The sequence below is a fragment of the Euprymna scolopes genome, chromosome 6 (assembly GCF_053919585.1).
Source record: "Euprymna scolopes isolate OS-2025 chromosome 6, ASM5391958v1, whole genome shotgun sequence".
Taxonomy (NCBI): domain Eukaryota; kingdom Metazoa; phylum Mollusca; class Cephalopoda; order Sepiida; family Sepiolidae; genus Euprymna; species Euprymna scolopes.
Window position 1 is genome coordinate 177,075,816 of NC_136487.1, and position 72,089 is coordinate 177,147,904.

At 39.0% G+C, this 72,089-nt stretch overlaps 2 protein-coding genes across 2 annotated transcripts; one reads left to right on the top strand and one right to left on the bottom strand.

The window, feature by feature from the left end:
* Positions 1-48,309: 48,309 nt before the first annotated feature.
* On the bottom strand, positions 48,310-49,938 carry LOC145278298 (uncharacterized). Its single transcript, XM_080130590.1, has one exon. It carries the CDS (start codon positions 49,936-49,938, stop codon positions 48,310-48,312), a length of 1,629 nt encoding a protein of 542 aa, XP_079986716.1.
* Positions 49,939-51,895: 1,957 nt separating this feature from the next.
* Positions 51,896-53,005, top strand: LOC145278299 (uncharacterized). The gene has a single exon (XM_080130593.1). It carries the CDS (start codon positions 51,896-51,898, stop codon positions 53,003-53,005), a length of 1,110 nt encoding a protein of 369 aa, XP_079986719.1.
* The last annotated feature ends 19,084 nt before the right edge of the window (positions 53,006-72,089 follow it).

The following is a 72,089-nucleotide window of genomic DNA, read 5'->3' on the forward strand; positions in this document are numbered from 1 at the left end:
ACGCAATCTATCAGTACCGTGTCCGAGAAAAAGGAATCCACCCCGATACAACTGTGGCCACTGAGATAGAACGGAATCGATATGCCAAAGGGGATGCTGTCTGGGTGAAGCCGCCAGGAAACCGATGTACTGACAAGTATAAGCGAGGCACAGTGACCGATGTGGTGAGTCAGCAGTGTGTCCAGGTTGATGGCGTACCCCGTCATGTTAGGGACCTACGGCCGGCGACACATGTACCACCTCCAGTGAACGATGAGAGTGATTCTGACTCTGAGACGAGTGGGCTATCGCTTTGGTTTGCACTATTCCTATCAAGCAGTGACTCTGATATCAGTAACCTCCACGGATATGGAGCCTTCCCCGACCATCAGGCGGTGGATGAGAGCGCACGTGAAGATGAGAGCAGCACTGTCCCCCTTCGTAGTTGCACCCAACAGCGGCGATCACCACCCCCCTGTCATCTCTGTGATCATGAGATCAGGGGGGAGTGTGGAGAAAGTTGCTACTAAGAATCAAGATAGCGCCCGCATGCGTTTATGTGGAAAAAAGTCTCGTGGAATCTCAGGGAATATCAGAGAATATCGTACCCTGATTCCATAAATAACGAGAAGAGGAAAGCGGGAAGAGAGACGAGTTTGAGTCACGAAAACGAACAGACGTGTGTAAAAGAAGAGGTAGAAGAAAAGAGTGTGGTGAACGAAACAAACAACGACTCGGTTGAAAGTAGAGTTGTAACGAACACATTTTTTCTGAATGATCCCCTGGAGCCAGTCGACCAAGTATAAAAAGGGCATTTTTTGCCCACATCGGAGGTTAACCTTTGAACACCATGGCGCAAACATCAACATCGACCCGTCCGCGTTTGGGCATTAAACACGCACGCGGCACAACATTTAATTCCTCCACGTGGACATGAACTTGCAACCCTAATGGACTTTGCATTTTTTCACCTTTTTCTATCTCTCCGCTAAGTAGGCGGTGGACTTTTAATTCTTTGTAAAAGGACTGGTTATTTCTAACCAAGAACTCTTACCTGTCTACTTCGGAACATTCAATTAATTCAGTCGAAGACTTTCCTTGATTATTTCAATACATTAAAAAAAACGTTCAATTACTTCAGTCGCAGGACTTTTCTACTTCATCATATATAGATCTTTTTATACCTCCGTTGAAGATCCGTTTTTTTATTACATGGAAAAACATTGAATTATCTCAGTCACACAAAGAGATTTTCGACCAAGAAGAAACTTATCTTTTTTTCTTTCATTTACGATCTTTTATAAAAATAAATTTTGTAAATAATTTATCCATTTGTCTCAGTCATCATTGCTTGCTTGTTTCAACTCCCATTACACCGGGGGTTTATTATTATCACCGGGGCGGGGACCCTCGGGGGAGGGGGGCGCAGCATATTCAAACGGTTCTTCAAGTTTTACTATATCTTTTTGTTAATCAAATTGTCAGGTGAAAGTACAGAATAGTTACAATACACCTGCCATCCCGGTAACCTAAGTGCATAAATACCAATAAAGTGATTTTTAATATCGTATTCAGCTAAATTCATAACAAGCGATACTTTGAATGAATGGTTTATTTTATTGACGCTACACCGTAATCACGTGATTAAAATTTTAGCAGACGAAAAATTGGGAGACAAAAGAGTAAAGAGTTCCACATTCTCATTATCATCTAAAACAAAACGTCGCCATTACAGTGACGAAAAGGGAGATAAGTGTGTTCCTGTATTCACAATCTTTAAGTTGTTTTGTGTTCACATCTAGGGAAATACTATTTCCCCCAATTTTCTGTGAAAATTACTTTTAACTATAAACAATTTTCTACTCGATGAATTTTCGTAATTTTTAAAAATATTATTATTTTCGACATGACAATTAAGTAAATACTGTTGTTTATGCTTAAAACAATATATTTTTTTAATGATCTGTTAACTCTATCTTTAAGCACTGATGTTTTAAAGTGAAACCCAGAAAACATTTTAACAAGCACTAAAACATCTACAAAAAAAAAATTTGCAATTTTATCCAATTTTTGGTAAAAAAATAGTTTTAACTATAAATAACTTTCTATTCGATGAATTTTCGTAATTTTTGGATGTCTTACTATTTTCGACATGACATTTTAGTGATTTTGTTTTCAATTAAAAGGACACATTCAAAGAAATCTATGTGTCGTCTCTCTGTCCCCTCTCTCTTAGCAAACACTTTTAACTAATTTCTCTATAACACGTAAGTACGTAAGCAATGGTTTCTATTTTTTTTTTTAACCAATCTAAACAAGCAACGAAAGGAGATTTTTCAGTGAAGAACGGTTAGTAAGGGGAGATAATGTAGCTGTTAATGTGACGAAGTATTTGTTTTCAAGACTTCCCAATTTTTTGTAACAATTTGCCAAAAGTTGTTATATATTTTAAATTTACAAATCATATGTAGTTGTTTTTAAAGCGGACAAATTATGTATCATAAGATTTAACGAAGAGTAAGTATTATTTCCTTCAATTTTGTTGTTGTTGTTGTTTTATTTTATTAAGTAAAAAGCTCCATACACGAATGAGATATATATTCTCGAAAATAACACATTGTAAATTAATTTTATACGACATAATTCATGTTTACTCACCGGTTCTCTTTAGATCACCGGTTAAGCAACGCTGAGACTGTTCAGTACTAAAATGGATGACCATTTGGGAATTCCAGGTGCTGTATCTCTCGGTAACTTAATATTTTATTGGGTGCTTATACAGAAAAAATACCGTCCTATTTTTTCTATAATATTGTCACGGTAAATTCAAATACAACACGATCTTTTGTTTATTGAAATGTGAGGTGAAAGTAGAGAATAGTTACAACACCCCTCTTTTCCCCATGTAAAGAATGACTTTATAAATAATAACGGTATTATTCCAGCACGGTAATTTCTGTGCACAAGTACGTTATTATTGTTTAATTAAATTATTACCTTGTTTTAATGGTGTTTATATTGAACTTATTCCAATCGACTCCCAAACGTATTCTCTTCATTTTATTAGCTTTAGCAAATTATTCAAATAATGGCTACTGACTTCTGTATTCGGTGCTTATGCACTTATGTTACCGTGCTATTTTTTAAATAGTAAGTAAAATTCAAATTTTACAATATCTTTTTTTTTTATATTAAATTGTAAGGTGAAAGTACAGAATAGTTACAAAACACCCATCCTTCCCCATGTTCAAAATGGCTTTCTAAATAATAATAATATTATTTCAGCACAATAACATAAGTGCATAATTACTAACAATTTTATTACATGTGGCAAAAAGGATTACTTTGTTTTCTCATTAATACTTACTATGATCTTTATTTTATTTATTTATTTTTAATGGACATCGGTATGAAGCCATTTGATGTAAAGGAGCTAAAAAATACAAAACTAAACAAAACAATAAACCTACTACTTCAAGATATGACTGTTTGATGGATGGATTCCAACTCGGTAAAATATGCTTAATTCAAAACATATATTATATATAAATAGAGAAGTTCTTTAAAAGGAAACTTATCAGAATAATGTAAATCTCAACAATTGAGGTAGATCTAGCACCTTCTCTTCTCTTCTTATGAGAAGAATTGGACTTCGAAATACCTAGGTATAAAGAACATATTTATCCTATACCCCTAAATGATGTAATCTCCCTGTTGAATCAACGATTCTATTTAATTGCATTAGTATATATTTTTATATTGTCATTTAAAAATATTTTGCACACACACACACACACACACACACACACACACATATATGTATGTATATATATATATATATATATATATATATATATATATATATATATATATATATATATATGCAATTTTCGATTCCAATTGTTTTTAAACTTCCTAACATTCAGTTTGAGATTTGATTATTTTTAAAATGTTAAAATGACTGTAAACCCAGTGTAATGCATATATTTTGCAAAATGTAAAAAGTCCACTTGAAAGGCGAGAGCATATATTATAAGAATAGATTTATTTGATGTGTTTCTACCTGTCTGTTTAATTTTCGATTTGAAGCGATTTTCAGGAGTCCTTGTGAAGGGGGTATGAGAAAACCATTTTTATTCTAACTTAACAGAGTATTTACGGTAATGTACTAATAAGAGAAATAAAGTAGACTCAGAGGATCACTGTTAAATCAGGGAACGAGATTTATAACAGATTCAGTGGCCCTTAGTTTTCTGTTGTAAATGAACAACTTCTAATAAATAAATAAATTTGTTTATTTCATTATTTTATTGTCAAGAAAAAAATGAAAAGAATCGTTATGGAATCGGAAATTTATAGTGAACTAGTGCAACTACTATAACAGTATTTTGCATGTAGCCTGAACACACAGACACAAAATAAGCCATGCACGTGCATGCAGCACACAAAAACAATGTTGACCTGTTATTTGACACAAACTGACGTCAATGTCACTTTCTTTAAGCACTTCTCTTCCATTTCTTTTTTCTCTCTCTTTTCTCCTTGACACAACAATGTTCTTCCATGGAAGATCAGATAATAAATAAACATGAATTTATAAGACCAAAAAATTCAACCTTGATCGCCCATGGCGCAGTTGATAGAGACATTGAATCTCTATGGCTCCAGGTGAGAACTGTCTGAAAATAGCAGTTTCATTCCTACCCAAAGCCGGCCAGAGTCTTACGTGGCCAAAACATGGTGAGATGACAATAACTATGGAAGGCAGTAATTGCAGTGAATGCAGTCAAGAGATTCAGAGTTCCTATCCGTCGCGGTTACCACCTGACGAAGGCCAGAGGACTAGTCGGGCGAAACATTGTGAAACAACATCTAAGAAAGATGAGAATAATAGTCCGCAATAAATAAATTAATATCCCTCTATCATATTTACATTTGTTTAATTATATATTTTATTTAATTATATATTATATTTACATTTATTTAATTATATATTTTATTTAATTTTAATTTTATATTTTATTTATTTCCATTGTTATTCTAAAAAGGAATCTTAAGTCTAATTCAATGTAAGATATATACTTATAACCGTTTTTATTTAATATTATAATTTTATTTGATTATTCATTAAAGTTTTTTATTTAATTATTTTAATTCAAACTCTCTAATGTATTATTTCAATCAAAATTTACAATGAGCTCCAAACAAGTGTAAATTAGTTAGTACAGTTTACTCCACTTGAATAAATCAAGTTCTTACTTGTATTTATGTTTAAAATACTTTATCATATAATATTTTTTTATTTTAATTAATTAAATGTATATATAAATAACATTTAAAGATTTCATGCCAATCATGCTATTATTATATTTGGATTATTTATATGGTCATTATCACTTAATATTTCAGATTCTCCCACCTTTCTTTTTTATTATAATTTATAATTTAAAATTTTATTTTTTTCTAATTAATAATTAACAGATCTAAATATTACAATCAGACCATTAGTTACCTTTAAACATGCATATGTTGATTAATCTAATTTCATAAACTAAATATATCATAATTCTCCTTATATGTATTTTAAAATAAATTGCTGATTCACTATACAATTCTAATTTATAAAATAGATTCATTCTATTAAAATTAAAGATTCAATGCCCATCCTTCTATTATTATATTTTTATAATGTTAATTTATATATACACGATTAGTGTGCACAGTTCTGTTGTTGAGGTCCACAAAATTATACTTAGAGTTAATAACAACATTGTAAGCCCACCAGCCATCAATAATTATTCTGGTCCCAGACCCCATAGATTGATGAATAATGGGTATTAACATTTCGTCATCTCTGCTATTGACTGGCACTATCACTGCCACATTTATTTCTCGCTTCACCATACTAAGAACCTATTTGCCAATTTTATATCTTCCACATTTATATTTATGATTTCCACGGGTTTAATGAAGCCACTTATCTGAATAGGGTTGACAATTGATACACAAAAATATTTTATTCTAAAAATAAATTTGAAAAAGTGAAACAATAGCATTTTATTTATTATTTTATGCACAAAGATTGTCAAGTAGTACTTATTGCTGTAAAATATATTTAACAAAATAAAAATGTGTACAAACGTTTTCCATGTTTTCTTTTATGCCAATTTGCTTATTCAGTTTTAACTAGAAAGAAAGTTCGGTTTTGTAAGCAAAATATTTTTATTATCAATGCAAAGTTTTTATCTGACACCAGTTCTGGAAGACTTGAAGTCACCTACTCTTCTGTTTTGCCAATGACTGCGAGAGACACAATTATTATGGTACTTGTACACTTTGGTTATTTGGACAATTTTTTTCTCCTTTTTGACGAACTCTTTTCAGAGTAGGGGGACAAATGAAGAAGACTATTAAAAAATGTCAAAGTTTCACGTAACTTTTTGTTAAAAACAAAACAGATACACTAAATATAATAACATAAAATAAAACATTAATTATGTGAACATTTGTTGAATTAAAATAAAATTCTGAAAGTGCCTTTATTTATTATGAAAGTTTAAGTTTTGTCAATAGAAAAGTCTGTCTTCTAATAAAAAATATTTCCAATAATGACTGCTCCAAATTATTTATAAATTTTAAAAGCCATACATTTTCATATTTCGGAATATTGTCCAAAATAACCAGAAATTTAATAGTGGCACTTGTAAGATTGAGAGACTACACCTTTTACACCTCAAATTAAAAAAGCACAACTTCAAATTAAAAAACACAACTTCAAATTAAAAAAACTAAACTTCAAATTAAAAAACATAACTTCAAATTAAAAAAAGACAACATCAAATTAAATAAACCCAAGTTCAATTTAAAAGCACGTGACATTATGTTAGAATTATTCATACTCAAACTTTGTAAGGTAATTTGCATAACATCACTTATGCAAATTACCCACTATTACTTGTAGTTGCTCGCAACAATAAAAAAAGAAAAGTTTCTAACAATTAACATTACAATAATTTAAAATATGGAAAATAACAATGGATCTCCGGTAGTTGTGCGATCAAGTAGAGGAGTCAAGAGAGGCACAGTACGTGGTCAGTACAAACGCAATCGAAATTCTCCTAAGCGTCGGATTCTGGAAGCCGCTCGAAATAGCAGGGACTGGACAACTGTCGCAGAGAACTGTGGGATAAATAGGAACACCGCGTACGCCTGGGTGAATAAACAGGCCAAGGGGCAAGACGTGGAGGATAAGCCGCGGGGTGGAAGGCGACATGGGAAAGTGAATCCGGACATGGTCAACAACATGCTTGATATAATCGGAGAAGATCCTACCATCACTCTCAAGGAGTTGGCCTTGAAGATTTCGGAGATGCATGGAATCAACCCCCCAATCAGCGTTACTACCATAAATAACCATCTCGATGGTAGACTCTTCACTGTAAAACGGGTTCACAAGCAAGCCGAGAATGTCAACACTCCGGAGAATAAGGTAAAACGTCGTATCTATGTAGAAAGGGTTATGGCCGCATTGGGAGCTGGTAAACATGTGGTGTATTTGGATGAGTCAAACGTGAACTTATTTTGTACTCGGACCGTTGGACGATCCGCGAGGGGCCAGAGAGTGGTGCTACATGTTCCAGGCTCGAAAGGTCCAAATATTCACATGGTTGCTGGTATTAGTCAACAGGGACTCATCAACTTCACCCGCAGGCGTGGCGCCTACAAGCACCCGGATGTCAACCAATGGGTTGCAGAACTACTCAATTCTGTCTTCGCAATGGGATATGATGCCGGACAGGTAGCCTTGGTAATTGACAACGCCCCGTGCCATTCCCGAGTGGAACAACTACACGACCAGGCAGCTTTTGCAGAAGTGGAGTTTATTCGCTTGCCTCCATACAGCCCGGCTCTCAACCCCATCGAAATGGCCTGGTCAGCCATCAAAGCCGTCATCAAGAGGGATCTACCGAGCGTTATACATGTGCCACAACCGGAAGATATCACAAAAGTGGAGCACCGTCTTCGTCTTGTGGAGACCGCCATCGACCGAGCCTACCAAGTGGTAACTCCTGCCATGTCTCAGGCATTCTGTAATCGGGTTCAACGCCATCACGCTAGATGTCTCAGGGAAGAGGACCTCCCTGTTGGAGAATAAATGGTTTATCTATCATGTAATAAAATTTTAATTTAATTTGAACTTGGATTTTTTTAATTTGAAGTTGTGTATTTTAATTTGAAGTTTAGTTTTTTTAATTTGAAGTTGTGTTTTTTAATTTGAAGTTGTGTTTTTTTAATTTGAACTTTAGTTTTTTTAATTTGAGGTGTAAAAGATGTAGTTTTAGATACACTAGCCCAGATGTGGCAACAATGCACAATGCATGGGTGGATGGTGGCTTTGTAAAAATGTAGGATACTCTGGTCTGAGTAATTTACTAGCATGATACGGGAAGCCCACCTTCTTTGCAGCAGCCTTGGAAATGTTCTTAATGTGTTTGTTTCAATTCCATGTTGCCTGTGAATGTTAGACCGAAGAGTATGAAAAATTAGCTCTCATGTAAGGTGTTATTTGTACATTACAAATTGCTTCTGCTTTATTCCATATTTTACCACCTGTGAATATTGGTGGCTCGAAGACTGCAGAAAATGCTCCAGTAAATAAGATTTAGCTCTAATGAAGAAGTGATGTCTGAAACTAAAGCATATTATGAGGTCATAGAAAAATTGTTCTAAAAAATAGGCAAAAATTGTTAGAAAAGTATTGGAATCATTATATCACCAAAAACGAAGACTGTTGATGAATAACATAAAATTTTGACTTATTCTTGTTACATCTGATTTTCACTTATATATGTATTACTAGCAAGGCTACCCGGTACTGCCTGTGAAAAAGTAAACATCTTTCTATTAAAACTTTTATCTGTATAATTATCTCTCCATCTTTCTCTGTTTCCTACTTCATATGCCAAACCCTTCCCTCTCCTCAATTCCCACTTTCTCCTCCATCCATTCCATTCACACACATATAAAACTTTTCTTTATGTAACAGATTTCTTGTAGGAAATAATAACATTGAAAAAACATAATAACATTGAAAAGCCCTGACGAAACCTCAGGTGAATTAATAGCGTTTTCTGAAGTAAAGATATTATTCATCTGAAGAAGCACCGATCAAGGTAATACCAACTTTGTTTTATCGTTTTAGACTTACAAACATGCACAGATAACAGCCTTTTTTTATTATAATATATATAGCTTGATTCATTTTCAAATTGTCACAGATTAAAACATGGGCGTTTTTTTTTAAAAGAATAAATAAAGAATATTTCTTGTGCTGTCCAGTAGGCAGCAGCTCTTAAGCCTTCAAGGTATTTAAAAATGGTTATCTTAATCTGGCTCAAACTGTTGTATAATGGGGTACCAACATGGCATACAGAAATATGTACTTGTGACGGACGGTTCATCTGAATTTGTGCATATGTGTTGTGTGACATGTCCTTAATGTCTATATTGGCTCTTCACTATTTGAACCCTAAATTATTTTGTTGCAGTCTATTTATGTTCCATGATTGTCTAGGTGTGTGTTCTTAACATTTTCTTAGTGCGTGTATCATGTATCTGACATACCTTATTTACACTGCGTCGTTGGTCTTGGTCCATCTGGAATTCATCTGTTCTTGGAGGGGAAGCTGGAACCTGTTAGAACGAATATGCACTCACTCCAAAAACAATGATTGTATTTTATATTATTTATTTGATTTTTCAGGATGTCGATGCAGATGAAAATGGAAAGTGAGTTCTTTGCTTGTGGGACACGTCATCTCCCTCCCAAGGTGGGGAGGAAAGACAATCATTAAATCCAACCGTTCTGTCCTAAGTCCAATTTCCAACTTCAATTATTCTTCTCAGTTAACTAGAATCATGTGACCCACACATACTTCTGCCAGCTAATCAGATGCTTCTGGTGACACTTGTCTATTTTATAGCTCAATAATGTTTTGACAATTTTCATCAAAATATCTTCATATCTCTTGTTTATCTTGCCAATTAGATAGATAGATCGAGATAGATAGAAAATTAGATCGAGAGATATATCAATAATACACATAGATATATAGATATATCGACAGACAGATAAATAACTAATAATTTCTTATGTTCTCAACTACATAACAAAACCATCATAAAGCAGGTTTCTCTCTTCAAATATTTCAGTGTTTTCCAAGCCAAAGTTACAAACATCAGCAAGCAAGCTTTTGCTCTCTGTATTTTGTTTACTGATTACCTTGAGAAAAAAATAATATTATAAGTAGATAGTTGCGTAGCATTGATATTGCATCTGAAAAAAAATATTGCTAAAGAAGAAAAGTTATCTTTCACAAAGACAATGTGTCATCTCACAAGTTGATCACAATGATAGCAAAACTATATGAATTACACTAGAAAATGCTACCAGTCAATACGGGTTCTTTACAGAATATTTCAGTAAAAAAGATTTGGCTCTAATGAAGAAGTGATAGCGCTGAGGCATATTATGAGGCCATAAAACATAGTTCTTCAAAAAATGATGGCTAGAAATTCATTTGAAAAAAGAGATTGTGGATGAATTTCGACTTATTTGATGATGTGTTAGTATATCCCTATTTCATCTTATCCAGGTGCTTTCCAATAGTTCATAATCAATAATAATCGTAAAAATTATTTGTTTGATAGCTATTAATATTCTCTGCATCATCACTGTTTTCTCATTGTCACTGTTCCATATGTGTGGTCCTGTTGTCTCGTCTAGTAGTTGTTGATGGCACCCATTAATGGAGTATTATTGCTGCATCCACCATTAGTTTTTTACTCTTAGATAGAATCCAAAACAGAGTTCCCTCTCTAATAGTGCCTGAACTGTCAATTGAGCTTCAATCCATGTCCCATAACTTCAATTTTGCATTCTTGTGCATGTTTTACAAGTATTTTAATTGAATGTGCTGTGATGAACTTATAGCACTAAAACCTCTTTGATGTACATAAACCTTGACAAACTCATTTAGCAACTAAATCCCACCTTTTTACTGAAGAAATCCCTAAATGCCAAAAAGCCTTCTGATCTAATAGTTTCTTTCCTTGGACTGCTAGACTTTGCAATTTCCTGTTTCCTACTTCTCTGACTGTACTGTCATGCGGAAGTTTAAATGTAATGTAAATCAACATGTCACACTCATCACCTTACATAGTCTCCTGTAAAGATGGCTCAAAATCCAAGTTTGTTTAGGGTGAACAAAAGTAAAAGATAATCTAAGAGGAGTAAGACTATTCAAGCAGGAAAACAGGGATTTTACAAAAGGAGATTTTACTGGCCTTTTTTCAAGATTTTATTGGAGAGAATTTACTTATGAAGAAAGAGCAATATATCTTTATTATTTCCATTTTAGTTTACTAACTTGCTCCTAGGACATGTCTAACACAATGGACGGTGAAAATTGGCAATATTTGCTGAGATTATTTGTATTATTAGGCATGTCATGTTTGGCTTCTCGAAGAGAAATGACTCGAAAATGTGATCTTATGAGGTGTCTTCAATATGTTTCCAGACTTTTTCCCTATGGGCACTTTTATTGATAGAACAAACATGAAACTCTAGTATTCTTTAAAGTAGCACCAGCTACAATGCACGTTTTTTACTGTTCCAACACATTCTGGAAGGTCACATGGTAGTTCTCATGTGTGAACGTGTCAATGACTCTTGTAACAGCCTCTTTAATCTCTTCAATTGTCCCATAATGACAGCCTGTAAAGTTTTCTTTGAGATTAGAGAATAAGCAAAAGTCACAGGGAGCAAGGTTTGGACTATAAGGAGAGTGAGGAAAATTTTCCAACTCCAAAACGATTTTAAGTTAACTTGCACATGATGACATACATAGGACACTTTCTTTCAACTCGTCCTATCTTCACTTTACGTCCGTTTTCATTCATCTGCCTGATTTGCATATAAATGGTGACAGTCTGTGTCGCTCATGTCAAGCAGAAAACCAAGTGGGTGTTGCTATTTTAGACTTTCTTTCCTTTTTTATACTATTAACCCTTGGAAGCATGCTAGCCAAGTAAGTATGATCTTGTCTACAACTTTATATCATAAAATTAATGTAGGTTTATTTTGTCTTGTTTCTCTTTTGCAGATACCACAGTTAGCAAATAACATTTTCTCAACATGGAAATCGAGGAGTATTTCTCACTGAAAGGAAAATGGAAAAACGTTGGCGGCTGAAAAAGGCTAAAACTTAAATTAAAAAATTGATTGAAAGATATTATTTATCTGTTTATCTTTCTTTCAAATTTTAAATCTTAAAACAAAACAAAAGTAATAATTCTAGTTTGATGTTGTTTTTGCAAAGTATCATAGATATATATTATTTAACTATGGAATATGTTGAACATGAGACAAGAGTTACTGGTTTAAATAAGTTAACATGAGGTGAAATGATATTATTGAGAATTGATAATGCTTATATAAACTAAAATATTAGTATTCAGTTTTAGGAAAAAGTCGGTTTCAGGTATATCTAGGTAGTCCTTTCTTATTAAAAAGATTATATACATACTAATATACACAATCACCTTTTTCTATTGAAGTTTGATTTTTCCAGTGGAAAGTAATTCAGATTCAGAAAATACTGGTTATTGAAGGAAAATCGTAACATAATTTGACTGAAAAGGATCACAATGAGAAACGTCAGAGTCAGTCTTAGCTGATATCTTGCATGCTAAAATGTCACATTTAATACATCAGACAATGGAAATAAACCGTTTTGAAAGCCTTCTTTAATGAAGTTTAATTGCATAGAAAGACAAATCTGCATTGAATATGCAAAATCAGACTTGGCTATAGTAATTGCCTTTCCAGAGACTTTTAGGGTTTAAGAAATTAAAAGAAAAACAAAACCGCAATCATAGACAAATGTCTACTGTACATTAAGCTGGCCTCATGAAAAAAACGATGCTCTCATTTCAGATGGTGAATCTAGATGTAGTTAGTCTGTTCACAAGAAAAGAACCAACATTGTGCTAAAGTGTCAGATATCAGGGATTAATTTAATATCTGACACTATGCTTCACCATTTGATCAAATTTATCTAGCCCTTCAAAATTTTCAAAATTGAGAAAAATATTGAGGCCAATTTTTTGTGATAGAATTATTTTCCAAAATAACCCTTATTAAAATCACTAGGAATCCATAAGATTCTATTACACAAAATAACATTTTCTCCAAGTTTAACAGAACGAATTCTGCCAAGATGTCAGAGTTGAGTTATGATATGGGAACACAAACTGAAGAAAAGACATTTTTTTGTGAGATATGTGGCAAAAGATTTTCTCAGAGAAGTAACTTAAACCAACATAGGAAAACACATACTGGAGAAAAACCTTATTTTTGTGAAGTATGTGGAGCTTGCTTTGCTCGAAATCCGCCATTAAAAAGACACAAGAAAATCCACACCACAGATAAGCAATATTCGTGTGAGATTTGTGGCAAATCATTTTCAGAGAAAAGTAATTTAAGCCAACATACACGCACTCATACTGGAGATAAGCCATTTACATGTCAAATCTGTTGTAAATCGTTTTCGACTAAAAGTAATGTGAATCAACATCTTCGAACTCACACTGGAGAGAAACCTTTTTCGTGTGAAATATGTGGATCTTCATTTTCCACAAAAAGTCAATTAATTCATCATGAAAGAACACATACTGGAGAAAAACCATATAGTTGTAATATATGTGCGAAACCATTTTCGGAAAAAATCCATTTAGACAAGCATATACTAACTCATACTGGAGAAAAGCCATATTCTTGTAACGTGTGTAAAACTTCATTCAGACAAGAATGGACGTTGAAAATTCATATGAGAATACACACAGGAGAGAAACCATATTCTTGTGAAATATGTCAATCTTCATTTACACAGAAGTCACTTTTGCAATATCATATGAGTGTACACACTGGGGAAAAGCCGCATGCTTGTAAAATCTGTGGTAAGTCGTTTTCATTGAAAAGTAATTTAAACCAACATATCATCACACATACTGGCATGAAGCCATTTTCTTGTAAATGGTGCGATAAAACATTTATGAGAAAATCTATGTTAGCTAAACATGAACAAACACACAACGAGATCCCATTTTTATAATATAGCACATCACTTTCATACTATACTATAACCTTTCATATTTAAGCACTGAGAGAAACAATAATCATTTGAAATGTTTGGTTTAAAAAATTGTAGTTGAAGTTGATAATTTGTATGTAGAACATAGGGAACTTATTAAATTAAGGCAATCTTGAAATATATATATATATATATATATATATATATATATATGTGTGTGTATTGTGGACAGAATGGAAAGTTTGTGAAAGTTAAGTTGTATGCTCCCATTTTTTAAAAAATTGTATCAGCACTATCTAACTTTTGTTCATATTCACCAAAGATCAGAGACTTTCAGTGGTATATAATTTTTTTTTTATAAATTTCATATTCAGACAAAAGAAATCGTATCTGTATCATTTGAAATCTTCAGACTACTGTTCTCCGCTTAAGTCATTTTCACAACGTTTCAGTCGAGGTAACCTCCGTCCTTTCATATTAAAATACCAAAAGAAATCATATTCTTTGAAAATTTGTGGTTTGAGAAAATCTTAGTTGAAGATTGTGATTTTCATGTAAAACAGGGAACTTCTTATGCAGTTAATACAATTTTGAAATATATATGTATTAATGATAGGATGATTCCAATATTATATGCACTTCCGATATGGTTACTGATTCTTACTCAATTCCTGATTCCAATACAATTATCGATTCCGATTCTTTATAAATCACTAAATATTCAATTATAGAATTGTTATTTTCCTGATTACAGTAAAACACGTTAAATGCGCACATATTTTCTCAAGTGTAAAATCAATTTAGAGGGTGACAATTACTAGCAACACTGAAATATTTAAATTTAAACAAAACCAACTAAATATATAGAATTAAAAGAATTGTTTTGGACGTCAGAAAAAAGGCACAATTTTTCCCAATTCAGATACCGATTCTGATACCCCCAACAGTTCTGACATTTCCGATTTTAATTAATCGTCCCAACACCAATATTTTTATATATGTATATTCTCAGAATGTGAGAGATTATATAATTATTTCCACAACCAAACAATGTAGCAGCAGCAGCTCGCAAGAGTCATGACAACCAACAAACCGGAAGTCCAAAACTCAAGTTTCGCCCTCATTTGACATATCTGAAGTTGGGATTTGAAACCCGAGTCTTACATGTAGGACGCTCAGGTTTTGAATCCCAAGTTCGGATATGTCTAACTGATGAGCCCAAATGATGGCAAAACTTGAGTTTTGAACTTCCAGCTTGTTGGCTATCATGGCTCTTGTGAGCTACGGCATTATTTGTCTTTGGATATATATATATATATATATATATATATATATATATATATATATATATATATATATATATATATATATATATAAAAACATCATTCATTACCCACACAGCATCAGCCGTATAGCATAATGGTGAAAAGTCTTGACTATTATTTGGATGGTTGGGTTTCGATCCTGGCTTGAGGCAGTTGCCTGTCCAGCTGCAGTGATGGGCTGTGAAACAGCGAAACAGTACTGTATGTGGATGACTATATATATATATATATATATATATATATATATATATAATTTTTGAGGACAGAATGAAAAGTGTGTAAAAGTTAAGTTGTATGCTCTCATTTTTTATAATTAGTGCCAGCACTATCTTTATTTCACATTTGTTCCTATTCAAAGATCAGAGGCATCATTTCAATGGCAGAATATTTTCTACAAATTTGATATTCAAACAAGAGAAATCCTATTTGTATTATTTGAATTTTTTGGACTACTGTTCTCATCATTTTCGCAACATTTTGGTCGATGTAACCCTAACATTGTTTGGGTGCATATATATATGCCAGTGGTTAATTGAACATGCTTCCATCAACGTTGGAAGTGTCAAGCGAATATTAAATTCAGAAGCTGTTCTAAGTTGCATGTATGCCCCAGCCAGAGGAGATGACGATGTTAGTTTTTCCAGTGCCCGCAAGGAGGTGTCAACACCCTTCTAGATATACAGGGCCTGGTATTCCTGAATATTTTGCACTGACCACACTCGATGTTGTTAACTTCAGTGAACACATGATTGTACCATGTGTGTACAGCTAGTTTAATGTAACTTTATTTAAAAGAGTTACATATACAGAATCACTGAGTATTAGGATCAAAATGAATCTGTTTCGTTTAATCTGACAAGGCTCAGTGTTATCTACTAAGAATCAGTGTGTCAATGTGATTATGCTGCATGGTAATTATAGTGACAGACATGATCACTAATGAATTAAACAATTTTATTTAAGGATTGAAAAAAAAACAGCACTACTATATAAAAATAATAACCAAAACATCCAAAATAATTTTAAGGAATTAGCTATTCATTATAGTTATTATTTGTTCTCTTATTTCAGAAAAATGTGCAAATAAACTTGATATTTTCAGAACAATGCTGACCAGTTTTACAAAAAAACCCAGACATTTTTCAATTCAACCAATTGTTCTCATCTACAGAGCACATGAACCTCTTGTATCCGACTCTGAATTGGGGAAAAGGTATTTTCAAGCAAATGAAGCTTATTCTTAGCCTCACCTTATTTATACTATCAGCCTTTACAGACAATGCTTTTCATCACAAAAAATACTCTAATCCAACCTTAAATTAATGGGCATTTTTGTGGACCACAAATACAGAAATGTTATTATCCACTTCAATTTTAACTTCAACCTCTATAAAAGGTATATTGAAAAATATGTCCGGCACTATCTCCAGATAAATCCGTCTATGACTTTTGATTGAATTTTTCATTTATCATTTTCCTTCCCTGGACAGTTTGTATGATAAAAGCCTTCGATTCTCATTGCAAAAACTTATGACTACCAAACATGTAATAGTAGCATTTACATAAGCAATATTCATAATTTTTCGTATGTGTACATACATTATACACTTTATTAAAAAGGATCATATTCTTATACAACTCTTGTTATTTTATGCCTTAAGAGGAAATGTCACCCAGTAGGAAAGCCTACTAATGGATACAAAATGGATTATAGGGATGAGGTCATATGTAAGATGACGGGTACATTCATATTGACTAGAGAGAGACGGCGGACATATATATATATAACAATGATGAGGGGGAGATACATTTATACACATTACAGTTCTGTGGATTCTTATAACATATATTAGCCACTGAGATAGGGTGATCAGTTCTTTTAACATAGGAGGGGAACAATCATTACTTATGATGGAGAGAGACATTACTTGGGATGGGGTTATACAACGTTCATATAAGATGATTTCACATTACCTTCAATTGTTGAATTACGACACAAAGACAACAGTTACAAAAATCGATGATGTTCTTTATTTCATTTGACCGGTCGAAATGGTGATTACGTCAAGGAATTCAAAGTCGCTTCTACATGTTAAATGTTCTACTCCTTCGCTTCTGAGGGGACCCTCCTCTGACCATGTCAGCTCTTCCCGACCGACTCTGCTGGCTGTCTGAACCTGTCTCCCCGACTGTCTCCATCTTCAACTGAAACTAGCTCCTATATTGAGAATTCATTTTTGCTATGACGTCAGATGTGTGGTTTCAAAACGTGACCAACCCACGTGGGTAGGACATGTTCTTCAAAACATACTTCTGAAACAAATAATTCTCAGTAACCTATTTTTCAACATATTTTTAAATTTCTGAAGTGATTCTAGAGAGAGGGAGAAAATCATGAGACGAACGGAAGGCATGGTAGAGCTTAAGGAAGCTTTATTCAACTAGCGCAGGAGAGTTTCATTATTTCACCACATTCTCCGCCACCCAGAAATGTCCAGGTCCTCTAGTTTCCAAAAGACTGAGTAGCTTCAGATGTATCAGCTCAAACTGAAAATAAAGAAGGAAAAGAGAAAAGGGTCAAAGTAGGTAATTCTCAGTTAAATACTGAGGTATTCGTCTGACTCTAGAAGAGCGTCGAGGCTAATCGTCTCCTGGTCTGATGAAAGGCTCCTCAGGTTATCATTCAGAAGCCTTAATAGGGGAGAAGCATGTGAAAAAGTTTCTAAGTTAGGATCTGTGAGGTCTTCCGTTGCCTGGTTTTTAGGGTCCTCTAGCAGAGAAGTAGCATTAGTTGATTCCTCCATCGGGGCTATAGGAGAGTCAGACTGGGTAGGGGCTTCCGTAGAATCCAGTTCTAGATATAGTAGCGTACTGTTTTCTTTCTCACCAAGGGGAGTAATATGGCGAAGAGACACTCGTTTCCCTCCCGTTATTCAACCGCACATGAGCATAGTAAGGGTTTACATCAAGAATATTAACAGTTTCTACTAGTGGCTCATATTTACTGCTACGTACATGTCGCTTCAGGAGAGCAGTTTTAGACTTAGTTAACCAAGTTGGTATGGATCCTCTTTGGAGGTTAAACATCCGTTCATGGGGTATACAATTGGATTCAGTGGAAAGCAAAGAACGTATACAGTGAAGAGCTACGTCAAGAAATTTCTCCCAGCTAACAATAGGGAGATTACTAGACCGTAGTGCCAGGTTGACTGTCTGCCAAATAATGCCATTGTATCTCTCTGCTTGTCCGTTGCATTGCAGATTAAACGCAGTAGTTCTACTAGTGGCAATGCATGGAGAGTGTAAGAATTCTTTAAGCTCCTCCAACATGAAAGCAGTTCCTTGATCAGAATGCACGAAAGAAGGGTTTCCGAAAATGGAAAACAGGCTGGATAGGTGTTTCTTTACTGTAGCAGCAGTGAGGTCCGCACAGGGGTAGGCAAAGGGAAAGCGAAAGCATTCGTCAACCACAGTTAGTATGTACTTGTTACGCGTGTTGGAGGGTAGGGGTCCCTTGAAGTCCATACTTAATCTCTCAAATGGTTGGCTTGCTTTTACGAGCGTTTGCGGAAACATTTTCACAAATCTTGGTTTTCTCTGCGATAAAACTTGACAAGATTTAATTATAACTTTTATGTCTTCTACCGAATAAGGCATGTTCTTACTCCTGACAAAATGCAGCATTCGAGTTACTCCTGGGTGGCATACATTTTTGTGTAGATCAAACAATTTGTCAGAAGTGGTAGTAGCAGAGCAGAATCGAGATAGCATCCGCTGCAGCATTATGCTTTCCAGGCTCATACACGATGTCGTGGCAGAAGCAGGCGAGTTCTAATTTCCACCTAGTAATCTTTTCGTTTTTTTAATTTTGTTTTACTTTTAGGGTTGATCATGAAAGAGACAGATTTTTGATTAGTGATTAACTTAAAATGTTTTCCTAGTAACAAGTTTCGCCATTTTCTAATAGCTTCTACGATTGCACAAACTTCCTTTTCCATGGCAGAATGTTTTTGTTCAGCTGCGGTTAGAGTTCTAGAAAAGAAAGCCACGGGCCGACTGTTTTGAGTTAGGGAGGCGGAAATTGCATGTTTGGAAGCATCCGTTTCAATTTCAAGCGGTGAATCAAATTCTATACTGGCCAGAGATGATTTAGCGATCTCCTTCTTTAGAAGGAAGGCGCCAGCCTGTTTTTCAGTGAGTGGGAAACTACTGACTCTAGTTAAGGGATATAACTTTTCAGAAAAATTTGATATCCAGTTAGAATAGTGTGAGAATATCCCCATTCCTTGTCGGAGTGCAGAGAGGTTTTTCGGTATCGGTAGGTCAGTCAACCCTTTGAGCTTGTCAAGATCAGGTTTTACCGACTCCTTGCTTATGGTATACCCAAGCAAGTCCACAGAGTTAAGAGAATAAGAGCATTCATTTTTATTCAAAGGTAAACCATATTTAGCCACATTTTCCATAAAGCCTTTCAGGTTTCTATCATGTTCTGCTTGATTATGTCCACAAATAGTGACGTTGTTTATATAAACATAAGTGCCTTGTAGTTCTTCTTGCTTTATGATATCGTCTATCACTCGCTGGAAGCACGCTACTTCATTGGTCACCCCAAAAGGAATTTGGCAGAAGTGGTAGAGAGACCCAGCCGCTTCAAAGGATGTGTATTTATGCTCGTCTGGTTTGATGTCGTAGTAACCTGATGATAGGCGCTGGTCAAATCGAGCATGCTAAATATTTGGTAGCCGGCTATTTCGTTCATCATATCTTCTATCCGCGGGAGGGGGTAAGCGTCCAGTAGCGTGAAACGGTTTATCGTCTGAGAGTAATCCATGATGAGCCTTTTCTTGTGGTTTGGGGGCGATATCACTAGTGTCTGGGCTCTCCATGGCGATTGAGAAGGTCCTATAATTTTTTATTTCAGCATACGCAGTATTTCTGACTGAATAAATTGCATGTCAGGAAGGCTATGTCTCCTGGATTTTACAGCTATTGGATGACAGTCGGAAGTTAAATTAGCAAACAGAGATGGATACGGAATTTTACGTATAGCGGTCAGTCCGCACACAGTAAGGGGAGGGAGTGAACCTCCAAAGGGTATTTTAACGGATGAATGTTGTAGAAAAGCGTGCCCTAGAATAACATCACAACACAAGTTCGACATAACAGATAGTTTCACATCTTTGTACTCTCTATTATGTACGTAGAGGGATACTAGACAATGTCCTAGGGTAGTGGACGAATGGGAACTGCTGGTCATGAAAATTCTTTCTGTACTAGGCGAGACAGTTAGACCAAGTTCTCCAACCTTATCAGAGTGAATAAAATTTTCAGAGCTACCAGTATGGACGAGTATATCTATAGGGTTACCCTTGGTAGTTCCACTCAATGTCGAGCGAGATAGGCTCTCAGAGAAATTATTAGCAAGGATGGACTTACCGGGATTGATGGCAGCAGCAGTCATAGTGGTAGTAGCCGTAGGCAACTTACAAATTTCCCCTTTTCTTGCAGTTCTTGCATGTAGTATTCTGTGCCGGACACTTACTTCGGTTATGTCTGTTATTACCGCAAAATAAGCATAGACGCGAGGTAGCGGCTATAACATTTTCTTCATCACCGTTCATAGGCTGGGGGTCGTCATTTACTTCGTCCGTCCAAATGGCAGCAATGGAGTTCCGGATGGAATATGACTAGTTGTTTTTGGGCCGTTTTTGAGAGCCTGGTTGTAGGCGGTTTTTAAGTCCAGTGTTCTATTCTTGAGTAGTCGCTGCCTAATATAGTTGGATGAAATACCGTTTATGAGAGCGTCACGAATATATTCGTCCCCCACTTGTTCTTCCGTCATGGCCCGGAACTCGCAGTCTTTAGCAAGTTTTTTAAAACATATTGATCGACAGTTTCGTCCGGTTGTTGTCACCTCGTCGCTAGAAGATGCCTACTGAATATGATATTCTTAGGCTGTATAAAAACATTCTCTAGGACGTTCATCGCCGAATTGTAGTCGTCAATGTCTGAGACTAATTTAAAAATCGCCGGAGAAATTAGGTTTATCAATAGATTTAGTTTTAGCCTGTCTGGGAGCGGTGTTTCTTGAGAGTCGCGGGCTGTCTCTAGAAATACATGGAAGGATTTCTTCCAATGGCGCCACGTGTCTGCCACGTCAGGTTGACTAGGATCTATGTTAAGTTGCTCGGGTTTTAGGTATTTCTCCATGTTTTGTTAGTTGAATAAATTGAAGTGATTCTAGAGAGAGGGAGAAAATCACGAGACAAACGGAAGGCTTGGTAGAGCTTAAGGAAGCTTTATTCAACTAACAAAACATTACATGGGCAGAGGTAATTTCGTTCGTCTATTGAAAAAGTCACTCTGTAGAATAGTAAGAAAAGGGGCGCAACTCCGTTATGACAAGCAGAAGGACAGCGCAGGAGAGTTCCATTATTTCACCACAATTGCATTGTTCATCATATTTTTAGCTGACCTTTTTTTAATTCAGTTTTCATAAAACGAGTGAACAATTAAATTCGTTTTACAATATCTATTTAAAAAACAATAGCCAAATTCAAACATTCCAACTCCGAATCTCTTCTGAACCTTGCTTACACGGTCTATCCTAATCTCATTTTCCACTTATCTAATGTTATTCTTACAGGAAAAGGGGACCCCTTTCTTGTAACATAGTTCTGAAGGTCCACACAAACATTATAGGTTCAAAACATCACTAAAGATCATATCATCGCTGGGACGCTGGGGTCTATAAATTCCCAGTATCAAACAATGTAAATAATAAGAAGTTAAGGATTTCTGCAAATAGTGAAAATTATTGAATCCAAAAAACGAAGCTGGTATTTAGAGAGTGAGGAAATGTGTTTTTTATGAGACAGTATACAAAAAAGAGGTTTAAACTCTATTAAAGATACATTAAATTCAATAGAAGTTGTGTCCAATAAAGAGAATAATAATATCTACAAATGTTTAACTTATTATGCGGGATCACTAATTGTAAATTAACAGGAAGATAGAATATTACATCTGGTAGCATATACATGAGAATCGTGTTGTAAACAGAAATACGATATGCCCACATGGAGTATGAAAATCTACCCATAACGTGGGAGATATGAAATATTCCCTGATGACTTTGGAAGACGAAATAGATAAGCAATGTGCATAGTATTCCATGTTGCGTGACTAATTATCGTCTGCAATGCAAACATGTAACCATATTTAACTGCATCTTTTTATTTTTTGTCTCTTTGGATTCAAGAATGGTCAGGACTTATTCAGGAATCGTTGTTACTCAGAACTGACAGCATAAATACTGAAATTCTCAGGGCGCATATTCATTACAGATAATACATTTTCAGTTAATGAGGAGTTTCTTGTTCAAGCAAGACAATGTTAAAGTATATAGTGATAGAGTGGAAACAATATTTTCTTGTAAAATTTGTGAAAGGCTTTTTTCATTAAAGTCAAATTGCATCGAAAATTGTTCTGAATATTTTTCTGACCTACTAATTGCACCGACCTTATGTATTCAACTCAAAAGTGCAAGAAAATTTCACACGAAAATCGAAGAAAGAGAGCAAACTTCATCCAAGTGTCATAAAAGTTTCTGCTCTACTGCGAAAAGGACTAATGATTTACAGTAAAACAATATATTTCTTAGTACCAACAACTCTTGTACCTTGCTTGAAAAATTGCTGTCAAAGAAAAAAATTACCCATCTTCTCGAGCGTTTCAAATAGAAAACACATCTTGTAAATACTTTTCCTGATGAGGACCGCCCTCATCCTAGATACTGATTCAAATTCAGAGTCGCATCAAATCTGCAAGTACAAAAGGGTTGAGTGTTTAACATTTCTGCATTTATTCTTTTCTGATGCAGTCAAATCCAGCTAAGCAAAACGCCTTTCCTTTATCTCTCTATGAGTAAGCATTTCGGTGGTAATTTTGATCATGTGACGTATCAGTGTAAAGGGGGAGCGGTCTGAAATTTAGACATTGGACCTAGATAATTCAGGAGGCATGGCATTTATATTAAAAAAAACAGTTATATAAAAAACATTTATATTAAAAGAATACAATTATATAAAAAAAGCAGTTATATACAAAAACAGTTATATTTAAAAAAATGATACTAGTGCATCTTACGAGCCAGATTTTCGTAAATGTCTATTAGACATCACCTCTTCAATACGGGACCGAAACTGGGAGCATGCCTTTTTTACAAGAAACGACAGGAGCTCAACAAATACTTTGCAAATGGCGGCGATCAGGCTGGCGTTGGTATTGTGTGTGCTCATATTGGTGATGTTCTCGACATATGACCTATTGAAGTAGTTCAGTAGGTTCAGCTCAGGGGAGAAGGGGCAGTGAGAGGGGGCACAAAGTCCTGGAACTCCTAGTCAAGCCTGGGTTCCTTTGGACTTGTGGGCACCGAGTCCTGTTACTACACCCAGGATCTGCCAGCTTCCACCTGATTGCACCAGGGGATCACTACACTCTTCAACACATCCAAATACACTTTGGTGCTGAGCCGAATTTGAAGATGTGAGGTTGCATAGTATGGCCCTCAATTGAAACCACACCAAAGACATTATTCATGGCCGGAAACTTTGTTTTCATCACTCTGAGCACGACTCTGTTATTCGTGGCAATGCAGCGATAGTTCTGGCTGTATTGCATCTTGTCCTGATGGATTTTCTTTTCCTCTGAAAAGAACCAGAGAATGTTTGGCTTCTTAGGATGCTTCAGTTTGTTGAGCAACCTGATGAACTTGGTAAGTTCTTTGTCTTCTCGATCAAGATCTGGCTTCCGGTCAAGATCTCTAGGATCTACACTTCAAGTCCTCCTTCAGACATGCATTCACAGTAGTGTGTGAGACACCTAAATCTCTGGCAATCTACCGAAAAGGCTGCTGGGGAGTTTCATCAATGATTGCCTGAACCTTTTTGATGAACTCCTTGATCTAAGTCGTCCTGGCAGTGTCGTTCACCTTGGGCTTCCACTCCATCCTCTGCGAAGGATCGTCTGATATAGCTATACCCGCAAGCATTGAACTGTTCAAATTGGCATTGTGAGGGTGCTGGCAATGGTCCTGTTGTCATCACTTCGATCGGTAGAGAGCATGAGTTGTACAGTGGCGCATCTCCGATGTCGCTTGCTGAGCATTGTATCACTTTCAGACATGATAGGTGGTTACTATTGCTCTTCGGATTTGTATGCAACTGACCAACAAGTAAATGGTCTTATGGCTCTGGGTTTATCAGGTCTGTATTTTTAATATGTAAATATTTGACTCTATAAAATAAATAAGGCAGACATTAAATTTTAAAAGTGAGAAAAGCAGCTTTATTTATTGATGGACTGTAAGTGGAAAGTGTTCATTTTAGTGGAGGGGGAGGATGTTCATGACGGCGTGAGAAAAAGGTCAGCACAGAGAGAAATCAACAAAAAGAATTTCGGTTTAGGTGAGAATCAGACAACGGTTAGTAAATGAAGGTTCTCGGCCCATAACGTGAGAGCAGAGTTGACTTCAGTCTACTTCAGTGTCTTCTTCTTTTCTTCACATTTCGTAAGGTTTGGTAACAGAATCCGTCCGTATGTTCACTGATGTAGCAAGACGAACTCTCTTCTCGAATTCTCCTGCTGAATTCTCCATCCCTGGTTCATAAAATATTGGGCTTTTATATTTTTCCGGGGGCTCCTAGTGGCAATGGAATTCAACGGGTTTTTAAAAGGTGCAAAACTTACCATTGGTTCGCAATCATTTATTATTATTATTATTATTATTATTATTATTATTATTATTATTATTATTATTATTATTTTTTTTTTTTTTATTTTTTTTTTCAACCGGAAGCCCCGCGTCGAGCCAGTGCATACAATACGCTTTTTATTTAATCTCTGACCGTGGATGTGTCAGTATCCAATTCGCAGCCAACTTTCATCAATCCCCACAGTCTACAACAAAAAAGAAAAATGGAAATTAAATCATGTCTTTTCTATGGCGACAATTTTATCGTTTGTGTATGTACAAACATGCATGTACATTATCAATAAAACATACACCATGGCAGCTCTTCAATTGTATCATAATCTATTAACTCACATTCGTGTCCCATTTCGCATGACATGGTGGCATGGTATGTTGTGGTTGACAATAAACTAGTGAGTCCTCTGAGGTGAAGTATTCTCATCATGGAAATCCCATTCTTTGGCGAATTAGCAGTATAGAGGACTTGAAAAGTGTGGTCCATAATCGCTGACTACCTTTGATGGCATGCCAAACTCTGCAAAGACTTGGCATATGATGTGTTACGAGAACAGGTCCCCTGTGCAAGTAAAAATGAGATAGGATAGTCCGAGAATTCGAATCTGGAAAGCTTGTTTTTTTACACAGTGATCACCACTTATCAAGGCTCGGAAGCCACTCAGGGATAAGGCTTATTGCAAGTACATTATGTTAGTGTGGAGATTTGATGAAGTGTTTACTTAAGGGGGCGGTTCATTAGGAATATGTTAACGTTGGACTTGAAGACATCCAAGTTGTAGTCCGGTGGGAAGCAGGCAGACGGAACAGAGTTCCACAAGCGTGTAAAGAAAGAAGCTTTGTTCATGGAATCCACGTTTTGATTTAGGCACAGATATAGAGTGGGGGAAATTTTTCACAGTGGATTCAGCTAGACGGGTGTTTTTCGTGAAAGATTGGCGAGGGGGGACCAGAGATCGGAGTTCAGACGAGCACCTGCCTTGGAAATAACGATAAAACAAGGATAGGCTCGCAACGTCTCTTCTGTGGGATAGAGGTTGCAGGGGAGAGAAAAGGGCATCCCCCACTAAGCCACGAAGTCTATTTTGTACTCTGTCAAGGCAATATAGGCTGTTTTTAGCAGCTCCTGCCCAGATATGGCAACCGAATTCCATCCTTGGACGTACTTGGCTTTTATATAGATAGAGAATTGCCTCAGTAGTGAGATATCTTCTGGAGCGGTAGAAGGATATCACCATCTTTCCAGCGACCTTGGCAACAGACTTGATGTACGTGTTCCAGTTCAGATCAGGAGTAAAGATCAAACCCAGAAGCTTGTCAAAACATGAGGCCTCACCCAGACAAGAGCCATCCATCAGAATTGATGCCAGATGGGGATCAGAGCGTTGATGATGTAAGGATAGGAGTTTTGTTTTGGATGCATTAAAGGTAACCAGCCCCGTCTTCCCCCACTGAACCACACACTCAAGATCAGAGGAGGGAGAATCAGAGAGAACTTTGTCATTTACAGCCTTTGGTGTGTTGCCGTAGATGGTCATGTCATCAGCAAAGATGTCAACGAATGATTTAAGTATGTGTTTAGGGAGGTCATTGATGTAGATCAGGAAGAGAATTGGGCCCAGGATTGACCCCTGAGGGACTCCAGCATTTATATTGCAGGCCTCCGATTTTTGTCCATCTACCACTACTTTTATGAGCCTATCGGAGAGAAATGATTTAATGATTGAGAAAACATTTCCAGTTATACTGTAGCTTGAAATCTTGTGAAGTAAACCCTTATGCCATACCTTATCGAAGGCCTTTGATATGTCAAGAGCAATTGCCCTAGAAAGGAAGCCTTTGTCAAGAGATTCACTAATCCTGTGGGATATAACCATCAGCACATCTGCGGTAGATCTTGCAGAACGGAAACCATATTGTGTGTCACTAAGAAGGTTGTTCCTGCTGAGGTGGTTGACTATTTCTCTATTTAATATGGATCCCAGCAACTTACTCATAACACAGAGGAGACTTATTGGCCTGTACTGAGAGGGAGATGACTTATCACCTGAATGCTTAAATACAGGGCAAACTGATGAGGTCTTCCAGGAAGTCGGAAAGCACTTCTCCTTAAGGCAGCGCTTAAATAGTTTCGTAAGTATGGGAGCAAGTTCTGGTTGAAGCTTTTTTAACACTATAATTGGCTAGGTTTGGAATTAAGATTCAGGAGAGTTTTAAAATAAATAAGCAGATATGTTTGTTGAAAAATAATTCGTTGTTTAGAAATATCATTGTGAAAAAGGAATCTGATGATTCAATTCTGTTTATGAAAATGAAATTAAAATAAGGAATTTGAAAACGAACAATAGCAAATGTTAAACATTATTGAAAAATATGTTAGTCGAAAAAATAGGTTAGAGAAATCTTGTTGGAGAAATGTGTGAACAATGTATGTGAGTTTAAGAATACGTGAGTCGGACACATGCTCGAACATGGGAAAACGAACACGTGAAGCATGTCTAGGCCATGGGATCGAGATGCACGTGTTGGCCATGCAATGACGTCATGGCTAAGAGATGAGTTCTCAATATAGTTGGAGTTTTAGTGAGACTAACAGATAGTGCAGGGGCAGAATCGGGACAGGGTCGGACATACAAGAGCTGACATGAGTCAGAAGGAACCCACCTTTGGAGACGAAAGGTTAGAAGTTGAAATCATGTAGGACTTTGAATTCCTTGATGTGAAATCATTGACCAGTCGAAGAAATAAAGGACGTCATCATTTTGTAACTGCCGTCTTGTGTTGGTCATTCTACAAACAAAGGTATTGTGAAACTTTGTGTATAAACCCATCTAAGTAATGTATCTCCATCATCTAAATAATGTGTCTCCCTCAGCTATCATAAATAATGACTGTTCCTCCTTGGTTAGAAGAACCGATCCCTCCTCTCTACAATATATGTTATAGAAACATTCACAAGCTGTATAAACGTATCTTATCATATATCTATCCCTCCTCTAATTGTGTATTACAATGTCACCGTCTCTCTTAAAATGAACCCCGTCTCTCTCTAATACGAACACTCAGCAAATATATAATATACGTCATCTAAATATAACCCCTATATAACAGATGTTCACAATGACACTGCTTAGTAAATGAGCAGGTAAGCGTTTGACTATTGGATACTTAGAGTAATAGTCAGTTACGATCAACCATTAAGATCAAACAGGTCTTTGCCAACTACGCCCATGGCTTTGTTGAGATGCATAAGAAGCTTTTGCATTTGGGATCGCTGATGCTGTTGACAAATGCTGAATAACTTTGTGAACAGTTCAATGTTTCTGTTTATATTTACCCAGTAGAGTGTCTTTAGCAAGTAGTTTTGTTTTCTCCTGTCCTAAATGAGCATCATGAAGTTGTTTTAGTATGTTTTTTTGAAGTGTCTGGGTATAATGATTTGTTTTCCGTTGAGGATTAGATCAGCAACGATTAAGAGCCGGTCCCTTAGACCCCAGACGACTCTGATGTCAGTGGGCAGATTGTCTCTGGCCATCCCGTGATTATGGTCTCTCAAAGCTGGCTAAACAGAAGATCCGCTGTCGTACAATATTCTGCAAGATGTACCCCACCAGTATAGATAAAACTGGAAACCCAATGTCCTAATCAATCACCTCAACACAATGCCTATGGAACTACAAATATTAGGTGCAAATATAAAAACTCTCCATGATAATAATAATATATAATAGACAAAAAAAAAAAAAGAAAAAACCTGGACTGGATTCTTGACAACATTCGCCGCTCTAACACGTTCAGTCCGATTCTCGAGAACTCGACTCAACTCGTCCCCGACCTCTTAATTGCCGGCCTTATATTGTCTCATTCATGCAAATTAAGACGCGATCGAACCTGATGATTTGTCGCCTTTCTCTGTCCCGTTGGTCGGGGTTCGAGTTCGCACATGCCACCCTTAGCAGCCCGCCTCCATGACTACAGTCACACTAAAATTTTCCCTACACTCCCCTCTGATCTCATGATCATGAACTGGGTAGGGAAGTAGTATCTGTCTTTGTCGGATATTCCTTAGCAAAAGTGAGGCTACTCGGCTAGACACAGCTAGCCCTCCATACTCGGCTTGACACAGCTAGCCCACGATACTCGGCTAGATACAGCTAGCTCACGACCAGACACACAAATGTTAATTTTTAAATTGCTCGTTTAAAAACCACTTTAAATACAAATCAACTGAATCGCATTGTAAGTTCTTTTAACAGCTACGACTTTTTTTTCAAAAACAAACAAAAAAAATCCGACTCAAATGTACTTTCATTAAAATGAATATCATTTAAAAACGACACCTTTTTTTTTTCAACACAACAGGATTGTTTTTTTTTAAATCCTCGTTGAAAAACGACGACTTTAATGCACACACGCCGTCCGAATCGCATTTAAAGTTTGTTAACACCGTCTTTTTTTTTCATAGGCAAAATAAAATCCGACTCCAACGGTACTTTCATAAAATAACTCTTGTTTGAAAACAACTTTTTTCTTTTCAACACAACAGGATTTCAGTTTAAATTCCGCATTGAAAAATAACTTTAAATACATACAAGTCGTCCGAATCACATTTTAAGTTCTTTTAACAGCGACCACTTTTTTTTTTTCAAACAATAAAATCCGACTCAGAATTGTACTTTTATAAAATAATTTTCGTTTAAAAACGACTTTTTTTCTTTTCAACACAGCAAGTTTCATTTTAAATTCCTTGTTTTAAAAACGACGACTTTAAGGCATACAAGTCGTCCGAATCGCATTTTTAGTTCTTTTAATAGCGACGACTTTTCCCTCAAAAACAAATCTGACTCGAATTGTACTTTCATTAAAATGAATCTATCGTTTAAAAACGACACCCTTTTTCCTTGTCAGCACTACAGGATTTCATTTTAAATTCCGCATAGAAATACGACTTTAATACATACAAGTAGACCGAATCGCATTCCAACACGTTCATTTGACGACGATAGTTAAAGAAATCCAACGAATCCTACTGGTAATAACAAACAAACAAAAAGACAAAAAGTCCGACTCACTTCATATCTTCAACCTTCGCAGTTTGACACGACTAGTTCAATTCTCTCTTTGACAACGCTTTTCAATTTTCAACGCGACTTTTAATTTTCCAGGTTGACACGAATCATTTAAAATTTCCCATTTCATCTTGGCCACATCGGCTCCATATTTAAAGCCGAAATAGCTTCTAATAGAAAAAAAAAACCCTGGACACTGGATTATTGGCAACATTCTCTGCTCTAACACGTTCAGTCCGGTTCTAAAGAACTCAACTCGACTCATCAATTCGTGCTCGACCTCTAAACTGCCGGCCTTATATTGTCTCATTCATGCAAATTAAGACGCGATCGAACCTGATGATTTGTCGCCGTTCTCTGTCCCGTCGGTCAGGTTTCGAGTTTGTGCGAGCCTTTTCTAGTCTTGCACAAAAACACGTGTTCACATCTCAAGCAATATTTCTTGTCATATACATATGCGCACACAAACATACGCACGCACCTACACACACGTAGATATATTCACATTCACGTACATACACTCACATTCATGTGCATACACACACCCGCTAACGTACACACATGTACGCACACATATGCGCACACGTACGCACACATGGGCAATGTCACTTCCCCTTTGAAAGAAATCCACACATGCGCAAAAGACCACCGGAAACAACTATAAAAGCAAGAGACAAGCTGCTTCCTACTCTTTTCAACTCGCCTTCCGAGCTGAGTGGTCGACGAACCATTTGCCCCTTTTGGGGCGCGCGCACCTCACGCCACCTGTTACTCTATGTAGGGCAAGAGTCAACAGACAGTACGTACACTTTATACGTTTTCTCTCTCCATGAACTGGATTGACTTTCTCACTCTTTTTTCTCTTTTGCTTTGGTCCATCAACCAGACAAGTTCGCATCTACAACTTGTGCCTGAGAACATCTCAACGTAGCTGACTGCTAACACGGCGCGCAGTTTTACTGATGTCAACCCTCTATCTTTGTCTTTGTCTACACGCTGGACTATCATTCACATTTCCAACATTACTCACTCCTCTTTCCACGCGCGGACATGAACACGTGTTACACCTAAAACATTCATTTTTCAACAGAAAATAAACGACATCTTTATTTTATCCAGCAATTGAGTTTTGTTTCCTTCTTTCCATTCGTTTCATTATTTTCTTTTGTAGCGAGTTAGGATATTTATGTCCTGGTCCGCAACAAGTTCGCATGTGCCACCCTTAGCAGTCCGCCTCCATGACTTTCCCTACAAGCTGAATACCCAATTTTACGCGGTCGATGTACTAGGACCAGCCATATTAGGCCTGCCAACATCAGTAACTCTTAGAATAGTGACAATGAACTGTGCTATCTCAGCCCAGCATCACCCCATCAACAGTGTGGTTGAACTACCTCTACCCTGACAGATTCGACTGTATTGGTGAATTTCAGAGGATTCATAAGCTTCTTGTCAATTCCAATGTAACATGTTACCGTATCCTGCCCAATGGTGCATGGAGGTGTATTAACAGACAATGATTGCTCAAACACATGTGTTATTTACAAATGAATACGTGACAAAACAGCAGATGATTTGATTCCTAAGGCTATGTGTAGTGATGACGAGGGCTATGACAAAGCATATTCTTTTCCTTGTTTTGATTCTCAGGTATATATCCATTGATGTCTTATATGTTTTTATGTAGAGTAACAAGGGTTTCGGTTGATTAATTGTATCTGTGTCGGATATATACTCGAGAGTCATAACAATGAAAGAATATGCTGTTGTAATAGCCATAGTGATGACATGCTTTCAAAAAAGATAGTTTTTTATGTACACATAGAGTTTAGTCAATTGGCAAAGATTTGAAAGAGACAGTTTAGCGGACAGGCGAGCTGACAACCAGTTGTAATTACTCTGAACCCTGAGAAGACTGTCAGGTTAATATTGATAGAACATAGAAATTAAGACAAGCGTGCAACATCCCATTGGGGAAAAATCTGGGAATAAAAGTTGCTAAGAATACTACCCAAGAATCCTGGTTTTTTCCTTAGAATGAATCTTCATTTGCAGCTCCCAAGATCTGTCAAAACAAGATCCAAACATAGACACGGCATGTTTCTTCATTGGCCAATCTGGCGTGAGCATACTTTTCTCTATAAGTAAACTGATTAAATATTAAAAAATAACATAGTATTCTCGGCCCAAATAAGATCTCCTCAGTATGGCTAGCCCACACTTGCTTTTAGAATGAATTATGCACCCTCTACAAGTGGTGTTACTCCAAGTAACAGCATAAACATGGGTACTCCACTTGATCAGATGAATTCTTGTCCTGGAATCCAGTGAGACCAAGAGAAAAATAGACTATAACATATTTAAATGGTCAATTTGAGGAGAGGAAAATTATGTTCTCAACTTCTTTACTGTGTTGGCGAGATAAAGAACTTTAATGGAATATTGTAATATCTATGTATCTCATATAAAAAAGCAAGTGTAAGCCACAGGAAAAAGGCCCCCTGATTTTTGAGAACTTCGACCGAAGTAAAATGAAACAGAAGTAATCGTTTAAAAGCGATGAAGAAACCAAATACCTATGGAAATGGTACAAAAAGCACAATATATGTGTATATGTAATTCTTGATATATTTTAGGATTAGAGCTTAATTCAATTCATTATATGAAAATAATTTCACGAATATCCTAAATAATAACACGAATATAAATAGATAAAGTGTAAATCAATATTCAAAGTCAACACTGGAATATAAAGAACAGAAAGTTGCCAGGTCGCCAGGCATCATGTTAGATACAATGTAGTCCCAAGCCTTTTAATACACATTCCCTCGAAATTATGACAAGCGAATCATGTCTATCTGTTGCGAAAATTGTGGGAACGCAGGCTTACCTCTTAAACGGCCTCGGTGTGCACTTTGCCAACACAGTGTCATAATGTTGAAAAGGGTCCAAGATGGCGCCTGCGGCCTTATATAACAATACAGTCTCGCCAAATCTTGTGTGCTCTCGCGCACATATGCAAATATGCAAATTTAGAGGACTCTGTCATTTATAAAAACAGGCCACTGAAGCAGATGAGACAGATATGAAAACGAGTCTACAAAAAATACTGACGGACGACGCTGCTGCAGTGAGCTGAAGTTTTGTGTGCTCTTTTTTTCTTTGCAACGTCAAGCTATTTCAGCATACATTTTTTCTACCATGGACAGATTCGACCTGAATCTGATACCTGAGTTTGACGGGTCCCTGGTGGTCCTTTGGTGGTTGAATAGCTGGAGAAGGCCGAGCGCGTTTGTCGGTTGTGCAAAATTAAGGATCCAGCTATGGTCATCCCATTGAGGCTCACTACTAAGGGAGCTTATGCCATGTACCAGCAGCTCGGGGATGAGGCGACAATGGAGCAGATAAAACAAGCATTGTATGGAACATTCAGTGTGGCACTGAAGGCAATTCTCTGAACGTCGGCTTGGGTCAGGGGAGACTGTGGACGTCTACCTGGCCGACCTGAAGAACCTTGCTGCGCCCTTCGGCGGTGCAAGCGATCAAATATTGGCATGCGCCTTTTTGTCTGAGCTCCCGGATGACACCAGTCGGCTGTTGCGGGCGTCGACGAAGCTCAATGAGCTTGGGTTGGAGAGGTTGTTGGCTAGAACCCGAAATATCTTAAAGGACAATGTGGAGCAGGTCTCAGCAGCGGTTGACGCACTGGAATCGCCTACAGAGAGCCCACGGTGCTACAAATGTGGTGGCCCCAGAGACTGCAGAAGCGGTGTGAAGCGCACCTCGAACTATGGAGCATGGAAACGAGGACGCTGTCACTGATGCGACTAGCCAGGCCACGTAGCACGAAATTGTCCAGGAAACGAGCAAGGGTAGAAAGCCGCAGCGCCAGCACCCTCCCCAAATCAATACTGAACAAGGCGCCTCTTGTAGTGACAGTGCAAGTTGATGGGCGTAGGCGATCAGCGCTGGTTGACACCGGATGCACCCAAACCCTCATACACAAGAAATGTTGCACCGCATGGACGAAACAGAAGGTCCCAGTATTAACCATTGGCAGAGGCTTGCTGGTGTGTTACGGGGCAAGCGTTGTCCATATATCCGATGGTTGTGAAGGCATTGGTGATCGACAGGGAGCTTCTTCGATACGACCTTCAACTTGTAATGCACACTATTACACAGCTGGGTGGAATCACTGTGGACGGCACTGGTGATGTGAGATTTTCCTAACACAAGGAACAGGTCCGCGGCAATCAGTCTTGATGAACCCGACTTCCACGTGGAATACGACAAGGACACAAATGCGTGGACCGTGTCCTGGAAGTGTCAGGCGACCAGCCACCAGTGTCCTTGTGGAATTGGCTGATGGAGTATCCGCCTCCCGTGTGGTTCAGGGGGCAGACAGAACTCCAGGTTTGGATGGATAATGGCTGGCTGGTTCCGTACCCAGAGGATGAGCTCGGGCCACCAAGAGGGCTGATCCCCCTGATGGCTGCCAGGCAAGAGAATAAACAGAAGGTCCAACCCGTCATGGATTACTGGGAACTCAATGAACACGTCGACCCACACATGGCGGGGGATGACGTCTGTGCACATAAACTGAGGGAGTGGCGGTCGAGATGAAAGGGACTCGCTATTGTTTGACCAGGCTGGGGTTGGGCCTGAACGTGGCCCTGAACATTATGACAGCTATTATGCAGGCGATCCGGTGTCAGAATGAAAATGTGCAACAGGCGACGTCGTCGTATATTGACAACATTTTTGTGAACGAGAACCTCATGTCTGCCTAGGCGGTGAAAAAACACTTTGAGAGCTTCGGGCTGTCGTGCAAGGAGCCAGAGTGCCTGCAAGATGGAGCGAAAGTTCTTGGTTTGCATGTGAGTGCCAACGCAGACGGACATCGCTGGGGAAGAGGTGGTAACATCCCAGAAGTTCAATCCAACATCACGCATCTGAGCATTTTTTCCAGTTGCGGAAGACTGGTGGGCCAATTCCCTGTGTGTGGGTGGCTCCGGGTGGCAGTGGCGGCCATAAAGCGACATGCGACTTCTATGTCAACGAGATGGGACGATGAAATGCGTGATCCCTCCCGGCGAAGCATACTGGTGGAAGCTGTGGCCAGAGTGACCGAGGACGACTCCATGCGAGGGATCTGGTGGGTCGACGAGAGTGAGTTTGCAGTTTGGGTGGACGCCAGCTCACTCGCCTTTGGCGTTGCTCTTGCAGTCGACAGATTTATCATAGAAAATGCCTGCTGGCTTCAGCCAGAAAATGATGCTGGGCACATAAACCTGGCACTTCAGTGGCAGGCCAGGACACATCGTCACAGACTCTACGTGCATGCATCGGTGGATAGCCGATGCCTTGAGTGAGAAAGCACGGTTGACAACAAAGGTATCGGCTGAAATGCTAATACGGAGACAACTTGCTACCTTGACTGAGATCATCAAGGAATTCAACCCAGCCGTAGATGTGACACTGGTGTAGTCCTGTCAGAATCACGCTGATCGCCTGACCAGAGTGCCATGCGTTGGCTGAACCTGCTGAAAGTGGATGAACCGGCACCTGTGAATTGCGCCACGGTTGGGCGTGGGCTTAGCCCAGACCGTGTTGCTGATGGCCATTGCCAAAGCGGGCACCCCGGTTTAAACCAAACCCTTTACTTCAGCAGGCTGGTGGACCTCCATGTGTCAAAGAGAGACGTGAAATCTGTTGTAAGGAGCTGCGGGACCTGTCAGTCAATCGACCTAGCACCCGTCCGATGGAAGAAGGGAAAACTGAGTGTGAGAGGAAATTGGAACAGGCTCGCAATGGACGTTACTCATCACAACGGTGGGCATTTTTTGACGCTCATTGATTGCGGACCGTCTAGATTCGCATTATAGTGGCCCCTTCGCTGGCAGAACTCTGCCACCATTGTCCGTGAGCTGGAAAGTGTCTTCCTCGAGCATGGTCCCCCTACCAGATACTGACCAACAATGGCACCGCCTTTGTTAGCTGGGGTATACGTCTGCAGTTTTGGTGTGTCCATGTGCCCAGCAGAAATGGAATTATCGAGAGAAACCACAGGACTGTAAATACCATTGCAGCTAGGAAAGGGGTGTACAGTGCCTGAGGCGGTCTATTGGTATAATGCCACCCCTTTAGGATGACATTTCACCCTCTACTGCACCAGCCGAAGCACTGCACAGGTACCACGTCAGAGTGAGAGGCATGGAGACCAGCCAACTGCTCGAGTCGGAGGCGACGAGAGAGAGTATAAAGAGAGGGATGCCATCTGGGTTAAGAACCCCCGTGGCAAAAGCACCACACGCTACTGTGGTGGTTGATGGAGTGCCCCGTCACATCAAGGATCTTCGATTGGCATCACATGCACACCGCCACTCTGTGATGAGAGTGAGACAATCTGAGACCAGTGAACCATCATTTTGGTTTATGCTGACTTCGTCAGACAGTGAGCTTGAGATTAGCAGCCTTAGGTTCACCGAGCTTGAAACTGAGAATGTAAGCACACGTGAGAACGAAGCCTCCGGTCCCCCTCTCCAAAGAAGTACCAGAAGAAAAAGACCACTGCACCCCTGCCCTCTCTGTGATATCAGGGGGAGTGTGACGAAAATTGTGGGAACGCATGCTTACCTCTTAAATGGCGTTGGTCTGCACTTTATCGACGCAGCGTCATGATGCTGAAAAGGGTCCAAGATGGCGCCTGCAGAATTATATAGCAATGCAGTATCGCCGAATCTTGTGTGCTCTCGCGCACATATGCAAATTTAGAGGACTCTGTCTTTTATAAAAACAGGCCTCTGAAGCAGATGAGATGTGAAAACGAGTCTACAGAAAGTACTGACGGACGACGCTGCTGCAGTAAGCTGAAGTTTTGTTTGCTCTTTTTTTTTCTTTGCAACCTCACTATCTTCATTAATGTCTCAACTCAAATAGTAACCCCCCCCCAATGGCTTAGTGACATTCTACCTTGTTTGCGGTGAATAATCAGTGCGACTATGACAAGAGAACATTCTTTTCATTATTTGGACTCTCAAGTATATATCAGTTAATATCTTATATGTCTTTAGATGAGTGATGTGGTTCTCAATTGATTATACTCGACAGTCAAAACAATGATAAGAATATTCTCTTGTCATAGCCCTAATAACCAGTAAAAAGAATCTGACTCGAATTAAATATTGAAGAAAAAAGGGCCACCATCTTCTATGAAACTCACTAATATTTCAAGTAAAGTATAAATCAACTTTATTCAAAGTGAACACTAGAACATAAAATGACTTATCAAGTGGACAAATATCATGGTTGAGATTTAATATAATTACAGGCCTTTCAATGCCTCTCACGTTTAAATTATGACAAAATGCGAATCGTTTCTGTCCTTAATAATGTATTTCAACTCTGATTTGTATTCACTGAATTCAAATCAGCAGGCAACACATGTTAATGCCATTTGTGTGCATATGACTTGTGTATCAATAAATTACAATTCAACATAATGCAAGAAAAATGCATACATATAAACAAAGTAGATCTCTCATGAAACTGCTACAATTCATTATTTTCTCATTTTTATTGTATGATTTCAAAAGTACATATAGAATATACATCGATGAAAAATACAAATAATTGACAATGAAATAAACAAGCGTATGGTTGCAAGAAAAATACAGACGACCGAGTAAGGTTAATAAATATATATTTTATTTCTCACCAAATTAAAGATTTAAGGCGTCGTCGTTATGATGGCCGGTCGGGTGTTGAGATAAACTCGTCAACGATCAAAGTTCCTTGGATTCGGTTGGGTGCGAGGCAAGCGGTGATGGTAGAAATGTGGCTTAGCGTGTCCGGCAATCCTTGTTAGGTGATGTCACTTGGCGGGGTTGGTGAGAGGTGGTGATTTGGTATCAGCCGAAGAAGGAAAGGGGCTTGTATCAGGATCGCGGGTGAGATGGTAGTGGTGGGCGATGCTGGCTGTGCGTAGTAAGCTCCGAGTCTTGGTAGCACTAGTGGGGTTGGCGAGAGGTGATGATTTGGTATCAGCCAGAGAAGAAAAGGGGTGTAAATAGTTGCTGTTATCTCATATGAATAAGACACAACACAAATACTAACTTGAATGATTATTTTATTTTTAAGTTAACACTGCGAAGCATTGGTAAGATACATTATGTAGCAGTTTTTATAAACGCGTGCGTACTGGACTTAGTCACATGAACTCTCTGACTGTAGTAGTTAAAAAGGACACCCACACCTAACCTCGTCTCTCTGGACGATAGCAGGCGGCGGGGGACGAGTCAGCAAGCAGGACCACCCGGCGAGAGGAAGGCCAATGAATCAGAATTGTCTCTTTTTTACTGTAGGGAAAGGAAGGTTTAATATAATGCAAAAGGGAATGGTAGTATTAATTTTGCTTTTGTGGCCTAAATCTTTAGTCAGTACAGAGAGGTACTCTGCCAGTAGACGGAGTGCTCATATATATATGTATATATATATATATATACATGTATATATGTATATTTTTATTTTTTTTATTTATTTATTTTAAAAAGAAATTTTTAATAATAAATGTATTCAGTATCTTTTTTCCATGTAACTCTCCTAATTGAAGTTCTTGTTTTTATCTCATGTTCCTGCACTTTTTCGGGGAGTAAAATGTCGTTGTTTTTATTTTTGTTGATAGTTGTATTTTGCGTACATTTTTGCTTGTTTTCAATGTAAGGTTTCAAACGGTCTATTGAAACTTGTGTATGCGTGTTTGGGTTCGTTTCTATTAGGAAATATTTCGGTGTTCGTTCGAGTACAATGTAAGGACCTAAATAGGGTGCTTCTAATGGTTTTCGAACGCGGTCTATCCTAATCCAAACTTTATCACAGGTTTGAAGTTGATTTGGTACGTACGTTTTCTTTGTTGATTTTTCTCTGTTTGAAAAGTCTGTCAGATCAAATTTTTCCATAGTTTTGTGTAGTTCTCTTGTAAAATTTTGTGTAATTATTTCTGTATTTTCTGTACCAATCAGTAGTTGTGGTAATAACATTTGGGTACCTGTGACCGCATAAAATGGGGAAAAATTAGAGTCGTTGGGCATACTTCGAATTCCTAAGAGGACTATTGGTAGAGCTGAAATCCAAGATTCTTTTCGGGCCATTATAGCTGCTTTAATAGTTCTATGTGCTCTTTCTATAAGTCCGTTGCATTGCGGATGATAAGAAGTCGTTCGTAATCTATAGAATCCAATAATTTTTGACAATTCAAGGAATAGTTCGCTTTCAAATTGTGTGCCTCTGTCAGTTATGACATGCAGTGGAACACCAAAGCGAGTAATCCATGTGTCAACAAAAGCTTCTGCTACAGTTTGTGCTGTAATATCTGCTATAGGTTGTGCTTCTATCCATCGACTGGTTCGATCTATACATGTTAAAACATACCGACATGGGCTTGTATGAGGATTGTAGGCACGTTTTGCTGGGGGTAATGGTCCAACTATATCAATGTGTACGGTCTGGAATCTTGATGATGGTATTTCCAACGTTTGAATTGGTGATTTAGTATGTCTGTATATTTTTGCTTGTTGACAAGATGTGCATGATGCACATAATTCTTTAATTGTTTTATCCATATGTGGCCAGTAAAATCTAGCCTTAATCATTTTGATAGATGATTTTATTCCAGGATGTGATACTGATTGTAAGCTGTCGAAGATAGATTTCCGTAGTGTATATGGTACAAAAGGTCTAGGGTATGACGTTGATGTATCACATAACACAAATTGATCTTTTCCATATAATGTGAATTTCTTTAAGTCTGGATAGGACTGTATTTCGGTGTCTCTTTTCTGTGCATCTGCGAGTGCAGGGAGGTCGTACATATCTATTTGTACAGCAAATGTTGGGCGAGATAAACAATCTGCAACTATATTTTGGTCATCCTTCACATGGGCAATATCTGAAATTAATTCTGTGATGATGGCTAGTTGTCTTTGTTGCCTATCTGATTTTGCAGGTTTTAGACTGTGAAATGCACCGCATATTGGTTTATGGTCTGTCAGAAGCAATACTTCGCGACTTTCTATTATGCGGCGAAAGTGTAATACGGCCAAATATGCTGCTAAAAGTTCACGGTCGAAAGTGGAATATCTCGTCTGTGTTGCTGTGAGTTTTTTTGAGAAAAACCCTATTGGTACTGGGGTTCCATCGATGATTTGATGTAAGGCAGCACCTACTGCATCTTTGCTGCTGTCCGTTACTAGTTGATATTGGGTACAAGTTGGTTGAGGGTGGGGTAATTCTGTTAGGTTACCAAGTATTTTTGTCATAGTAGAGAAGGCTTCTTTTTCCGATGTATTTAAGGTGATTAAACCTTTCGGTGTTAGTCTCATTCTCTCAGATAGGGGTAAGACTAATTTCGCAAATCCTGGTATTAATTTCCTATAAAATCCTACCATGCCCAGAAATCTGCGTAGGCTTTTTGCATCTTTAGGGCACGGAAAAGATTCTATTTCTTTAATTTTATTTGCAGTTGGTGTAATTCCTTTTGAATTGATTCTAAATCCTAGGAAGTCAAGAGATGTCACATTGAAGATGGATTTGGAAAGAGATATTTTTAGGCTGTTGTTTTCTAAGATTTGAAAAACTGTGTCGATATCTTGTTTGTGGGATTGTTCCTTTTCACTGAAGATCAATATGTCGTCTATATAAATGAAAACACAGTCGATATCTCGGAAAATTTTGTCCATAAATCTTTGAAATGTAGCCGCTGCGTTTTTTAGTCCAAACGGCATGTATTCATATTGATAGAGTCCCATCGGCGAGATTATGGCAGCTTTTGGAATATCATCGGGGGTGCATCTTAATTTGATGATATGCCGAAATCAAATCGATTTTCGAAAATCGCTGTTCATCAGCGAGTTTAGCCGTAAAGGAGTTTATATTGGGGATGGGGTATCTATCACTTTTAGTGATGCTGTTTAAGGCGCGGTAGTCTCCACAACAACGATAGCCTCCACTTTGTTTGGGTACTAGATGTAGTAGGCTTGACCACTCGCTGTCTGAAGGGGTTATTACACCTTCGTTTGTCAAACGTTTGAATTCCTCTTTCGTCGCCGTCAGCTTTTCAGCGGACAGTTGTCTGGATTTAGCGAAGACTGGGGAGTGGCTGCCTGTGTCGATTCTGTGATAAACACCACAGTACTCACTGTTTTTGTTGGTGTGCGGAGAAATAATTTCTGGGTGTTTATCCAGGCTTTTTCTTATGAATACCGGCAGTTCTATTTCATTTATGACCACATTTACTGGTGCTGCAGAATTTAACAGTAACTTTTTTTTGGTGGTAGTAACTGGGTCGTAAATTGTTCTATTTTTGCAGTCCACTGTAAGGCCAAATTTATTTAAAAAATCAAGTCCGAGGAGGGGATTGGTGATGTTTGCGATAACAAATGTCCAGGAAAATGATCTTCTCAAACTTGGTATCCCAATTTCGAGGTTAGCTTGGCCGTGACATTCTATTTTCTCACCGTTGGCAGTGGTTAGCGATACCGGTGTTGGGTGTAATGTGACACCGTTTATCATGGCTGCTGGTATTATCGAGATACTTGCGCCTGTATCTACAATAAAGTTTAATGTTTTTGTCTCTAGTCTTGCTTTGACTTGTAGTAGTTGCGAACTCAAGGGGACGGACATGGCTCGCGCAACTAGTTTTCCGAGTCACTTGGTGTGGGTGTGGGTGGGCGTGAGCTTGGTAACATTTTTATGTTTCGCTTCCCTGGCCATTTGCACCAGGGTTTGCAGGTTCTGGCTTGTTCCGCGAAGTAAATATGTGCTCTACATATCCTTGTCCTTTGTTCGGGGAAAAATGGTTTAACACCTATCGGTATCCGAACGTTGCTCTTGTTTTTGTCAATATGTTGAGATTGCTGAGCGGTAAACGCTGTTGCATTTATATTATTTAACAAGGGCATTAGTTCGTCCGCTAGTTTTCCTAGTTGAGATGGGTTTAATTCTTTCTGTGAGGCAATGACCGGGGAAATTGTTGCGGGTAAGGCTTGTAAAAATTTATGAAGAACAATCTCTTCGCCAATACCTATTCTTTTTGCAATAGACAGCATCTCTTGAAGATAAGCGGAAGGGCGGCCAGTTATAGTGTTAGTTGACATTAGTTTGTCGAGCAATTCCGGCTTGGTCCTTTCGTGGGACTCAATTAAGGAGCATTTTAGTTCCTCATATTTCCTGCCTTCTAAAATATTTATCGGTATTTTAGCTACCACTTCTGCAGGCAGTGATGATATGACAGCGTAAAATTTGGTTGTTGAAGCTGTTATGTTGCGTAGGTGGAATTGGGCTTCCAGAATGGAAAACCAGCCATTTACTGCCGTTTTCATAAATTCAGGAGTTTTTATGTTTATTTGTTGCACACTGGATTCTTCCATTTTCTTCCTTTCTTTTTTATATATATATATATATATATGTGTGTGTATCTTTTCTTTTTTGTGTGTGTGTGTGTGTGTGTGTGTTGACTAGGAAGGAGGGGGGAAATATAGTATTGTTATACTTACGTCGAAGGTTTTCTTTGAAACGTTTGCGACGAAAATGAGTAATCACTTGTATTTTCCTGAAGGTTCCAAAGTGTGTTTCATTTCTTTTCGGTACGAGTCCAGTTTACGTTGTTCATTTCTTAGTGTAAAATTCTTTTGATGAGGTGCAGTGTTCTTTAGGCGGGGTCACCATTGTAAATAGTTGCTGTTATCTCATTTGAATAAGACACAACACAAATACTAACTTGAATGATTATTTTATTTTTATGTTAACACTGCGAAGCATTGGTAAGATACATTATGTAGCAGTTTTTATAAACGCGTGCGTACTGGACTTAGTCGCATGAACTCTCTGACTGTAGTAGTTAAAAAGGACACCCACACCTACCCTCGTCTCTCTGGATGATAGCAGGCGGTGGGGGACGAGTCAGCAAGCAGGACCACCCGGCGAGAGGAAGGCCAAAGAATCAGAATTGTCTCTTTTTCACTGTAAGGAAAGGAAGGTTTAATATAATGCAAAAGGGAATGGTAGTATTAATTTTGCTTTTGTGGCCTAAATCTTTGGTCAGTACAGGGGCTTGTATCAGGATCGTGGGTTAGACGGTGTCATATTATGAGTTATGTCCTCTTCGGTCAACTCTTTAATATAAAACAATACAAGAGTTGCGTCTCTTGTGGTTAGTAAAAATAAATACATGGACTTGCTCCATGGCTTATCACGCTTAAATGTATCTTGTCTTCTGGTGTCTTTTTTAATAAGGTTCATCCCGTATCATATAATGAAACAAACATAATCGGACATGGTGGCAGCTACGGGCATTTTCTTAAAAGAAAAGAAATCCATCCACAAATAGAATGAACGCAAAAGAAAACATCAGTCTTCGTGTTGCAGGTAAATGCACGTGGTGACGACGACAAGCACCATCTTAAAAAAAAAAAATCAGTGCACAAAGTAAGTTCGCCAATTTCATTCAGTCACATCATTGTTTTGTTTTCTTTGTTTTTTTTATTAAAAAAAGGGTATTAGTATAATAATAATATAAAAAAACAAAAAAAAAACAATAATTAAATTAAAGTAAAATGAGTTCTAATGCAAGCGAACCCGTTATGCACAGGGGGTCTGAGAATCTATTTGAATCGTTCAGATTCTTCAAGCAACGATGCGCATTATATTTCTCAGTAAAAAACATTCCCGTCGAGAAGCAGGTCGACCACATTCTACTGCTGTCTGGTGAGGAAGGTTTACAGCGATATAACGCCTGGACATTTGACGATGATGCTGACCGGACGGACCCGGAGGCAATTTGGTGTAAATTTGAGGAGCGTCTAGAGCCCCAAACCTATTTTCGTATTGCACGTTTTTATATGCGTGAATATAAACAGAAGAATATGGAAAGCATCGACGACTTTATGGCGAGATGTAAACTACAGGCAAAAAATGCAGGTTTAGGGATAGCCAAGAGACTGAAGAACGTCTCATTGAACAAATGATTACCGGCATCAGACACCCGGAGTTACAAAAACTTCTACTTTCGAAAGGCATGGAGCTGGAGCTTACACTCCAAGAAGCCTTAAATAGTGGTAGAACACACGAAGCGTCCCTTAACCACATGCGGCAAATGGCTGAAATTCGAGGCGATTCTCAGGAAATTAGTGCAATAAAAACAAGCCAGTATCGACGTTGTGGAAATAAACATGAAAAAGAAAAATGCCCAGCCTGGGGCACCACATCATCAGCGTGTGGCAAAAGGAACCACTGGGCGAAAGTCTGCACTAACAAAAAGGAGGGCACAAGAAAATACAGCCAAACAAAAACGACGAACAGTCAAAAGCAGCCGCAAGAAAACAGATACAGAAAGCGGAACAGTAAAATCTGCTCAGTAAAATCTGAGCCCAAGGAAATGTATAGAGAATTTGAGCAGTTAAACTTTAATGCGATTCATCAGCCAAAAGACGAGCGTACTGAAATAATAACGGAACTTAAAATAAAGCTTCCCAGGCACTCATATGCTCAAAGCAAATGTGGACACAGGTGCAGAAGGCAATACACTTCCTCTACGAACTTTTCGAAACATGTTTCCCAACAGAGTTGATGACTTAGGACAACCCATTCCAGGCTCTACAAAGAAAGAGCACACGATTCTGACGGCATGCAATGGCTCAAACATAATACAGCATGGATCGATCTTCATACAATGCGGACACAAAGACAAGTGGAAAACTTTAAAATTCTTTGTTGTCACAACAGAAGGGCCTACAATCATAGGATTACCTTCTATCAGAGACTTGGAGCTGATAAGCCTCCACTGCACCATTCAACAAAAGAAAGATCCGATTAACTCCGTCAGCGAATTAAAAAATGCATATGCAAGTCAGTTCGATCGCATAGGACATTTTAAAAGTGACTACCACATCGTCCTAAAATCTGATCATCCTCCAGTAATACATGCACCGAGGAAATGCCCTATCCATCTTAGAGAAGAAATAGAAGAGGAGTTGAAATCCATGGAAGCCCAAGGCATCATCAGAAAGGTCACCGAACCGACTGAATGGGTCAACAGCATAGTATATGTTCGAAAGAAGAATGGACAACTTCGCTTATGCCTTGACCCAAAAGATCTGAACCGGGCAATAATTAGATGTCATTACAAGACTCCCACCATGGAAGAGCTAGCACACAAGCTATCAGGTGCTCAACATTTCTCCAAGCTAGATGCCAAAAACGGATATTGGTCCATACCTCTTGACACAGAATCCCAATTACTAACTGTTGTATTATTTACATGTGCTGATGATTAGTGATTAACTAGAACGCTGAGAGACTGGAATGAAACGCGTTTATTTTCTAGTCTTACAAACCGGAACTGCTTGGCGGTGAGCCCGAAACCGGAAGTAGGGTTATGGGAGAGGAGTGGGAGGAAGACTGGATGGGGATATTACTATTGGTTCTACAACATCTCCCTTTCTATTGAAGGAGAAGTATATTGGGTTGTGATGGGCTGGGGACGGTTTGTGGGGATCGTTTGTTATGTGTCACAGGTCGAGTCTCTGTATAGGTTTGCTCGGCCTGCTTGATCTGCGTGGTTTGGCAGGCGTCGATGGAACTGATGGATGTGTCCTTGGGATGGTTGATAGGTGACCATCGGTTTGCCTTGGGTTTTGTGCTCGAATAGCGTTGTGAAGATAAGGAACTCTGTGTGTTCCGCAACAAGTTTTCAGTTGGTGCTGACACTTCATATTGGCTGCCTTGCCCTTTGTTGGCCTTAATGACTGTCTGTTTCTACGATGTATTACACAACTTGCAAGTTTCACCTGGTATGACCTTGGCTCATCAGCAATCAGTACAATCTTTCCGGGTTCCCAGAGTCTGGTTCTTTTGTCTTGAACATAAACCTGTTGACCGGTCTGTAACTCTGTGTGTTGGTGGCTATTCTTTCGGTCGGACAATTTTTTTGTTTCTTCTTTGTTTTTCTCAAGCTCTACTTTTGTTTGTTCATCTCCTAGTTGTTGTTTCGATATCAGTGGGGTCCTCATGGGTCTCCCATTCAGTAACTCTGCTGGGGATTTGATTTGAGCTGATAGCGGTGTGGCCCTGTAAGCCATCATTGCTAAGTGGCTGTCTGTGTTTGTCTCTCGAGCTTTCAACAATAGCTTTTTACAGATACCCACCATCCTCTCTGCGAATCCATTTGACCGGGGGTGGTGTGGTGACGAGGTAGTGTGCTTGAAGTTGTAGGATTTGGCAAAATCTGCAAACTCTGTACTGGAATACTGTGGCCCATTGTCACTGTATACCACTTCTGGGACACCACGTTCTTCAAACAGGAGTTTCATTTGTCGAATTATTGCAGCTGATGTGGTGGAGTGGAGACGCCGTATGAATGGGCTGCGGCTGTAATGGTCTCCCATTAGTAAGAATTCCTTATCTTCCATAGCAAAGATGTCTGTAATGATATACTGCCATGGGTAAGAAGGGGTTTCATGCTGGTGCAGTGTTTCTGATGGGATACTGGGTTGGTACTTCTGACATGTAGAACAGTCTCTAATTAGTTCTTCTATGTCCTTGTTGATACCTACCCAGAAAACTGCTGTTCGAGCCAGTAAAGCTGTTTTCTCTATCCCTTGGTGGGACGAATGTAGTTGTTGTAGGATGTCTGATTGAAGTGAGAGAGGTATAATTATTTTATTGCCTTTAAGGAGTATCCCATCCTGGAGTCCAATTTCGTCCCTATAGTACCAGAAAGCTTGTATATGAGGGTGGCAGTTGGATCTATTTGCTGGCCATCCCGACGTAACAGTGTTGGTGAGCTCTTGTAGTACTGGGTCCTTGAATGTTTCTGCCTTGATATCTTGCAGGCGAGTTGGAGATGCATTGAGCTGTGCGTTAAGTGGATGTATGTTGGTGTCTACATCTCTGATTAGTTCCCCTGGTCTTGGTGATACCCTGGACATGCAGTCGGCTATTGGGATAGACTTTCCTGGATTGTATTTAACTGTGAAGTCATAGACCTGGATTTTGAGTAACATTCTTGCTAGCCTTGGTGGTGCATTAGCCAGATTCTTTAAGGCTATTGATTCTAGTGGTTTGTGGTCTGTTTGTATTGTCACTGCTTGGCCCCATACATAGTGATGAAATTTCTTCAATCCAAAGACCACTGCTAGCATTTCACGTTCTATGTTGGAGTATCTTGTTTCTGGCCCCGACAGGGTTTTGCTTGCTAGAGCGACTGGCATTCCATTTTGAATGAGGGCTGCGCCCAGTCCAGATGATGATGCGTCTACTTGTATACTGATTGGCGCTTTTGGGACAAAATATTTGAGCACAATTGCTTTTCCTATTTCCTCTTTTATGTTGTTGAATGCCATCTGTTCCTGTTCTGTCCAGATGAACTGCGTTTTTGTCGACAGAAGGTCTCGGAGCAGCTTGGTCAGCATTGCCAGATGTGGTGAAAATTTGTTCAAGTAATTTGCTAGCCCAAGAAAGCTTGTTAGTTGTTTTTCATCTTTTGGTGGTTTCATCTGAACGATCGCTTCTATCTTCTTTGGGTCTGGTTTCACTCCATCCCTTGATATGACATGTCCAAAAAAAGAAATTTCTTGTGCGCGGACCACTAATTTGTCTGGGTTGAACTTGCAGTTCTTAGACCGAGCTCTTTGTAGTAGTTCCTTGAGCGCTTTGTCATGATCGCTGCCATCCTCCTCAAATCCAACAATAACAGTGTCATCTGATATTGAGAGAACATTCTTGATGTCTCCAAAGGCATCAAACATAGCTCGCTGAAATTCGTCTTGTGCGCTCTTAACTCCCATTGGGAAGCGCTTGAACATATAGCGTCCTTCAGAGGTGATGAAAGTGGTTAGTTCTCTTGATTTCTTATCCGGTTTCATGTTCCAGTAGCCAGATTTCACGTCGACTATTGAGAACCATTTTGCTCCATGGAGTCTGGAGATGATTTCCTCAAATGTCGGTGTGACAAAATGTGGTCACAACACCGCCTTGTTGAGATCTTTAGGATCCAGGCATAGCCTGACAGATCCATTGGGTTTTGTGACACACACAAAGGAGTTGACCCAGGATGTCGGTTTTGTTACGGGAGTTATTATATCTTGGGCTACAAGGGAGTCTAGCTCTGCTTTGAATTTCTCTTTTAAAGCTATTGGCACCCGCCGGGGTGAGTGTATTACTGGAGGTATTGACGGGTCAATCTTAATGCTGTACTCCCCTGGCAGGCACCCGATGCCCTTGAACACGTCAGAAAACTCTCTCAGTATGCGCTTTCTTTCTTTCATGTCTCCTTCTGGTTTTGCATGCGTTGCTGCAGTTGAATCGGTGTGGTCATGCTCCACTGTATTGGTCCCTATTGTAAAATTAAGGGTAACTAGTCCCAGTTTTCTAGAAGTCTGGAGTCCAAGTAGTGCGGTTCCCCTGCTTTTTACCACGTGGAAGTTGGCACTCGTAAATTTGTCGCCATATCTGACTCCTAGGTGACATATACCCACTTGGTCGATTGGGACACTACCGAAGGCAAATAGTTTGATTGGAGTTTTTAGAAGTTGCACATGTTTGAGTTGCTTGTAACACTCCCATGGGATAAGGTTGCTCATGGCTCCTGTGTCCACCTTCGCATTTATTTTTATTTGTGATTTTTTGTTCCCTATTCTCAAGTCTGCATATGCCTCTCTAGCATCTGCTGGGACATGGGATTTTGTTATTTTTGGCCCTGATATGGTATGGAAATATACCTCTGTTGGTGAGTGGTCATCTTCCTGCATTGGAGAGTGGTCATCTTTCTGCATTGTAATATTATGGGCGTTTCTGTTTCTTGGGTTTCTTGTTGCTCTTGGGGGCCTGTCTTGTTTCCAAGTTGAATATTTTGTGTCTCTGGTGCGGCAAGCGACTGCAAAATGTCCCGTCTTCCTGCACTTCCCACAAGTTTTCTTTTTTGCTGGGCATTCGCCTCTGTAATGGCTTTTCCCACAAAAATAGCATTTGTTATAATATTCTTTCCCAGCCTTTATTGCATGGGCATCTTGTGGTTTTTCCTCGGAAAATTGTGGGACACTATGCGTGTTTTGTATTGCCTCTACCTGTTTCAACGTTGCTTCTTCTGTCTCTGCAACATGTAGTGCTTCTGTGATGTTGAGATTATATCCTTCCTTAAGTAAGGATTTTTGTGTCGACTTATTGTTCAGTCCAAAAATGAAAATATCTACCAGAAGAGTTTTTTCAACGGGGAACTCGTACTCGCATTGTTTCAATATCTGCCTTAATCGTTTAAGAAATGCGTGGGCTGGTTCATCAGGTTGTTGTCGACACTGTAGAAGCTGATACCTCGAGACGCGGAAGTTTGATCTTGGCTCTATGTATGCACGAAATTTCTTAATATAATTTTCTACATTACGTGTTTCACTTTCCTCAAACTGAAATGTGTCACTCAGATCCTGTCCTTCAATCCCTGACCACAATAACAGATAATTAACTTTTACGTCCTCACTTACATCCTTGAGGGGTCCGTTAAAGTGCAACATGACCTGTCGAACGAATCTATCAAAATCTTTTGCTAAATTATTACTCTGCCAATCCATAGAAGGGGGCGGTATTTGACAAGCCATTGTTGATAAGGGATTAGCACCTGAAGAAATAAGAATTTTTTTTTGGATTTATAAAAGTGTCTGATTGGTGTATGGTATTTGTTTGCTTTTGTAAAAAATAATAACAATAACGAATCGCCTACCTTGTGTCGTGTCTTGTCTTCACTTTTTTTTCTTTTTTTTTAACTGTATTCTTCCTTTCTTTTTTTTTTAAGTGTCTGATTGGCGTACGGTATTTGTTTGCTTTTATAAAAAATAATAACAATAGCGAATCGCCTACCTTGTGTCGTGTCTTGTCTTTATTTGTGTGTGTTTTTTTATTACTCTTATTCCTCAGTCTGTGACTTCGTTTATTTCCTTGTTGTTGAGTTATTCAGTTGACGCGTGTATTTCGTTAGTTCACTTTACACCGTGATGATACAACGTTTTTGAGTTTCTGCATCGCGTTCGCACGTGGACTGATGGGTCGATTGGTTTTCGTTTTTTTCTTCTCTTTTCGTTTAAATTTTTTTCTCTACTATAACCGTAGATATCTAGTTACATTTAACCACTTCTAACACCATGTTATATTTTTTACATGTGCTGATGATTAGTGATTAACTAGAATGCTGAGAGACTGGAATGAAACGCGTTTATTTTCTAGTCTTACAAACCGAAACTGCTTAGCGGTGAGCCCGAAACCGGAAGTAGGGTTATGGGAGAGGAGTGGGAGGAAGACTGGATGGGGGTATTACTATTGGTTCTACAACACTAACGACCTTCAACTCACCGTTTGGGAGATACTGTTTTCAAAGAATGCCCTTTGGTCTGGTAATGTCACAGGATGTATTTATGCAGAGAATGGACATGATACTGGAAAAATGCCCTGGTACAATTGGACTAATAGATGATGTTATCGTCTTCGGAAAGACTAAGGAGGAGCACGACAGCAACCTCCACCGGCTTATGGAAGTAGCACAAACGGAAGGATTGTGTTTTAATTGTGATAAATGTGAGATAGATCAAAAGCAGATAAGTTTTTTGGGGGGCTATCTATGACAAGAACGGCATTAAACCAGATCCTAGTAAGGTAGAAGCTATAAAGCAGCTTCCCAGCCCTACCAACGTCAAAGAATTGCAAAAAGTGTTGGGAATCATCACTTACTTGTCACCATTCATTCCGCGCATATCAGACTTAACTGCACCCATGAGAGATCTGTTAAAAAAAGAAGCAGAGTACCAGTGAACTGCCAGTCATCAGAAGGCTATGCAGAAAATAAAGGATGAGATCTGCAAAGAAATGTCTCTCGCTTACTTCGATCCAATGAAAGAGACAAGCCTACAGGTAGACGCCTCAAACAAGGGTCTAGGTGCAGTACTCTTGCAAGAAGAAAAGCCCATTGCATTTGCATCAAAAGCTCTAACAGCAACAGAACAAATGTATGCAAACATAGAGAGAGAGAGAGAGAGAGAGAGAGAGAGAGAGAGAGAGAGAGAGAGAGAGAGAGAGCTTTTAGCTGTAGTTTTTGGCTGTGAGCGCTTCAAAACATACCTATATGGAAGCAAATTCCAAGTAGAAAGCGATCACAAGCCGTTGGAAATGATCAGCTTAAAAAATCTAATTGCTGCTCCACCTTGTTTGCAACGTATGCTGCTGCGCTTACAAGGATATGACATGACCATCATGTATCGCCCAGGTAAGGAAATTACCCTGGCGGATGGATTCTCCCGACTACCCAACAGAAGGAGTAACGAGGAGATCGACCTTAATATCCGAGTTGACATTGTCCAATTTTCTGCTAAAAAAGTAACACAGATAAAGCTAGCAACGAAAGCCGACCCTATACTCTGTGAACTAAAGGAAACCATCCTGCCCGGCTGGCCCAATACATCCAGGGAAATAAGCAAAGACTTGTAGCTATATTGGTCGTATCGGGATGAGCTGGCCATCGAAAATGGAATTTTGATGAAGAGTAATCGGATAATTATACCCAAAGTGATGCAGCAGGAAATCCTGCAAAAAATCCATTATGGTCATCAGGGTATGGAAAAATGCAAACTCTGGGCAAAAAGTTGTGTCTTTTGGCACAACATTAATAAAGATATACACAGCATCACACAACAATGTACCATATGTCAAAAGCACCAAAAAGCCCAGAGTGCAGAACCTCTGATGCTACATGAGATTCCTGTAAGGCCATGGCAAGTAGTGGCTACTGACCTGTTCCACAGTGAAGGTCACAATTACCTGCTGATGGTGGACTATTACTCAAAGTTTCCCTTTGTGAGGAAATTAATGAAATTTTCCAGTCAGGAAGGGATCCCAGAAAGAGTCATCAGCGACAATGGTCCTCACTATAGCACCAGTTTTTTCAAACAATTCGCAAGCGAATGGGGATTTGAACATATCACATCATCCCCTAGATACCCCCAATCAAACGGTTTGGCCGAGCGCTATATACAAGCCATAAAATCAGCGATGCAAAAGGCTGCCTCAAGTAGTCGTGATGTAGACATGGTATTGCTGTGTTTACGGTCAACCCCAATCGCCATGCAATTCCGTCACCGGGTGAATTACTATGGAACTGAAAGCTGGTGGGAAACTTACCAGTGTAGTGCCCCAACAATTCGACCCAAAAAGAAAAAAACAGCAACTCACCTCTATCAAAGGCAATCTTACCAAAAGTCTCACTATGACCAACACACCCGAGAGTTACCAGAGATACAGGAAGGACAACACGTCTGCGTATATGATCCAGACTCCAGCAAATGGTCTCCAGCAGTCGTCACACAGAGATGTGTCGAACCAAGATCATATGCGGTGCAGACTCCATCAGGGAAGTCACTTCGCAGGAACTGCAGACATCTGAGAACAGATAAGTCTGCAACAAGGCTGAACTCCAAAACGTATGCAACCACACCCATGATGACCCCAGAATCGAACGATTCGTCAACGGATTGTATACCCATGGAGCATACCAGCCCCAACACAACCAATGACAGACCCGGTACAAATACACTCCCCCAAAACACTGAACACTCATCCTGGAACTCAGAAAGTATCCAGATCCGGTCGTATAATAAGACCACCCCAAAAATTTTCTTATGATGAGAACAGCCCTTAGTTAGACACTCACACTATTGTACTAGTGTCAAGGTTCCTTCCTTATGTAATGTTTATTGTTTTTGTTTTATTTTTCTTTGGAAAAGAGGGATATCATATTATGAGTTATGTTGTCTTCGGTCAACTCTTTAATATAAAACAATACAAGAGTTGCGTCCCTTGTGGTTGGTAAAAATAAATACATGGACTTGCTCCATGGCTTATCACACTTAAATGTATATTGTCTTCTGGTGTCTTTTTTAATAAGGTTCATCCCGTATCATATAATGAAACAAACATAATCGGACAGACGGTAACGGTGGGCAATGCTGGCATAGTAAGCTCCGAGTCTGATGTCGCTGAGAGAGGCTGGGTGCTGATTGAAGACGGAGCGTGTTCACAGCACACCACGCTAGGGCCAGTCTGTCTGTTGTCGAAAAGGCTGGTATTTTTATAGTGAGGAAGCGGACGTAGTAGTGAGCAAGTACAGTTTTTTTAATCCCTGGCTTGAGTTTGCTTTATGATTGTGTTTGTTTTTCATGCTGTAATGTGTTGTAGCGAACCGTCTGTTTGGTGTATGTATGCATGTTTATATTGATTTGAAGCTAATAAAGTTGCGAATTTTATCTAGTCAGTGTTGTATGGTTGCATTGTTATGTGAATTATATATTGGTGTTTATATGCTTAGGAGTTGCGTTTGCTGTGATGTTTGTGTTTTGTATTTTGGTTTTGTCTTTTGCTGTGTGGCTTTCTGTGGCGGTTTTCTTTGTTGAAGTAAGGTGCGAGTTATTCTAATTATGTGTGTATCTAAAGAAATGGGATTTGAAGTTGTCATGTGTATTTATTGTGTTCATTTGCGTTGTACTGACGAACAGATTTGTCCTAGTGTCGCCATTGCTGGTGTTCAGTTTATTCATGAAAATATGAGGGATATGCGATCTAACAATAACATAATATAATCCTACATTAACTACACAGAAAACATAAACAAATAAATTGTTATGGTGGAATATATTGGCGGAAAAATGACTTGAAACAACGAATGAGCTATTCTTACACATATACAATTAAAACAAAAAGATGTGAGACAAACCTTACTAACCTCAAGCTTTTATAGGTCACTTACTCTCATCGACTAAATTTCACAGCTGTACAACAGAATAAACAATTTATTGCATTTAAATAGGTTTTACAACAGAAACGTGGCTTCTTTCCAATGTGTTAGCATATATTACACCATTAGATTGCTTTCATTTTGTCACATTTCTCATGCTTCACTGGAATACGGCTTCTTATTTTGAATAAACATGCAAGTGCAGATTCTGCCACACACACAAGTAAGGAGTGTTAGCAATCTGACATTCGGCTGTAACTTTCTGCTGGGCGATGGTTACTATACCATGCGATACAATGAAGTGAATAAATATTTCTACTAGACGATCTGTAAAAAATTGAATATCAAATGCAGCAGCAAGTCTTGGGAACATATACCAGAAAAGAACAGTTGAAAATAAGCCATACACCATCCACTATGACTATGAAATTCCTACAACTACGTACCTAGAAAAAAAAAAGATATTAAGCCTGACATTGTAATATGGGACAAGGAGCAAGAAGCAATTTTAGTAAAAGTTAATGTCTTCAAACGATGGTGAATGAAACCGAGCTGAGAATGAAAATATAAGGGAATACTAAAGTATTATGTAGGACGTGAAAAGAAACTGAAATCTTAAAAAGATCTCCATCGTTTCAATAATTTTTGAAGCAATTGAAGTCATGAAAATGAATTTCAACTCATGCAAATATATCCAGCGAACCAAATGCAACAAAGATTCACACAATTGTACTTAAAGGGAAAGGCAGAATCTTAAAAAGATCTCTCAGTTAGAATGTATGAAATGATATCTGTCATCCGGGTGGGTGCCCCATCCTCAGCTTGAACAAAATGATAAGAAACTGAAAAATAAAAGATTTTTTCCAAAAAGAATGTCAACAATTTTAATGCATATGATGCGTTAAGGACAATTCAATGTCAAATCATCAGAAATTTAGACAAAGTTCTGCTCAGTCATTTTACAATTGATTGTGATAAGTACCCAAAATTTTACTTTAGCTACGAAAGACACTAACAGCACTAAATTCATTTATGTTATATGTACTAAATACTTTTAAAAGTAAAAATTCGTATGCACTCTTAAGAAAGATTTCTTCTTTTTAATAATGACTGTAGGGAAACGCATGACTTACCTAACTAGCACGTGTGCATAATTCAACGGGTCGGTCGTGGAATGAAATGAATGAAAAAAAAAGAAACAAAAATGGCTACCTTATCTCTTTATATGCCTGCAATGTGACCACCCAATATGCAAATGAGATGCTCCTGGTTGGAGAGAAAAAAGGGTTGATTTTTTAGAGGGAAGCGCATTTTGAAGTTGGATTTCAAAGAAATAAGTTGAATTAGCAGAAGTTTGTAATTGTCTGTATTTTTGAGATGAGGTGTTTTCATTGATTGAGATTGTCGGACTTTCCTCATCTTGTTAGTTAACGTCACAACGTTTCGGCCGTTTTGCCCTCCGGCCTTCATCAGGTGTTTTGTATCGAACTGGGGAACCGTTTGTTAGGAGTCTCGAACACAACACTTTATTATTATTACGGGGGTACGGTGTTCGGACTCCAGCTAGGCTCTGGTATATAGTTGCTGATTCTCTGTTTTGAATGTTACTTTTTCACTGCCTTCGTTCAGGATTGAACTCAGCACCTTTGGGTAACTGTAAACTTTGATACAACGTCTAGGACCACTCGGCCATATGTCACTTGGACTTGGTTCCCCAGTTCGATACAAAACACCTGATGAAGGCCGGAGGGCAAAACGGCCGAAACGTTGTGACGTTAACGACCAGATGAGGAAGTAAGTCCGACAATCTCAATCAATAACAGACGTTTGTTTGGAGTTGAGAGAAGGTGCGTGACGTATACAGAAGTTTTGGAAGTTGGAAGTTTGGACTACAGTGTAAACCTTACCCAGGAAATTATTGGTGTAACGGGCAGAAGAAATAACACTCAAGTTATAGAATTACAAGCTATCTCGGCTCTCGGTGTGCGGTGACTTAAAAGGCAGAAAATTGACAGATTCGACTTTCGCTTGATACCTGAGTTTGACGGATCTACCACTGGACTGTCTGTCGTCGAATGGGTTGAAAAGGCTGAGAAGATCTGTACACTGTGCAAAATTAAAGAACCAGCCACAGTCATTCCTCTGAGGTTAACCGGAGGGGCCTATGCAATCTACCAGCAACTTGGGGATGAACCAGACTGGGATACAATCAAACACAGCCTATATACAGCATTTGGTACAGATCCATTTGTTGCATGGCAACAGTTCACGAGCCGGCGACTTCACCCCAAGGAAACCGTTGATGTGTACCTAGCCGACCTACAAAAGTTGGGGTCAACGATAAGATATTAAGATGTGTCTTTTTAGTAGGCTTACCTGAGGAGGTCAACAAACTGTTGCAGGCATCTTCACGAATTGATGAATTGACAACAGACAAGTTATTAGCCCAAGCTCGAAACATCTGTAAGGAACAGGAGCCAATTGCAGCAGCAACAAGTATTCAACATGCAGCAGTCGAACCGCAGGGAGGCAATGTAGATTCTCTCCCAGGTAGTAATAAGCGTGTAGGCCAAGTGTGCTATAAATGTGGGGAGGCCAATCATTTTGCTAAAGAGTGCCAGAGTGATAGGAAGTGTGTATATCCACAAACACAGAGAACAGTACAATACTATCGCTGCAATAAGTTTGGGCACATATCTCGCAACTGTTTGAGAAATGACGTTGGGGCAAGGTACTATCACCACCCTTGCCCCTTGCCAACCAATAAACACAGGATTACCGGTCATTGGCGTTGAAATTGACGATGTGCAGTGTTCAGCACTCATAGACACGGGGTGTTCCCGGTCTATAGATAGTGCACATCACTGTCAGATGTGGTGGGAGCAACCAGTCGGTATTATAATGATCAATGGCTTATCTCGAGCATGTTGTGGTGAAGGGACAGTCACGATCTGTACTGAGAAGGGTGACACAGCCAAAGTTGATGTTCTGGTGATGCAAGAAAAACCCCTTGGCCATGACATGGTGATTGGAATTGATGCAATACAAACACTAGGAGGCGTCATAATCACAGCGACTGGAGGTGTAATGCTTGAAGAAGGGACAGAAGTCTGTGCAGCCATATCTATTGAAGAAATGGACTTCAGTGCTATGTTTGATGACAACGAAAAGGCATGGACTGCAAAGTGGAAATGGACTATGAGCCAGGCACCAGATCAGCTGTGCAACACCATTCCAGAGTATGCAGCTTCCACAAAGAATAGAGCCGCATATGAAGAAGAACTTCAGATGTGGATTGATAACGGATAGTTAATATCGTACATACAGGAACGTCTGGGACCACCCAAAGGATTAATTCCACTAATGGCTGTTGAACAACCTACTAAAGACAAAATTCAGCCTGTAATGGATTACCGAGAATTGAATCAACATATTGATGCTTTCACTGGAAACGCAGATGTGTGCGCTGCTAAATTAAGAGAATGGCGTCAGAAAGGGAGCAATGTAGCACTGCTGGATTTGAAGAGAGCCTACCTGCAGATACGTGTCCATGAGTCATTATGGCCATTTCAGAGAGTGATAATCAAAGGAAAACGATATTGTTTGACACGTTTAGGTTTTGGCCTAAACATAGCACCCTTAATAATGACAACTATTATTAAAACTGTTTTGATGCAGGATGAGACCACAGCAAAAGCTGCTTCAGCTTATATTGACGACATCTACGTTAATGAGGATATAATGTCTGCAGATGTGGTTCGAATAAAACTGGAATCGTTTGGGTTAATATGCAAAGACCCTAAACGCCTAAAGGATGGAGTGCCCATGTTAGGCCTAGAGGTCTATGAGAAGGGCAATACTTTGCAATGGAAGTGAGGGAGCGCGATTCCAGAATTACCCATTTCATTGACAAGACGCATTGTGTTTTCTATTTGCAGTAAATTAGTAGGACATCTGTCTGTGGATGGCTCCGATCGGCAACAGGAGTATTAAAAAGACGAGTAACTGCAGTAACCAAAGGATGGGACGACATGGTGGATGATGATTCTCTCCAGCAAATGATGGCTGAAATGTTGTCCAGAGTACATAGGAACGACCCTGCCCAGGGTGAGTGGCAAGTATCTGGAAACAAACTGAATGCATGGGTTGACGCAAGTTCACTGGCTACAGGTGTCGTGTTGGAACAATTAGGTGCTGTTGTGGAAGATGCGTGCTGGCTTCGTCCGAAAAATGATGCCCAGTATATACATTTGGCAGAACTTAATGCCACGTTAAAAGGGCTTAATCTTGCATTGCAATGGCAGGCTAAGGTTGTGCATCTCCACACTGACTCATTGTGTGTTTACCACTGGTTGACCGACACCTTGACTGGAAAGGCTCGAGTTAAGACTAGAGCTGCAAGTGAGATATTAGTACGAAGGAGACTGGCAATAATAAAGCGTATAGTTGAAGAATACAGCTTGCAGGTGGACATTACCTAAGTTTCGTCGATGCAACATTTGACTGATAGCTTGACTAGAGTACCAAAGAGGTGGATTGATGTAATGAGGTATGGATCTGATCCTCCACAACAGACATGCGCGACCGTAACAGATCAATTAACACCTGACCAGATCCATACAATACATCAGCAGAGTGGACATCCTGGAATTTGGAGGACAACATATTTTGTCCGAAGAGTGTGTCCTTCAACTACAAGACCATCAATCAAGGCAGCTAAACGCTCGTGTGAAGAGTGTCAGCAAATTGATCCGGCACCGTCCCAATGGCAAAAAGGGAAGCTTGAGGTGGAGGACAGCTGGTATCGAGTAGAAATGGATGTAACGCATTACGAGGGCAAGCATTTTTTTGACCTTGACAGATTGTGGCCTGACACGTTTCATGATATGGCGCCTGTTGACACGACAGTTGAGAGCTGTCTTTTTTTAACGTGGTGCATCACTTGAAATTCTGACTGATAACTCCACTACATTTCGATGTCAAGAATTTCAGAAATTCACGCAGGAATTAGGGATTAGAATGCATTATCGATGTGCATATTTTCCAGAAGATAACGGTATAGCGGAGGGGTGTCACCGCACCATTAAAAGAATTGCGGCCAGGACACAGTGTTCTATTCTAGAAGCTGTGTACTGGAATAATGTGACACCAAAGGACGATGCAACACCAAAATCTTCTCCAGCTAATGGGATTTACCGCTATGAACAGCATATAAAGGAATTGATGTCACACCATCAGTGGTTAGCGTTGTCAATACACCATATCAAGTGGGAGACCGTGTTTGGGTAAAACCCCCAAATGCTGGGTGCACTGCAAAATTTTGCAGAGGAAAAATAGATAAAATCATAAGTCCTCAGACCATGTTGATTGATGGTGTACCACGTCATGTAAAAGCTATCCATCCCTTTTATACCTCTTCTGATTCTGAGGATAATGAAGAAGATCACATACAGTTCAGGGATGATCCTGATCGCCTACTGCCCCTTCAGGCGAGCGTAGAAAGACTACCTACAGAACCACATGAGAGAATGAAGGAACATACTAGTGGCAATAGTGATGAGAACGATGGACATGAGGAAGTAATACCACCAGTTCCTGATCGAAGTACCCAAGAAAGACGAACACTGCCCACCCTCCGTGATTGTGAAACACTGCCTATAGCACCATGAGAGAGGATGATAGAAAATGCTGAGGAAGATTGAACCGATGAAGTGATGTCTCTAATTCTTCGAAGGAGTACCCAACAAAGACGAATACTGCCCCCTTGCCCTGATTGTGAAACACCGCATAGGGAACCACGAGAGGGGATAATGGAACAAACTGGTGGCAATAACAGTGGTAATGAGGAAGATAGCAATGAGGAAGCGCTGCCCCCGATTCTTCGAAGAAGTACCCAACAAAGACGACTGTCCCCCTGCCCTGTGTGTGATCATGAGATCAGGAGTGTGTGTAGGGAAACGCTAACTAGCATGTGTGCATAATTCAACGGGTTGGTCATGGAACGAAATGAATGAAGAAGAAAGAAACAAAAATGGCTACCTTATCTCTTTATATGCCTGCAATGTGACCACTGGATATGCAAATGAGATGCTCCTGGTTGAAGATAAAAGAGGGTTGATTTTTTAGAGGGTTGTTCATTTTGAAGTTGGATTTTGAAGAAATAAGTTGAATTAGCAGAAGTTCGTTTGGAGTTGAGAGAAGGTGCGTGACGTATACAAAAGTTTTGGAAGTTGGAAGTTTGGACAACAGTGTCAACCTTACACAGGAAATTATTAGTGTAACAGGCAGAAATGACCGCATTTCTGTCTCAACATAAACTCCAACAGATAACTGTCAAGAAACTCCCAGCTGGTCCCATATTCTTTTTTATTACATTGTTTAGCTTCCTTCCACATCTGCTCTACATGATTAGTGGTTGCCTTGGTGTTAGGGTCGACGAAATGAAGACTGTGGTTCACCATTAAATGGTAAAACCTTTTACCTTCCACTCTGCTATATGCTTTCCAGCAGCCTGACATGATCGTACTCCCCAGCAGAATATATTGTTATAGAATAAGGAGGGTTTCAGCACTCCTCTTTGGAACTGCAACGAGGAAACCCTCTTTCTCTGCAGGATCATAACCACCGAAAACCCATAGTGACTTCAGAAGTAGGCCAACATTGTGTTTCTGATGGTTGATTACAGAGTCTATTTCTATGGTATGCCCCGAGCCACCAATCTGTCGGGAATGTCTGAGGAAATCATCACAGTATACGCCCTGTATAATATTTTTCCAGTCTGTTATGGTACGCACAGACATAACCACACATTCTCACATAACATTTTTATGTGTTGCCATGTTCTAGCCCAACAATTTATTTAACCGTATTACAGTTGCAATCTGAAGCTTGGAGTGTTGGAAAAATGTGCCTGTCCTTAGGGAGATCCACTGCCGGCATTGCATGCATGTGCACCTCCACCCACATCCACCCTTCACAGATCTTCACTCCAATCTCTGATCCCCCTCGCCAATCTTTCACGAAAAAAACCCGTCTAGCTGAATCCACTGTGAAAAATTTCCCCCACTCTATATCTGTGCCTAAATCAAAACGCAGATTCCATGAACAAAGCTTCTTTCTTAGAACTGCACGCCTGTGGAACTCTGTTCCGCTGCCTGCTTCCCTCCAGACTACAACTTGGATGTCTTCGAGTCCAATGTTAACAAATTCCTAATGAACCACCCCCTTAATTAAACACTTCATCAAATCTCCACACTAACGTAATGTACTTGCAATGACCCTTATCACTGAGTGGCTTCCGGGCCTTGATAAGTAGTGATCACTGTGTAGAAAAAAAATCTTTTGGCGATTACGATCTTACCACAGGAAACGCAGTTTTTCAGGAATTAATTTTTTTTTCTTGACAATGAGACCACTTCTTCCGGTGTCATCAAATATTTTTAAAATTAGATATTCATTTTTGTTTACAGTTTTCAGAAAAGGGCTGCTTCAAGTGTGTGCTGCTTATTGATTTTGTACTGCTCAATTAATTTAATGATTTTCCAATTTTTGCTTTGAAATGATTGACTGCTACTTTGTAGCACACTGATTGGCTGATCGATGTCTTACGTCAGATCAAAATCAAGTCCAAGCACATGACGTCATGTTCCGAGCAAAGCCAATCAGATGCTGAGTTACATCTGGCTCAAAGTATGCATAAGTACCAAAACATGATCTACATTTAAGCAGTTATTGTGATTCAGTAGCAAAAATTGGCATACTCATTGAAACATATTACATAATTCTGATAGGGTTATGCTCAGTCATTCTACAATGGATTGTGTTAATAGCCAGAAACTTTTATCTTAGTAAAAACTCCTATGGTGTTACTACATGAATACCAATAGTGCTAAATTCATTCATATCACTTCATATGTAAAGCCATACTAAATTTATTTTTAGTTAAAATTGATAAAAATAACACATATAGATAATGTTATGTCGTGGTTTTTCTTGTAATATCAAGTTTTATTATAAATATTTGATCACTGTGAAGCTCTTAAACCTTTTATTATTTAACTTTTACTTTCAAAATCTTATTTCAATATAAATTTTATATAAATAGAGGTGGTCTCCCATATTTCATCTCAAAAAGCTAATTTAGTTGTTCCCCACAATAGGGTATTTCTCGGAAAATATACTTAACTTTAAATATCAAGTGAACAAAACATATGATCATTTTTGGTTCAGAGGTACTTCATAATGTCTGTATGAATGTCCGAAAGACAAAAACCCTGTAATATAGCAGCTATATCATTGGTTTTACCCATATTTGTGCACATGTACAAAAATTAAACAACTGAAAAACTCACATGGAAGGCTTAAATTCTGAACAAATTTGATGCCACTTTTGGCCAATTTTACAGGTCGCATCATGTTTTAAACTAAAAATATTCAAGGAAATGTAATTATTAAAATATCATGCAGGTGACATTTGGCATGATTTATGGAAAATGGAAAATGTTTTAAATTGGCTACTGATTAAACCGAGTCGTTGTTTGTTTCGTTCACCACACTCTTTTCTTCTACCTTTTCTTTTACACACGTCTGTTCGCTTTAGTGACTAAAAATCGTCTCTCCTCCCGCTTTCCTTTCCTCGTTATTTATGGAACCAGGGCACGAGATTCTCCGAGAGTCCACAAGACTTTTTTCCACATAAAAGCATGAGGGCGCCATCTTGATTTTCAATTTGTGCTCTGCAGGCACAAACGCGCAGCGGCTTTAACGGTAAGCCACTTCTTTCTCCACACTCCCCGCTGATTTCATGATCACAGAGACGGCAGGGGAGTGGCGATCGCCGCCATCGGGTGCTTCTGCGAAGGGGGACAGTGCTGCTTTCGTCTTCGCGTGCGTTCTCATCCACCGCCTGACGGTCGGGGAAGGCTTCATCTCCGTGGAGGCTACTGATATCAGTCACTGCTTGATAGAGATGGTGCAAACCAAAGCGATGACCCACTCGTCTCAGAGTCAGAGTCACTCTCATCGTCCACTGGCGGTAGTACATGTGTCGCCGGCCGTAGGTCCCTAACGTGATGGGGGACGCCATCAACCTGGACACACTGCTGACTCACCACATCGGTCACTGTGCCCCGTTTATACTTGTCAGTACATCGGTTTCCTGGCGGCTTCACCCAGACAGCATCCCCTTTGGCATATCGATTCCGTTCTATTTCAGTGACCACAGTTGTATCGGGGTGGATTCCTTTTTCTCGGACACGGTACTGATAGATTGCGCTTGCAGGCGCCGTTCCTGGAGAGACGCCATCCTTCGGCATGAGATTATACCAGTACACAGCTTCTGCGATGGTGCACTGCTTCCTGGCTGCAATTGTTTTGATGCTGCGATAGCTTCTCTCAGCTATACCATTGCCAGAAGGCACATAAGCGCATCTAAGCCGCAGCCGCACACCCCATTCTTGTAAGAACTGCCTCATCTTATGGCTGCAAAAGGCTGGGTCGTTGTCCATCAGCACTTCATCGGGCGCACCTCTTTCACAGAACACGGATGACAGCTGGCGAATAATGTTGCAAGAGTCCTGGCGCCCGAGGAGTCTTCAGACTGCGAAACGTGTAGGCCCACAATCGATGAGGGTAAGGAAGTGATTGCCACCGTAGTGTGTGATGTCCATGCCCACTCTCTGCCACTTACCACTCACTCCCAACTCCCCTTTCTTCCATCATGCTGGAGCTGGGTCGATGGATTGGCAGGCCTCGCAACTTTCCACCACTCTTCGGATATCTTTTTTTTCTACTCCTGGATCAATCATCTCGACAAAGTACAGTATCCGCTTGATGCCAGGATGTCCACACTGTCGATGAATGTCCATGATGCGCGCTGCATCCATATTACACACAACTGCTGCACATGTGTTTTGCAGATTATCAGCATCTCTCCGAGCACCAGCCAGAAGCCATCGTTGATGGACTCTTGTCAGCGTATCTGCTCTGTTGAGCGCAGACCTGATCAACACCACATCCACGGTCAGGTCGTACTCTGTGATGGTGTCGACCAAGGTGACAAGCCGTCTTCAAATTAACATCTCACTTGATGCTCGTGTCATCAGCCGTGCTCTTCCACTTAATGCATCGGTTATCCACCGATGAGTGCATGCTGAGTCAGTCATGATATGTAGAACCTTGGCTTGCCATTGAAGCGCCAAGTTAACGCCCTTCAATGTGGCATCAAGTTCGGCCAGGTTTATGTGCCTCGAATCATTCTCTGGCCAAAGCCAACAGGCATCTTCAATAATGGAATCATTAACTGCAAGGGCAACTCCAAGGTCCAGTGAACTAGCATTCACCCGGACCATTAACTCATTACCGCTGACACACCACTTTCCCTGAATGGGGTCATCACTTGTCACCCTGGACACAGTCTCTGTCAGCATGCTCCTTAGGGTGACATCGTGTACTACATCATCCCATCCCGACGACACGGCTGTTGCACGTCTTTTTATGGCCGCCACGGCCACCCTGAGCCAACCGCACACAGGGAAATGGCCTACCATCTTTCCACAAAGCGAAAACACTGTTCATCGAGTGATGTTTGATGGGACCTTGGGGACGTGACTTCTTCTTCTCCAGCAAAGTCCCTCCTTGCTATTGGGCACGTGAAGGCCGAGAACTTTTGCTCCATCGCACAGATGCTCTGGTTCCTTACATGTCAGTCCAAAGCTCTCAAAGTGCATTCTAACCGATTGCACTGACATGAGGCTCTCATTGATGAATATATCATTGATGTATGAGGATGTTGCCTGTTGCACTGCCTCATCTTGCTGCCGGATAGCATGCGTGATTGCTGTCATAATGCCTGGTGCCACATTTAGACTGAACCCTAGCCTAGTTAGACAATAGCGGGTTCCTCCAATTTCCACAGTCTGAAATGGCCACAATTTCTTCTCAATGTGTATTTGCAGATAGGTCCTGCATAGGTTCAGAGTTGCCACGTTTGATCCCTGCTGTCGCCACTCCCTTAATTTGAGTGCACACACATCAGCCCTTGCCGTATATGGGTCGACATGCTCATTGAGCTCACGGTAGTCTAGGACAGGGCGGACCTTTTGTTTGGTCTCTTGTATGACGGCCATCAAGGGAATCAGCCCTCGCGGGGGGGGGGGCAAGCTCATCCTTTGAGTATGGAAGAAGCCAGCCATTGTCGATCCACGTTTTCAGTTCTTCATACTGTTCCCTTAGCCACATGGGTGGGGGATATTCTGATAACCGGTTCCGCAAGGATATTGGTGTTTGATCGTTTGACCACTTCCAAGGCGCCGTCTATGCATTGGTGTTTCTATCATACTCTGCATGAAAGTCAGGCTCGTCGAGAGTTATGGCAGCACAAACATGTTCCTCACATCGGGAGAACTGTACCTTGCCGGTTCTGTCCACGGTAATTCCACCCAGTTGTGTAATCAAGTCCATACCCAGGAGTAGGTCGTACCCGAGAAGCTCTCCCTCCACAACCAGGGCTCGCACGGCTACTGCAGGCCCGTCATTGAGGCTTGCACAGATAATGCTCACCCCACAAGAGGCTAGTGAATCTCCGCCTACAGTTAATACCGGAATTCTCTCTGCTTTCCAAGTGGCACAGCATATCTTGCTTACGAGAGTCTGGGTGCACCCAGTGTCCACAAGCGCGAGGCGCTCGCTTCCATTAATGTGTATGCTTACAGTGGGTAGCGCCCTGCTCAATGATGAGGAGAAGACTTGCGCTGTAGCTTCTTCCCCTTGCCTGTTTCCTGGACAGGTGCGGGCCAGGTGTCCGCGTTTTTTGCACTTGTAGCACTGCGGCCCGTCAAGTTTCCGAGTTGGTTGACGTGACAAAAGATAATCACGGGCCAAATGGTTGGGTCCTCCACACTTATAGCAGGTTGTTCTACTTGCGCTTAGGTCCTGCAATCCAACCTGTGATGGTTGTACAGCTGCCGCTTGGTCTATAGTGTTAGGGCTTTTCTTTAGTATTGCTTGTGCCCGCGCCAATACTTCCAATATGTCCATTTCGTCCACTTGGTATGAGGCACGGAGCAGATCTTCCACACTCTTAGGTAATCCTGCAACAAAGGCGCACACCAAGCCTTTGTCTGACATCCCTCCAAAAAGGACCGATAGCTTTTTTAGTTCAGCCAGATACACATCCACCATTTCCCCGGGATGTAATTTTCGGGCCATGAATTCCTTCCATGCAGTAACTGGATCCAACACAAATGCTGTAAAAAGGGCGTGCTTGATGCAGGCAAAATCTGTTTTCTTCTCATCAGCCAACTGCTGGTATACTGCATATGCTCCCCCAGTGAGGCGCATTGGGACCACGCATTCCATATGCTTCACCCCACTGAGCTGACATATTAATTCTGCTTTTTCCACCCATTCCTGCACTGAGTGATCAGTGCTACTGCCATCAAACAGGGGAATTAGCTTGGGGTCAAATCCTGATGTCATGCCGAAATAGCTTGTGTTCGTTACAACTCTACTTTTAACCGAGTCGTTGTTTGTTTCGTTCACTACACTCTTTTCTTCTACCTCTTCTTTTACACACATCTTTTCGCTTTAGTGACTAAAAATCGTCTCTCTTCCCGTTTTCCTCATTATTTATGGAACCAGGGCACGAGATTCTACGAGATTCCCAGAGAGTCCACGAGACTTTTTTCCACATAAAAGCATGCGGGCGCCATCTTCATTCTCAATTTGTGCTCCGCAGGCACAAACGCGCAGCCGCTTTAACGGTAAGCCACTTTTTCTCCACAAATTATATGCTCAGATTTTCAGAATTTCTTTGTTTTTATGATGGCCATCTGTTGTGCAAGTTACAAAAAAATTTGAGGACATGTGCTTCAAGCCCCAGATTCTTTGATATGGAATAATCCTTTAATATGTAAATTTTTAGATTATCTTGAATATGATTTTTTCTCAGCGATTGTCTACAATATTATTTATAACTTGGTTTCTCTTAAAATGTTTTTCTAATGCATTAGTTAAAGTTAATTTCCTGGAAATAAAAAAGAGCATTTCACAATAAGCAACAAAATGAAAAATAGTCAAAAATCAAGTCTATAACAAATAAATATTATCAAATTGAATACTTGTGTTTCAACCACTTTTTTGTTTTGCTGCTTCCAGTAAAAATATCTAGAAAAAAAATCACTCTTCATAAGAATATTGCTGCTATATTTTTCGTTTCATTTTACTTCAGTTGAAGTTCTCAGAAATCAACAACCCTGTTACTGGGGTTAAAACTTGATCGCTATATATTTCTTTAAAAAAAAGTTCTCATCATTTTGTTCAAGCTGGGGATGAGGCATCCTACAAAGAATGTCACAAGTTTCAATTCTTATCAATATTTTAATATGTAAATTTGTAGTAAATATTCTTGAAATTATGTCACACATGAAAATGGCATCAGTGTATATTTGTATATAGTCAACTTTGGTTTTTCTATGTAAAGAAAGTACAGCAAATTTCACAAATTTATGGATTCTATTTAGTGTGTATTAAAAACAATGTAATAATCAAGGCCAAACTACTAATACATAAGACTGTGTGCGAGATGATGACAAGAATTTCCGACAAAAACATAACCAGAAATATCTAGCAAAGTAGATGAAACCTCTTAAGATGGGAAAAGATGTTTACAGCTTAAAATAGTGCCTGTTCAGTATGTATTTGTATGCAGTTAATTCATTTTTCTAAGCGATTATCTATCAAATAATTTACAATAGGGTTTCTCTCCAATCCTTTTCATTACAAAATTATAACTAATATTACTAAATCTTAATTCCTTAATATCAACTTCTATAGAACGTGACCTCTGGCATACCTGCTCCAACTACGTTTCAGCAAAGATATGATTTCTCTCCTGCGTGTATTAGCACAGACTTTATAGATAGTAACAGCTACGGACATAACCAGAAATATCGAGCAATGTAGATAAGATGGGAACCATATCTGGGCTTGAAGCTTAAAATGGATTGTTCAGTATATACTTGTACAAAGTAGATATGTTTTCTAAGCGATTATCTATCAGATTATTTACAACAACTTGCCTCTAATATTTTTCATATGCATTACTGAATCTTAATTCTTTGATAATAGTTGCTATAGAGTGTGACCCTTGACATGCCTGTTAAAACTATTTCAGCAAAATAGATTTATCACAAACTCTGCAAAAAAGGCGTTCTCTTCATTGTATGTTTGAATATGATTTTTTAGTTGACTCTTGTGTAAATTGAGTGCCATATTTCTTAATTCTTTATACAATAGCTGTTATAGAGTGTGACCTCTAACATGCCTGCTTAAACTACGTTCTAGCAAATAAGATTTTCCACAAACTTCACAAGAAAAAGGCTTCCCTTCATTATGTATTTGCATATGATTTTTTAGAGTTGACTTTTGTGTAAATTGAGTGTCACAAATTTCACAAGAATGTTGCTTCTCTTTGTGTGTTGTTAGATGTTCTTCCAAATGCGACTTCCGTGTAAAAGAACATCCACATATTTCACACACATATGGCTTTTCACCAGTGTGTATTCTCATATGAGTTTTCAAGTTTGACTCTTGCGTAAAGCATGTGCCACATACTCCACAAGAATATGGCTTCTCAGCTGTGTGAATTCGCATGTGAGTTTTTAACGAAAATTTCTGAATGAAGGAAGTCTCACATATTTCACAAGAATATGGTTTTTCTCCAGTGTGAATTCTTATATGAATTTTCAAAGATGATTTTAGTGTAAACGAATTTCCACATTGTTCACAAGAATATGGGTTTTCTCCAGTGTGTGATCGTACATGTTCGTTTAAGTTCCGACTTTGTGAAAATTCTTTACCACATACTTCACATATGTATGGTTTCTCTCCACTGTGTGTTCTTATATGTGGTTGCAAGTGTGACTTTTGTCGAAATGAAGATCCGCATATTTCACAACTATATGGCTTTTCCCCAGTATGTGTTCGGATGTGTCGATTGACACTTTGTTTTTCGGAAAATGATTGTCCACATATCTCGCAGCAATATGGCTTTTCACCAGTGTGTGTTTTCATGTGTCGATTCAAATGGCGTTTCTGTGAAAATGGCCTTGCACATATATCACAGGAAAATATCCTTTTCTTAATATTTACTCCAATATGAGCTTTCAAACTGGACATTTTAGCAGAATGTGGGTTCTCTTCTGTAGATTTCTAAAACGATAAAAAACGTTTTACAAATATTAAAAAGTATCAATGATACATGATACAATAAACTTTACTCTAAATTGTATTTCAGAAGAAATATTGTCATTAATTTATCAAGAAAATCAGTGAAACTAGTCTTCTAAATATCACCAAGAAAATGCCTAATTTTCTTTGTCTAATCCAATATGATGTTTGGAATTTGACATTTCTGCAGAATTTCGGTTTTCTTGTATGGCTTTTTAACAAATGTGATAGTGTTAACATAGAAAATTATCAACTATATATGATAGAATAAAATTTTGTCTCCCAGGAGAACTTTTATATAAAAGGTCATATGCTCAACCAGACGCATATTATCGAATTTTTAATCAAACAAATTGTTGAAACCATTGCCAAAAGGGAAAATATGATGGAAAAAAATGAAATCTGCTTCGTTCGAAACCTTAACCCTGATCTAATAATTATTTAAAAAAAAAAAAACATTTTCATCTGGTCCAAATGATGAGACCATTGATAATTTATCCAACAAAAGGCAATTATAAATTACTAAAAAGGGTCTCAGTATTTAGTATAGCCTCCATTATTACGAATTACTTCAAAAATTCTCTTCGGCATGCTTGCGACTAAGTTTTTTATCAGTTGGGAAGTAATTTTATCCCATTTACTGAAAACTGAATTAGAAAGTTCCTTTATCGAATCATACTAGGTTCCATCCTTTTGCCATTCATCCCCAAAGATTTTCAATGGGATTGAGGTCCGGAGAACATGCTGGATGATCTAACAATTCTATATTATTTGAAGAAAAGTATTCTCATGCTTGTCGAGAAGTGTGTATCGCAGCGTTGTCTTGCTGGGAAATCCAATTTCTTCCACACAGATGTAGACCTTCAGTCCTGATAGAAGCATTTTCAAGCATTGAAATGTACTTCAATGATGTTTGCCAGCCTTTCACTACTTGCAACTTTAGGGTCCCAGCTGACGAGAAAGCACCCCAGATCATTAAAGACCCTCCTCCACTATGCCGAGTTGAAAAAATCTCTTTGGGCAAATTTTTATCATGCCAATAGTGTTGAAATCCATTTGGACCATCGGAGAAAATTACATTTTCCCACTTCTCTTCATCCCAAGTCTGGTATTTGGCGGCATATTTAAGTTGGTTAGTTTTGTGCTGTTCAAGAAGACGTGGTTTCTGCAGTCGCTTTAAATGATTGAAACCCTTCATTTTCAAATGCCTTCTGATGGTTTTAGGACTACATTCTGCTGCTGTTTGGCTTTTCAATCGACTTGAGCTCATACTGGAGTTTTTTTTAAACTTCTGATACAGCGATCCAGTGATGGGGTTATTTTTTTTGGTTGACCTGGACTCTTTTTGTGCCCAAATTGATCTGAATTTCTTAAAAAATTTGTGATGACCGTTTTGCTATGATTCACTTCGTTTGCAATGAATCTGTGGGAGAGTCCACCTCTATTAAAATTTTTTTGTTTAAAAAATAAATGGATTTAAAAATATAAATATGGATAAATTCTTAACAATGAAGAATGGAACTACACATTGATTAGTAATTTTTATAGGTAAGTGATATTTTAGAATTTATATCACTGTTTTATAATCGACATAAGTTAAATTTCGTTTATTTTCTTTAAATCTTTTTAAAGAAAACCGATTAAAAAAACAAATATTGCATAATTTGCTATTAAACCTATTATTTTTTTTTTAAATTTGGTCTTTGCTCCTTTAAGTGAAAAAAATAGGCTTTGAATTACATTTTTCAAGTAGTTATAAGCTTGGAAAGATAGGAGGTCAAATTATTCAATATTTTTTCATGCATTCGTATGTTCGGTTTCTGACACCTACCGGTTTATCATATTTTTTTGTAGGTATCCAACTACTTTTTGATTGTATTTGAAAGATTAAAGCCTGAAGTTAATTTCTAAAAGGAAAAAATATGTGTGCACATTGAAAAAAAGTTATGGTGAAAATGATTTTACGGCAACGTTTGAAAACTGACAAATCCAGTTAAATTTTGAAGTAATTGTAAAAATCCCTTGAAAGATAAATATGAGTTTTCTGGGTTTATTTCAAAGATAATAAGTAAAGTCCTAAGATATTAAATCAAATTAAAAAACAAAATAGCTTTATTAGCCCCCAAAAGCGAGAGATTCTGACCTTGTGCCCTCCTCCCAAAATAAGTCGTCTAAGCATAGATTCTACGGAAGCCCAAAATGTGGAAAAGTCAAAAGGATGTCTGAAAACAACGTCAGGCAGTTGGAAGGAGGTAGTAAGTGCGTGTTTCTTCCCTCCCCACGCCGTGTTTCTGTAAATTCCTATCGTAAATGGTTGTATAATTTTTACCATTTTTTAACTTAATTATTTTTCTGTGTTCCTGCTCTTTCATTTTTTCAACTGTTTTTTTGTTGGTTTTTAAGATTATATAAAGATTATGTTACGCTGAAAGTTACATGTTTGTTCAGGCAAGGAAAATATTAGAAACTTACATATAAAAATTACACAAAAAATGTAATCTATAGATATTTCGAACATGCACCACAGTTTTAACCCCCTCTGTATGTAACACAATGTAACTGTAATTTTCTTTAATATTACATCCTAACTTTTTACCATTTAAAAGAATAAGCTTCAAATAAACTGCTAATATTTTTTAAATTTTTTTACAGCATACAAAAATAATGAAAAGGCGAGACAAAAATCGTGTTTACATTATCGACGCTTTAAAACTATCTAGTAACGTTTTTTAAGCCGTTGACACACCA

Bases quoted from the DNA above. Each gene is read 5' to 3' on its own strand.
- LOC145278298 (XM_080130590.1), bottom strand. From the start codon at position 49,938: ATGGCTTGTCAAATACCGCCCCCTTCTATGGATTGGCAGAGTAATAAT.
- LOC145278299 (XM_080130593.1), top strand. From the start codon at position 51,896: ATGCAGCAGGAAATCCTGCAAAAAATCCATTATGGTCATCAGGGTATG.